The sequence below is a fragment of the Vidua chalybeata genome, chromosome 5, assembly GCF_026979565.1.
Source record: "Vidua chalybeata isolate OUT-0048 chromosome 5, bVidCha1 merged haplotype, whole genome shotgun sequence".
NCBI lineage: Eukaryota > Metazoa > Chordata > Aves > Passeriformes > Viduidae > Vidua > Vidua chalybeata.
Window position 1 is genome coordinate 38340447 of NC_071534.1, and position 72089 is coordinate 38412535.

Genomic DNA, 72089 nt, shown 5'->3' on the forward strand with positions numbered 1-72089 from the left:
AGAAGAGGTTGGAAATGAAGGGAAGAAAAATTCTGATTAGCTCACCAAAGAAGGTGGTACCTCATGAAAAACGAACTAGGGCATCTAGTGCTCCAGTCTCCTTTACTCTGGGGACCAAGCAGGATGGGGATTACCACATCTAAATATTTCTAATGATAAATGAAATGGAATTTCAGTCTTAAATCTGTCTCTGCACAGTAGAAGTATATTACCTACATTAAACAATGGTGATGACTGATGAAACTACCAGCAGGAAGGATCAGCTGGGCTTCTTAATTCACTTGGGCAACATAAACTATCTCAAAGCTTACCAGTATTAGCTAACCTAATCTGATTGAATTTGCAGGAATGAATTAGAACAAGCTCTCTGATAATTCTATGCCAGAGAAACAGGAGGTACCAAGGATTTGGGTATGACATCAATTTCCAGCAGCACAGCCAAGATTAGGAAATCATCTACAGTTCATGCATTCCACTTCTCAGTCCAACACAGGTATTTCAAATTGGCAAAATTCTACACTCCATACTGCAAGAATGCTCTTCTGCAGATTTCCTTAAAACCAAACAAATAAGGTTCAGTTCATGCAGGTATCATGCAGAAAAATCATTCTGTCTCCCAAGATAATTTTTTTTTTCTGGACTAAGTAAATTTTAACAATTAATTCTCCCTGGAAATAAGGAAAATAACAGGCAACATATTTTCAAGTTTCCAAAACAACCACTGATAGTGTAACCTTTGAAGACAGGCATTTTTCTATTAGATGTTTCCTTTTGTTAGAGTTTGGCATATTCCAAGTCCAGAAATAAATGGAATTTCATTCAGTCAGAAATTCATTCACACTAACACATGGGATATTATTAGAAAAAATATCTATGGCATGTATTTGTCAGAAAACAAAGACATAGGGGCTTCCTCTTCATCCTAAGATGTATGAGTCTGTACTGTGCAAGAGATTTAAAAATCAGTATTTTCTAGCACTACTAAAACACAAAACATTCAAGTAGTATAACTGTAATGCAAGCCCTTGCATGGCAATCCAAATTTATTGAACTACTGATGCTAAGTCATACAAAATTGCACCACTTTAATTAAGGCTTTTAGTTTACATTTGGCCACCTCAAAGCAGTTGTAACATTAGGTTGGTCAATTTAAATACTGTGGCTCCCTGTTGGATATACACACAATCTTTACACCCAAACGTTAATGCATACAAAGCAACAAGGCATTGTTAAATAAATCAGCAAAAGTTAATTACTGCAACTTAGGCCCTGTGACCAATTACACATGATTAAAATTACTTCCCACATTCACATCCACAGTACTCTTCCACCATTTAACATCTCAACCAAAACGTTACACATGTAAAACAATCACTAACAGGCAAAAGTACTAAACCTGTATATTTGGTATTGCAAATACACTTATGCATGAGCAAGCAAGGGAATTCACAGTGAGAATCTACAGCTGCAGAAGCCCAAAAATGATTTACAAAAAATTGTTAAATCATTAAAAAATTGTTTTAAAATATACACTTCTTGTTGTAGACCCCCACTGTACACACAACTATAAACATTGTTCCCTATGTAAACAAGGAAAAGGAAACATACAATAAAAGGTTGAAAAGTCTGGACATTTCCTTCCCAACAGATATTAAAGGCCATGTCTTTAGTCAGACGTTATACTGAAAGGACTCTTAAAGACTAGGTCACTGTCTCCACAGGTTTTTCCTAAAATTAAAAAACTATATAGCCGTTGTGTTAATCAAAGCGCTTTTGTACAATACGATGATGATGATGATCCTGTATTTCTTTAAAAAAGTTACAATAAGCTACAAATACCGATGAAGCAAAGTTATCTGGAGTAGTCTATATAGGAGCTCTTTGGACTTTCTTTTATTATGCTAAAATAGTGGTGCTTTTAGGATTTACATTATTGTACTCTCCAATAGAAAGTGGGGATTGTTGAAGTATACAGTACACAGTTTTCATACATGTACAACATTGGTGGATGAACAATGTCTCTTATCAGTAATACTGGATGTAGGCTCTGGTTTTACCAGTTGCATACACAGAATATTTAGAAGTAAAAATCTCTCATGACACTGGAAAGTGATAGAATGTGCAAACTGATGTAGCTTTCATCCATTTCTTAAAGGGTACCACCACAGGAAAGTCCATTTAAGATGTTGGTAGGTTTAATAAAGTTGGAATGCTGGCACTGTTGAATTGGGCAACAGTTCTTCAGACCTGTAACAACAAAACAAGGGATTAGCAATAGTAACAATTCTTTGTCCTTGTTCTTTACTTAAAACAGCTACAGCAGGAACTAGCAAAATTCTTGACAAACAGAAAATGACCTTAACACTTCTCTAATCATACACTTCCTACTGTACATATACAAATAATAAGACTATCTCAATTACTATCCTAACTGGATTAGGATGCATAGAGGAATCCAGGCTGCACTGTGGAAGTAATATTTGATTGATGGGACTAGTTTTGCTTACAGCATGACAGTTCCCATGGCTTTACAATCAAACACAATTGAAGGATCAAAGCTCTTGAATCAAAAGTCCCGTTAAGGAAATGGAGCAACCATTTCTGCCACCCTCAGCTAATGCTTTTGGAACCATCTTAGTTTTACTTTTAAGTGATCTAAGTTGTTCCAACTGAGGAGGTTTTAATATACCAAAAGAATTACATATGACACTACCTGGTTATTAATAAAAGCCTAGATTTCTGACAGTGAGATGTCCTACTAGGATCCTTCAGTACATCCAGTAGGTCTATTGGATGACAAAATAATGGATCACAGCACTGAAGTAACTGCACCACTGCATGTTCAGTAACACAGAAGGAAAGGGAGGCAACAGCCAACTTTGATTATGTCAGGTCAATCAAGACAGACCTCTGCTCATACTAAGGCTTGGAGATGGAAAGAGGAAAACAACCTGCCCAGAAACCCCCCCAAAAATTTGCAGAAAAAAAATCCATGCCTCCTGATTAACTTCTGGAAAGGCTTGCTTAAAGAGCAGGCTGGAGCTTGCTTTATCCTTCAGCACCATTCTTTGTGCACATATTAAGTCATGTAGGAATTTAGCCAACTGCAAACAAGTAAGAAATTGATCTAGTAACCAGCAGTTTCAGGTGAAATATTTGGAGTGTTACAATGATCACTTCACCTTTCTCATCCAAACATAATAATTATAGTTTGGCCTCCAAAATATCCACAGAGTCTCAAGAAAGGAAGCTAAATTCCTATAACATCACACAAGCATATGCAGGAGTTCAAAGCAGAAAGAGACACCGGCATGCAAACAATATTGTACTGTGTGCATTCCAGATAACTGAGCTCTTGCAGTGGATTTTAATCAGGCTTAAAAGAGAAAACTGTGTTTCCAACAGCTTTGAAGTATCAGAGGAAACACTGTTAATTTGAGCTCTAACAAAACCTTAAAGCTTGAGAAGAAGCCCCCCAGACTAGTGTGAACAGTGTATCTTGCACATATTTGCAGTTCTGACTTTGAAATGTTAAAAGAAAGACCATTAAACATTTCTGTGATAATGTAAATCAATAATTTTCAATGCTGTTCTGCATCAACAGCTACCAGAGCTGTTTAGGGTTTTGTAGTTGTTGTTTTGTTTGTTTTGAATAGCCATAAAGCACAGAAAAATTTAAAATGTTTACCTGGCTCAGAGCTACAGTACAGCTATGCATTAAAGTAGCTGACACGATGACTTTTTGCGTGCTTTTCCAGGCACCGGAGTTTTTCTGTTAATTTGTCGCACAAGGTCATAAAAGATCTGAAAAAACAGAAATCAGTTGATTATGGATATTAGGAGACTTCTCTTACAACCTTCAGCCTTGAATTTTCACACATAATGCACTCACATACTCAAGAATCCCTGAAGATACTTAGTTACCACAAAGCTATAAATGATATACTTAGTTAATAACTGGTTGGTTTTTGTTTTCTTGCTTAAGATAATGGTCTGCCAAGGGTTCTACAGTTTCAACGAAGCAAACTGGAAAGGCATCTATAACCCACAGCTATTTAATCTCTGGGTCAAACTTACCTGAACACACATGAAAAATGCCACAGTGATCAACTACTCTACAGTATTACTTTGCAGTTTAGCAGTAAGGTCAAGAAACAGGTCACAGCTTTCTTCTAACTCAAATCACTCTTAAGATATTCTTTTAAAGAAAATTCTATTAAGTTTTAACTACACATTTTTCACAGTAATGCACATACACTCCATATTCAGTAATAGTCTCTTGTATTTGAATGAGATCATGCTTTTCCAGATACTTAAAAAATACTGAAGTCTAAAGAACTAATTCCACCTCTCTAGACCTACAGCATGACAGAAGCATAAAATTTCTCGAAAAGTAACTTATTTATGGGACTCTCACATAAACTGAGTCTCCTAGAATTCTAACTACAACTACAACTGTGATTTTTTTGAAAGGCTAATTTAAAACAAATCAACATACAATGTTTCAACAGCATCTGTTTCATTCATAATTGACATTGCCCCAATTACTTCTGCATCTCATAAACTAAGGAAGCCCTCTTGCTAAAGCCATCCTGGTACCTTCCTAAGCACTGGCTGCAAAGCAGCAAATATTCCAACACAGGCTTATAGTATTTGCTGGAAGTTCTAGCTTATTGAAAGTACGACTTTTATACAGTTACAGTGATTAATTTGAATTTTTAAAAACACCAGTGGCTTCCAGAAATTCCCATCTAATGAAACACACATTACTTATTTTAAAAATCAGCTGTATTAAAACCACTATACTGTTTTGATTACTTGCAAGTCTAGCACAGAGGCCCTTTCAACTTGACTGATGCTGCCAATGTTTTCCAGATGACCTAATGAACTGCAGGATTCATCATAAAATTCAAGCTATTCCAGAAATGTAAATACTAACACAGCTTCTTTTTCTAATTTTTTTGTATCCCTTTCCGTATGCTGGCACCCCTCACTGGATAAAAAGGCATGCATTATGGCAAATCCCCAAAATACATGCATTTGATTAATTGTCTAGCTCCTGTTAAATAAACAAGTAGATATATAGTAAAGAGGCTTTTGCATCCCCTTTACTTTACAGAGCAGCTAATTTTAACAAAATATTTAATAGTTTTTGTACTTACCATCTCAAATAGTGTTAACACCAAGTAACTTAAATCAAGTAGTTTTAGTGACTTAACTCTCTTAAAGGTCTTTAAAAAACAAAGTCTAGCAGTACAATCTCAACTGATAGAAATTGTAGCAACTAAGGAATGGAATAAGAGAGAAATATTTATCCTAAATTATTACAAAGATAATTTGAAAATTACACTAGTTACACTAAAATCAATATAATTTGAAAAAATCCCATGTCAAAGCCAAATATATCCCTTAACATAAAGGTCTCACAACAGCAGGGTACAGTTTTGTCCATTGTAGTGAATATTATTCATGATTTTGTTAGTTTTTCCTTGACAAACAGTAAACAATTATCAGGACAGTGTCCCGACACCTCTCCCCACCACAGGTAAAATGCCTTACCTCATTAACATTTATCTTTGATTTTGCAGAAGACTCTAAGAATGCACAGTTATTCCATTGCCTTGCTAGGTTCTGACCTTGTTCCTTTCCCACAACTCTTTCATCTTCCAAGTCACACTTATTGCCAACCAGAATCATAGGCACCTAAAATACAATTCAATGCCAGCAAAGAAACAATTAAAATTTGCACAGTATAAATGCACACCTAAAAGCCATCTGATTCCTTAGAGGATCTTGATTTTCAGAATAATCAAGCTCTGGTATAACTGAAGCTTAAGTTTAACAGCTGTGTGATATTTCAGTCTTCAAATGAATGTGACTGCATTTTGGGAGGGCAGTAGTGGGGGTAGTTTGAGGATTCAGTACACTGCCAATTGAGCAAATTTCATGTTTTTTTAGAGAACTTAATGAGATTTCATTTTTAGATGTTTGAGGCATCAAGAACTCTACTGAAGAATTTACTAAATGATTCTTACAAATTCCAAAATCCTGGAAACAGTGTCCTGTCCTGGGTAGCATGATGAAGCATGCTAAAGCTCCTTTCACCATTCCTCTACTCTCAGCATATCACACTGTTCTTATTAGCAAGCTACAGTACACAGAGAACAGGAACATGCTACATTACCAGCATTCCCAACTATAAAAAATGCTGAATTGACATTTGTAGCAAGAAAACGTCATCATCTATTTTTTCCCCGTCTTCCTTTCTTTTACTAATTTAAGGACATAGCTAAGTCCTCACAGATTCAAGTGTTGAAAAAAGCTTTACAATATTTTGACCATTTAATTTCCCGCCACTAAGAAAGCAAGTCATGCCTAAGCTTTGGCATAAGGGCAACTTTTTCTGTGAATTCTGATGGAAACTGAAGTTGCAACTTGAAGCTTACTATCTTTTTCCTGATACTATGGAATGCCTTTCAGGACTGAGGGGTGCCTTCTAAAAAAATACAATTCTGAGGAAATACCTCCAAAATGATACTAGTAAGCATAAATATAACACACAAACTAAGATTTTAAATATCATCACGTTTATCTTGATTTTACTGTACAGAACTAATTTCATGCTAAACAAGGCTATAACTTGGTAGGTTGTGGATGGGAAAGGTCCACACAACTTAAATATTAACCTTCTGAGATACATTTGTGGTAATGGGTAATAAATTGCTTCAAGAAGAAATCTGCTGAACATAGGCAAGACCTGCAAGCGCTTATGGTCAAGGAAGTGCGAAGTGGTTTGTATTAAAAAAGTCTTAATGCACTTCCCTTAAACTGAAATGGTTAATATATTCTGTGTCTGCTGACAGCAGAAGCATATGCAGATACATGCAGTAAGGAATGCATCAAAGTTATCAAATTTTGCATAAACACAGATTAAATGATATGATCATCCTTAAAAACTGTTCATTGCTTATTTTTTTCTTCAGGAAGGTAGTTTTTCTGCCTGAAGGCTACAAGCTACAAGGTGTTTCTGTTAAAAACACACTTACTGCTGTTTTCATATTTGAAATATTTATTTGCTTTTATTAGGGGACAAAGCATTCACTTCCTCCAACTGCTGTAAGGTTCTTTTCGTAATTGAAAAAATATAATGTTTTAGCCTCACTTTATAGCTTTAATAATGCTAAGAGATGCATAATAGAAAATTGTGTGGAAATAGGATGACTGAACTTAATTGCAAGCAGACAGACAAAATATAAAAGCCACATAACATGCAAGTACAACTTAAAGTTTTATGCTTTTAAAATACCATAAGCAGTAGGGATATTGAGCAGAAAACTTCACTCATAGTAATTAAGGCAACAATATTTGCTTTAGAATTGCTTGCTGCAATCTAATAAATAAAGTTATAACCAGTTTCAATTAAGGTGTTTTAAAGAAAGATTAAACAATTCTCCATATAACATATAAGTTACATTTCTCCAGTTTACATGAAGAGTTGCATTTCTGTACTATGCATTTGCTGGTTCATACATCTTAATTTAAAACTTGGAGACCACCTGACCACAGTACACTGCAACATGCTAATGAAAACTTTAAGTATTAAAAGCTTTTAGATATCTTACGTCATCAGTGTCTTTGACTCGAAGAATCTGTTCTCTTAGATCCTGTAAATCATTAAATGTGGACTGAGCTGTGATAGAATATACTAATGCAAAACCTTGTCCATTTTTCATGTATAGATCTCTCATTGCTGTAAACTGTTCCTGTAATTACAAAAAAGATACAGATGTTGCATTCAATATGCATTTTACTTGCACAAACTGCTATAAACTTTAGGTCTAGTTTAAAGGAACTAGAGTAATTTCACTGGAGAGAAGTACAGTAGAAAGTACACTGTAATCTGTAGATTACAGAAGCTAAATTGCTCCTGAATCTCTCCTAACACACCAAAATTTTCTCCATATCCTGATAGTTCCTTAAAATGGATCATAAAGTGAATGCATCCCTTTTCACACCCAATGTTGTAGTTTAGGAAATTTCCTAATGTTAAATTCTACATTAATTTTCAAGGAGATGGACTAGAGGATGGAGACACTCACTAGACTTGTCACATTTCCATGACCTCAGTGCCAACTATGATATTGCATACAAAGACTCGCTGGTGCACTCTTACCAGGACAATTGTAGAATGGCACATGCCTCTTTCGCATTGGTGATTTGGCTACCTCGTGCCTGAGCAATCACTCCCTGTCCCTTGCTGTATGTCAGATGGAAAGTGCAATTTATTGCTACAAAACAGCCACTCCATCTTACTGTATATTAACAGGGTATTAATCTAATAGGGAATTTAAGTAAGTTATTATTGTACCAGATTACTGCCACACTTCAGAGAACACATGTTAAACTCCAAGAATCTTGAGCTTAAACTCACTGGAATCAATAAAGGAAATTACTGGTTCCAGTAATTTTGGAACTAGTCAGAGAAAAACCTGACCAGTATGCAAAGGGTCAGCATAACCCTTGTGCTTTGAGCTCCTATAAGCTGACGGAAGCAATACTATTTTTATCCCAATGTCACAGTACATCTCACACACAAAAGAAAAAGGACATCAGAAGAAAGCATGTAGTCTCTACAGCAACAGAAATCAAATCTCAGTGGCCAGTGGGTCCTAATTTTTTTCTGGGCAACAAACTTAGAACAAGAGCACAATTTCTTTTTAAATGCTCTATTTCTTTCCCCTGTTATAGAATAAGAGCTCATGGGAAGCTTGCAATTAATTTTCTGCTGCAATAGTCAAGGTTTTTTTTAAACACACTGTAAATCAGAATTAGGCAAAGTTGGTTTTTACGTACCGTTCCTGCAGTATCTAAGATTTCAAGCATACACTGTTGTGCATCTACTTCAACTTGCTGCCAAGAGAGAAAGATATGGTTATAATTCTTCCCCTTGCAACTCTCCCCTCCAAAGACATCAGAAATTATGTGATTTTTATAAGTAAATTCATAATGCATAAAGCAACATAATGGCTTTAAGAAGATTGTATGGATAAACACTTTGAAAACAGCAGGAAGAAGCATTTCAAAGAGCCCCAGTGACATTTTCAAATGCAGTGTCAGCAGCCAACTACCACTTTGCAAAGTGATTAGGGATTTTTGATTATTTAAAAGGAGGCTGCTAAATTTGTAATGATGGTTATCAGCAACTAGCACAACTAATTTCCACTTGTTTCAGGGATCATCACAGAATGAAAGAAAAGTACAAGTGAAAGCCAGAAAACTGGACTGGCATACTAAGGCTCATTTAATAGTAATTTACATCTACAAGAGATTAAGTTGTACACAGCAAACAATTAAACAGCCACCACTAAAAGTGGTGTCCCCAAAACAAGCCTTTAGAACCCTAATTAGAAAACTGACCCAGCTTAGAAAAGTTTGCAAAGAATGGAAGGTTTAAGAAGACAGAACAATTTCTGTATTCATTCCAGAGTTCCTCTATCTACTGGACATACCTCAAAGAAATGGCCCTGAGGGCAGCAAAAGACATGGCAGTGCCCTCAACCTGTTTCAAGCAGACTACCCACATTTTAATTTTTTTTTTCTTTCAAGCTATTGGTAAACTTCCCTTGTGTCCATTTGCATGTAAAATTCCTAGTTAACAGATTACCTCTTCTCCATTTATGCACTGTCACTAGTTTAATTTGCAGCTGTTCTTCTGTAACTAGATTTGAGCTGGGGACAGGGAAGAGGAATATTTCCCCTCCTCTCACACCTCCCCCCTGTCTTCTATGGATTGTGATTCCTTAAAAATAATCACTATTTTAACAGATATTGTTGCTGAAGTTATTCAGCTAATTAGGCAGCATTTATTCTCTTTATGAAGAAATACTTGGGGAGTAAACCAAGGCATAAAGTTTCAAGACTTCAAGCTCAATTATTAAGATGAACAAGTCCCATCCTCTCAACTTTAAATATTACAAAATTACGTTTAACGTAAATAGCATAGAATTTCAACTGCCAAACCAATACATTTTGAAGGCAAGAAGCAAGTTAGAATTGTAATTAACAGTGAGAAGTTGAAAATGACTACATAAAGTGTTGTCCAGCCTTCAGCAAGACTTCAACAATCTGGCTAATTTGAAAAGAAGGATACCCAGAGTTATTACTAGTTATTTCAGGAACAAACCTGAAAGGAGTATTATAAATCTTTATTAGCAGCAACAACAAAAAAATGTAGTTAGCAAATGGCAAAATTTCTTAAGACAGCATTACTTTTTTAGGCTCCATGGAAACAGTCATTGGAAAAATTCACCCAGCAAACATCATGATTCTGCTATGACCTAAAGAATGTAAATATATAATAAAGGAAACACTTTACTTTAGAGCAGCCTGTGAATGTTTTTTGGAGTCATTTACTGGGCCTGATCCAGCAATGTCCTGCATCAAACACTGAGATATGGTCAAAAATTCCTGCTTCTCTAATACAGAAAAAGTGTCAACATAGAATTTGGTTCTGCTATTGTGTCTTTAATAAGAGTTCTAGCTTTGGCTGGAAGGCCCCATACTTAAGACAGACTTGGGTTTTTCCAACATACAGTTTATATACAGTCAAATTTAAAAAGGATTAAATTGTTATTTTGTTCTAACTAATTCCTCTTCTGTTCAGAAAAATATTCTGGTAACTGTAGGCTGCAACAGTTCTTAATGCACCACCTTTGTTCCAATACAAATGTAGCTCAGTGCTAAAGAGGAGGTCTTGCAGTTTGCCCATTCTCAGCTAGGATTTGTGCATCTTGCCTGCCTTGTATAGACACCATTATTTTTGTGGCCAAACGATGAACAACATCAGAGTATTAATGCATATGAAAAGTAATTCAGCTAAGAAAGACAGGTAGATTAAGAAACTGATACAGCCAAAAACTTATCTCTTGCACCAAACGGCTAATGGTAGCAGTTTGGATATAAATTATCTTAGTCTGGAACCTTAATTGTGGTCTCAGGTGAAACTGAAGAGTAAGCAATATGGAGATGCAAGATGATGCAAGCAGAATCAGACCTTTCAGCCTGTCATGCTGAAGACAGGAAGAGAGAAACTAACAGGCCACTTGCTGTAAATGCTTGTTCATTTCTGACAGGTTTGTGTTAACTCATTAATAAAACAACAACCAAAATAATGGAAGCATATCTAGCTATCATTTAAATTGTTATGAGCACAATACGATAGATGCCTCCAGTGCTTTAAGGATGTGAAGTTGTTTTTAGCTACTTTTCTAGTAGCAAAGCAGCATAGTACCTCCAAGTCCACATCTACCTGCAAATACTAACACACAAACTAATAATAAATATAAAATTGAAAAGTGGCAATTAAAAAAATTTTTCTTTTGCAATCCATGTTTTCAACTCTGACAATGAAATAACCATTTATTACTGACTAGCCAGCAAGATATCATGCTTAAATGTTAAAAAGTTAAGTCTTGAATTATTTCTTTTAAGCAAACTTTAGGAGAACATTTATATTTCAAACTTGTTATCTGGTTTAATATGGCATTATGAGGCATACCCATTTTCAAGCAGTGACTCAAATATTTGACAATATGTATTACAGGTTTAAGTGCCTAACACTAGACACATCTTTTGTATATACCTTTCTGTAGGAGTCCTCTATCGTAGGATCGTATTTTTCAACAAATATTCCTTGAACAAACTGTACAGTCTGCAACACAAAAGTTCTTGTAAGATTCTCTTGCATAGCGACATTTTGTAAACATTGTACACAAATCACTGTTCTAGGTATATACTCTGTTATCCATAACATTTTTAACATTTTTATAACAAACAGTTGTCATAACTATCATTTTAAGAAACAACGGAAAGTTAGTATGCCTACTTAACTGTTAGATGAAGCAATGCTACACTTTCCTTTCTTTATCCACTGGCACATGGAGGGCAAGAATTAAAGCACGCATCGATTTAAGGTATGCCTAACTCTTAGAATCAGTATTAGTTTCTAGTTGATCAGGATACAATACAGCTGCACAGCTTTTACATTTGTATTTAGAACTACTTCATCTTCTGCTGCTTATCTGCCAGCACAGGAATTAGTCAAAAGACAACTGCCAGCTTTTACTAGTCTTAACTACACTCAATAGGCTGTTCCTGTATACATAGCATGAAGGACATTTTTAGCACAAGTCAAATGGAACTTAAGACTCAATGGCCAAGTCAGAGCAGGCACATTCAAATCCAGAAATGCTGCAGTGAAATAAAGAATTCGGAGGTGAATGAAAACATTATTTCACAATCTAACATAATTTGTCATTAAGTTTTTCTTTATGAACTGCTGTGTAAGAGAATGATTCTGACTCAAGGGAGTAGGTAAGCTCTGGAGCTTACTTTATGGTAAGGTGCACAATTAAACAGAAAGATGCAAAGTTCTTAGGTGGGTTGAGAACATCATATTTTACGAACTTTTAAAATTCTAGTCTAGATCAGACTAAAACATTCTGTAATTGTTTAACTGTAAATAAAAGAGCTCATGCATTTTAATCATCTACCTGCCACAGCTATATACCCACTCTTACAGAAAGGATGCAGAAAACACATTAAGTTTCCCACCAACATTCAAATCTATATTTCTATCTGCATAAAAATATTAGTGCTAAAGACACTACTATCAAACACTAAGCAAACAGCACCCTGAAGACCTTTCCAGGGACAGGACTTAGTGGGGCAAGCTAGTTGATATCCTTTGAGAGATTCACAAAGGAGCTTGATTTCCCATAGACTGATAGCTGGTTTATCTGTCGAAGCCAGATACCCCATAATGCTGTAACTCTGCACCTCACTTCACGAGACTGATCAAGCACCATCAACCAAACCTGTACAAAACCAGCAGCATTTGAGAATGCACCAATGAATGCAGATGTAGCCAGTAAAGGATCTACCTACTAGCCATGATGCCTCACTGGGCATTACTAACACTTATAGTTATTTGTGCACACTTACATAAAGAAATATACTTCAGCAGAGAGTGTATTAGAGAAAAAAATACAGTAAGCCTAAAAAAAAATACTTGAACTGCCTCATACTTACCAGAGCAGACTTTCCAACACCTCCAGAACCAAGAACCACTAGCTTGTATTCACGCATGATGCAAGAGGTAAATCACCCTCAATACCTAAAACACATAAAACACCAGTCTGATTAAAATTTGACCTATATGCAGGAAGTACAATAATGACACCACAATCTAGTTAACTAAGCATGGTTTGATAAAAATTCCTTAGTCAACTTCTTTAATACAGCAGATATTTTCTAACTATCAACTCTTAATGCAGCTACAATAAAATGCTGCAAATCATCAGATAGAGTATTTGCTCTACCTCATTACTGGTTCTCCCACAAATATCAAATAAACCCTACAATACTAAAGTTAACAGTTACTATTCATGAGAAATAATTATTGAAGAGGAGATAGCATGAATTTTATCATTCTGAAACACTTAAGCACTAAACAAAGAAGCACAGAGCCTTTTACAAGAAAATTAAACAACAAACAAACACTTCTTAAAAAGAACAGCAGGATCTCAGAAATAATTTTCCAAAAAAAATCCCTTCCCTGGTCTGAAAAGTGCTTAATGTTCCACTAGATCTATTATGACTTACTTAATAAGTAAGTGGAAGCAACTAAAATAGTATTTTGAGACTATAACTCTTCTACAAGCTAGATTTGCTTCACTAGCTGATGTGGCTACCAACAGCGAACTATAGGATCTGCTTGTTCATCTTTGTTGGAAACTGACCCATCAAACCAAAACAAGGCCACAGATTTTGGGACATGTCTTTGGGTCATACCGCTCAAAAACCCACACCACCTCTTGCAGTCCGGCTGACAACTGAGCTAGCAGGACTGTTACTGCTTTCCCAAGGAAGGTCTCAGTTCCTTTCCTGCAGGACTCTAGCATTTATGAGATTGAGTTACCCATTTTCTCCCCTCTCCACCCCCAAAGAAAGATGAAACCCTCCCCAACTAATGAATAATCTACAGGCCAGGGAAAAGGGAAAGTGCAAGGATCCAACTCAGGTGCCTGTAAAAGGTAAGCAAGGAGGAAAGTAAGGTAAGAAACACCCTTCTCATCAGCAGTAATTTGACAGCATCTCTGAAATACCATCAACCAGGTGTTGAGCACAAAATTCTAAGATGATTTATACAGAAATTAAGCCACCATGGTAGAGTCCTGCCTTTACCATCACTGATTAATTCTACCGATTGTCAGAAGACAGAGAAATCAAGAGACCGGGTCCTATATCTTCTTGCAAATGCATAATTTTTCAATTGTCTAAACTGTCTCTCACAAAAGGAACACAAGAAGAGAGCCTTAAGGAAATAATTGACCTGTCCAGCAAAAGAGATGGTTCCTCAGGCTTCCATTACCAATACATTTTGAGACTCTTCAGTGATTTTCACACCTAATAGGACATCCTTTCACTCCTGATTTAAGCTCTTTCTCTTCCTAAAGAATTTTTTGCAAACACACACCATGAGAACCATTCACACCACAAGTTTCATCTATTTTGCACCACTGTAAATGCTGTTAGATCCACAAATCTGTAAATTGTCCAGTCTTTCCATAAACAGGGTTGTTTCCAACTGTCCTTAAAAGCACCTCTCAAACTCATGACAAGTTAAGCCTATAACTACATTATTGTCATTTATTTAAAATAAACATTCAGTTATCCTTTTATTTTTATAAGGGTATCACTAGAATGATGAAAACATAGTGGGTCTAGTGGGAATCCCAGTACAGTAATCTGGGTGAACTGCAGCAATTTTATTGTCTTTAAAAGAAAAGTTTAAGCTGAATTTTTCAGTCCTCAGACTGAAGTTAGCAACTAAATATGAAGATATCAATAATGAAGGCTGACAGTAGTTTAAAAGTAACAGAACTTCAGCAGCAGGTACCACATATCTGTTTTAGAGTCATTTCTGAATTTTCTTACTCAATGATCTACAAGTCCAAATCCTAAAGTAAACTAACTTGGTTTTAGTGAGAGACTGCCAATTTCACTTCTGGCTCTGAAACAGCAATTCAGGAATTTAATGCAAGCTGAAGCATCTTTCAGCATCCAGATTTGAAAGTTCAACCCTAAATATCCAATCACCATAACATTCCGGAGCTGATTTTTCTACTTTAAGTGGTGGCACACAAAGCATTCATATTACATATGTGTATATACATATACATATAATACATATGTATTACAGCTTGGTTAGGCAATCTTCTTAATGAACACCTAAGTAAAAAGGTTTTAAGATCTTTGAGGACAAAGCCATACTGCAGTAGAGGTTAAACATTTCTCTGACCTTCCCTCCAAACTCGGGCAATGGAGAATACAAGTACTAACTTCTTTCACCATGACAATTTTTTGTCATTTGTATAGTTACTCTTAAACTCACCAAGAGCACACAGTAATGTTTAATATATGCACACACCCATATAGCATAGAGGTAGCCTGGCATCCCTGTACTGATGTTATCATCTGGCCATTACACCTTGGAACGGAACGCACACTAATGTATCCTCTAAAACAGTTTAAGAAAGCTAACCTGGACATCCCTAACACGGCAGGCAGCAGAAGCACCTGCTTCCTGTTTATAGTCTGCTGCCACTTACACCTAGCACTCCACTGCCTTTGAGCAACAGTACTGATGTCACTTCACCTTTCTCTTACTGTTCTCTAACAGAAAAGAAAACCTCAAATCCTAGTTAAAAGAGCTTTCTTAAGAAAATTTTCCTGCTTGCAGGTCTTTGCCTCCTCTTTCAAGAAACCACTGGATCATGTAGAACACTGCAGTCTGCCACCCTATTTGACATTGTTAAAGCCTAGCACACACTTTTTCATTGACCAGTATGCCTGAAGACTGCAAGCGTGCCCCATACTCAGCTTCGGTTCTGATCCTTCCTGAACTTGACTTTCCAGCGATTTCCAGCTAATCTGATCTGGCTCTGCTCTTGATCAAACCTATCTTTCCAAATCAGATCTTGTAAAAACTGCTGGCATCCTAAATCTCAATCATGCACATACTTTATTTTTCAGCTGATACAATGCTTGACTCTGGAAAGAATAATGTATCCAGATTCATCTAGTGCCAACAGGATTTCCTTTTGACTCATTAATGACAATTGAGTGAGGGAAAAAGCAGAAGACAAAGTCTAAAAGAAGAGGTTTAAGCCATAAAACACCGTGTCTGGCTGGCATTTGTAGAATAAGTTAGGGTCAAGTTCAACAACAGTATCTATCTGTAGTCCTCAGATCACTTTGGGGGTACAAAATGAGTATACTTGAACAGGCACAACAGAAATAAGATACTAAGATATGGGAGCAACAGATAAGCAAGACGTCCCCAGACTTATTGGATGCTTGAGACATATCTACCTAACCACCCAACAATTAGGTATAATTAAGTTTCAACTTATTCCTAGCAAATATAACAAGTAACTTGTTTGAATCACCCTCTTCATTTAATGGAGTTATTTTAAGGGAGAAATTTTGCTTTAAAGGCTGTCTACCTACAAGGTGATTAATCTGCAAGAAAGGAGAGCAATGCCAACTTTCTTGTGCTTTTTCATTTTTCCATTCCCCTATCTTTAGACAGGAAAATACTGTCAACTATAGCCTCTGTGCAGACGCTAAAGTGCAAGAAGATAGGAAGCTTGTAAAAAAAAAAAAACCTCTTTCATTTAGTTGGAGCAGGAACTGCCTTTTAACAGCTGAGTTGAATATTTATATGCAGAGATATATCTGACATAACTGAACTGTGGAGATACCTAATGTAAGATTTAGCTAGAAAAAATGAGGGAAGCTACTCTTTAAAAAACAGCACTATCACAAACTTGATTCTAATGCTGTCTTAAGTATACAATCTCTCAAACATACAGAGCTCAATTCTAGACTGCCTCCATTAACTGCCAGTGACGCCCCAGGAACTGCCTTCCATACTTCCCGAGATGCAACTGTCCATAAAATTACTGCATCTGTGCTTCTATCACTAGTCTGTTCATATTACCTTTTGTACTTAGTGCATTATTGCAGTGTATTAAGCTAACTGCTTCATTCTACTTCTTCATAGCATACTTAAAATTAAAGCACTTGGTAAACTAGAAGAGCACATGCACACACTTGATATGCACATGGACACTTTTCCCAATAAAGATTCTCTCTGAAGGATGAGCAGAACATCTTTGAATTAGCCTATTAGAACAGAAGAAAGAAAGATTAACCAGGACAAGTCACTGAAAATGCAGCATTTCAAGTTTTACATCTGACAAGGACTGTGAACACAGAACTTGCTTTCTGCTTCTGTCCTTCTCAGGTAAACCATGAAAAGTGCCTCCTGGACATTTTCGTCAATAGTTTCTTGAAGCATGTCTCCATGCAAAGCAAAATGCAAAGATGATGCTAAGAAAGTTGAGGAATAAATAACCTTACTATAGAGGTGAATGGAAAAAACCTGCACACTTACTGCTTGTAAAGCTTTTTAGTAAAGCAACCATGCAATGAAGAATTCAAGGAAATTCATATACCATTGATAATTGGGCTTCATGTCATAACTGTGAAAGCGAGGTAGGTGTTTTTTTTATTTAGCTTTCTTTAAATTCCTTCAGTTTCAAATTTTGGGTTCTGATTGAACTTTGTTATCTAGCTAATAATCCTATTCTTTCAAGTGATATTAAGCCATATGAAGCTGTAAGTGGAGCTCAGCCCCAGGCTGAAGACATGAACTAAGTACAGCCACTTACTTGAAGATATCCCTGAGACTTGCTTATAAGAACTAGTTGTTCAGGTGTGGAATTAAATAAACTGGCCCTCCCAAAAGCCTTATAATTTTCAGAAGGAATCATGATTATTTAGCACTTCATAGACACCACGATTCTTGTTCACACCCTGACATTTTGGTTGCACTGTATTCACTAAAATTTTCCTAATACTTTTTCCTCAGAGCATTTAGCTCTGTGGAAAAGAGACTTCGTTAGAACCACCTTGAGAACAGCTCTCCTAAATCAATCCCAAATATTTGCATGAGAAAAAAAAGAGTCAAACACTGGATTGACAGATGAAACAAATTAATTGATTGGTTTACCTGCTTACAATTAGAAGTGGTGGGGAAAAAAGCCAAGGGAAAAAAACCCAATCTTTTTCTCAGAAAGGGGATACCAGCCCTGTGACGAAACAAGATAACAATGGTCAGACATTTGGAAAAATAGCACTAGTCACGGGACCAGCCAAGCTCAGAGGATTATGTCTTTTCAGAGATGTTTCCCATTTCTGATACTGGAGTAGTCTCAGATGGCCAAACCATCCCAGATTCCACTGTTTTTACTGTCCTGGTTTAGAACCTTCTCTTCAGGTAAACAGCTAATTAAGACATGATGTGTGCTGTTCTTAGTATTCCCCAAACACTGACATGTGAGATGTCCTAAATTCTTATCTTTCAACTCTGAGGAGGGTTCCCCCCTCTGGAATAATTTCAGTGCATATACACAACTTTGACAATATAGCCCAAAGTGGAAGCCTGTTCATTTTCACCAACTTTTAGAGGCTTTAGAAATTCAAGCAATTCAGGTAAACCTTACTCAAGGGTAAGTATACCACTTATAAAAGAGATATTAAAAAACTCCATAGCTGACTTTGACACATTTATAAAAAATCATAAAAAACATTATTCAGAAATCAATTCTGAAAAGCTGATCAGGGTCTAATAAACACTTTCATATTCAAGATTCCTGTAAGTACAGCTATCAACTGTTCAGTAAACAAAGCTAGAGGCAATTTTTATTTCTAGTTTTTACCTGCTTTTGATAGTTTCTGGTCTTGACAATGTATTTCGTCAGTTGAACAGCTAGTTCTTCTGGGCACTAATACTGTAATTTTTCTTGGACAAAAATAGCTCTTCAATTATGTTCAAATATTTTAACTGATGTCATACAATCTTCAGAGGATTTTCAAAAAGCTGTCTGGGTGGTTAAGCTTATTCAGTGATAGGAAATCATACTGAACACCTGAGGAACAGCTAGAGACCTGCGAACAAGCTACTGCAGCACAAACATGACACCAAGGTTTAACATGCTCCTTGAACAGCCCACAGGGACACTTACACAGAGAAAGCTTAACCACGTTTTCCTCCTTCCACTGAAGGGAGCTACCTTGATTAATACTGCACACAGGGACCATTTCTGCAAAAGCAGCTAGCAGCATTTGACCTTGTGAGACTAGTTCCACTGTCTAGAATTAGTATAGCTGAATAAAATTCAATTTTTTTTTTCTTAAGTCAAAGTTAACTCCCAGCTAGATCTTAAATTTGAACATAAATATAACGGATGTTATAAGGGTAAAAACTACCTGCTTAAAGTCACTGATATCTCAAGATGAAAGCTTCCTGATGTGAGAGACTAGCAATCATGTGCAACTTGCAGTAGATTCACACAAAATACAAAAAGCATTTTCAAAGCAAGTGATGTAATGAACATTCTTATGATACTAAGAATATGCTATGCTTCAACACTTACTGAGTTAAAGTTTCAACTTAGTGCAAAAATTCTGATATGACAATTCAAATGTGGAATACTTTGTAAAGCCTATGCTGTATAATCTATTTAAGTTTCAAATGCAATTTGTAATGTTTATCATGTATATTCTTATTTTTTGTGGCTGTTCACCACGATCTTGCAGTTTCTCCCTATTCCTGTCAAATAGTCACCATCCTCCAGGAAAGCTCTTTGTGAAAGTCCTACCAGTCAGACTTATAGTTCAAATTATAACCTCGGAATTCCTGAAGAAACTGAATTGCACGTAATTTTTACGCTTGCAAAGAAAATCCAGGCAGGCAATAAACAGAAAAAACACACAGATTTTTAAAAATACTATAAGTGTACTAAATTCAGAGAATGCTTAATTACTATGTTACAATATCTTGCTATGTATAAGCTAAGTATTCAACCATAAAGCAAGTTCTGAGAACTGAGCCAGCAATTTGATACTGTGAATTTGGCCCTACTGTCATTACAGAGAAGGATCAGTACTTAGCTCTACAATTTTTCCAAGTTAATGGATTGCCACATTATAGTATATACACCATACTTTACCTGATATGCATGCTTCTGATTAAAAGCAGATGTAAGTATTTGTTTGTCCCCATAATTGTTACACTAAATTTTAACTTTCAAGCTTCAATACAAGGTAAAACTCAGCAGGACTATAAGTAAGGCACTGAAGTTTTCCAAGTTAAGATATTTCCTTTCTAAGTGAAGTTTGAAAGTTACTTTAAGCTTGCCAGCTGGCTTAAGATACTCTTCTTTGGAAAAAGGCATCTTAATTTCTCTTTCAGAAGCAAGACCTAGTCTCAAATTCCATCTGGTATCTGCTTAATATCTGGCAATCCTAGCTCTACTTTGATTGTGACACTGGCTGCTGAACTAGTAAAGCCTGGTATCGGGTTTCCTTGTACAGATGTAAACCAATGCTGGGCTTAACTGCAATTCCAGGATCACCTTCTGTTTCTCCTCTTTATTTTTCTCCATAACATACACATCATATACACCCCTGGCAACACCAGAGCTTGCATGCCAATGTATCATTACTTGTACTATCTTCACTGTAAGAAGTTTGGGTTTTATTCAGGTTTGTTTAGATTACTAACACATCATCAAGGCACAGATATAAAGATTTCCTTCATCATTGTATGATGTTTTGTTACTGGCCATTTAAATCCAGTTAGTGTAGGCCCGTTATGTACAAAGTATCCTTCTGCAGTACAATTTACAGTAATTCTATTACTAATCAGATTGGTAGCCAGAGAGAAGTCTTACAAATTCCCATATGTAATTTTAATTAATATTAGAAGTTTTATCTGTTGAAAAGACACTGATTCTATGCAAATTGAGACTACTCACTAGTAGCATTCATTAACAGGAATAAAATTATCTTTTTCATGATAACTGAACCATACCAGCAAATCCCAAGTAATTGTAACTCATGTCTGTTTTGACTCTTAGTACTTCCTAATACTTCCCTAATAGAAACATGGTATTCGAACGTGAACAACAAACCTCACTGAAAGTCAACTAAACTACACTTAATTTCACCAACGGTTCTTTTGTTACCACTTCAGACATCTTCCCGAGGGTAACCTGAAAAAGGCATACACTGACATCCAGCAACAACCACTGTTTTCTGCCACATGGTTTTGCTACTTGTGCAATGACAGGTGCACAATTTCAGGTGCAACCTTAACTGCTTCTTTTCACAATTAACTTCATTAGCTGAATCCATTGATGAACATGAGTTTCTAAAAAGTCTGACATGCTTAACTGAGGAAGGTGAACTTGGGCAAAAAAAAAAAAAATCCTGTTCTCTTTCTGGCAGCAAGGCAGTACCACTTTGAACCTAGGGATGGTTGCTCTGCAGATAATGTCCAACCCACAAGCAAACCTTAACTAAAAGATGACAACTGCAGACAGTGACCTTCACACCTCTGCCCATACAGAGATGCACAGACAACTTGGTTGTTCCTTAGGCTGCTGTTAAGTTGCTACAAGCTTCAGAAGAGGGTATTTAAGAAAAACCCCAAACACAAAAAAATGCTCAACCAATTAAAACTAAACCCCACAGAAAAAATCCCACTCACTAAAACAATTCCCCATCTCCATGTCCCCCCACCAAAAAAAACCCCAACACAACAAACTCAACACAAAAAACAAGCCAACAGTCCACATAAAAACAAGTTCTAGCTAGTATTTGCGTGCAAAGCTGTGAACTGCCATAGCTCTACACCTGCTCTGTGAGTGGCTGATGCACCTTAGCCCCCCCCTGAACTCTCATTTAATGGGTCACAAATTTTCAAGAGGTGAAAGATCTGTGAGTTAGAAGCATAACCCCACAGGTAAGCAAATCACACTTGCAAGCCTGAGCTCACGTCCTCTCCCATGAGGACACCTACACAAAAAACTGGATAATTTTAACCAAATGAATTTGAATCACACTCATCCCCACACCACTTTCAATTACATGGACTAGATATTTAGTACAGGGTTACCAAATTAATGAGGATTAAACTTGTTTAATCAAGTCTCCACAAGATTCTATTTGAATCTTAAGATCACTCTAGTTCATGTTTAGACCGTAATTTTTGGTTCCTCTGCATCTTCAAAGCTTGCTATTTTCTAGAGAAACCTGTCATACCTCAAGACTCACTTTGCCAGAAGTCAAATTTTATTTGGTTTTTTTTTTTTTTTTTTGCATGGTAATGTTTTGTTAGCCAGGTGGCTTCTGTGAGAAGCTGCCAGAAGCTTCCCCCTTGTCCAGTGCCAGATGGGCTTCAGGAAAGACCCACTGCAGGTCAAAGCTGAGTCCATTAGCAACAGTAGCACCTCTGGAACAACATATTTAAGGAGGAGGTTGGAGGGGTCAACTGCTGGGGGAACAACAGCAGCAGAGAAAGGAGTGAGAATATGCAAGAGCAACAACTCTGCAGATGGCAAAGTGAAGAAGGAGGGGGAGGAGATACTGCAGGTGCCCATGCAGAGATTCCCCTGCAACCCATGGTGAGATAGGTTGTCCCATTGCAGCCCATGGAAGTGCACAGTGGAGCAGAGATCCACTGGCAGCCCATGGAGGACCCCAGGCCAGAGTAGATAAATGCGTGAAGGAGATTGTAACACTATGGGAATGACATGCTGGAGCAGTTTGTTCTGAAGAACTGCATGCCCAGAAGGGACTGTCACTGGTGAAGTTTGTGAAGGATTATCTCCCATGGGAGAGACCCCACACTGGAGCAGGGGAAGAGTGTGTAGAGTCCTGCTGAGGAAGGAGCAGCAGAGACAACGTGTACATGCTACTGTCCCCATTCCCTACCCCACTGTGCCTCTAAGGAAGAGGTGGTAGAAAATTTAGGAACTAAGTTCAGCCTGGGAAGAAGGTGTTATTAAGATTTGGGTTTCTCATTATCCTACTCTGATATGATTTGCAATAAATTAAACTGCTTTCCCCAAGCTGAGTCTATTTTATCCCCATGACAACTGGCAAGATGTCTTCCCTGTCCTTATCTTGACCCACAAGCCTAGTGCTGTATTTTTTCTATCAGTAGTGAGTTGACCCTGGCTGGATGCCAGGCACCCACCAAAGATTCTTTATCACTACCCTCTGCCCTGGACATGGGAGAGAAAAGATAATGAAAGGTCCATGAGCTGAGGTAAGGACCAGAAGAGATCACTCACCAAATCAAATCAGAGGCAAAAAAAAAAGCTGGAATTAAAGATAACTGAATTTATTACTAACAAAATCAGAGCAGGATAATGAGAAGTAAAGTAAGACCTTAAAACACCTTCCCCTCACCCCTCCCTCTTTCCTAAGCTCCACCTCCTTCCCCAGCAGCACAGGGAGAAAGGAATGGGGGTTATGGTGAGTCCATCACAGGTTCTTTCTCCCTGTGCTCAGAGAGAGAAGTCCTTCCCCAGCTCCAACATGGGGTCCCTCCCACAGGAGATAGTTTACCATGAATTTTTCCAATGTGAGTCCATCTCTCAAACAACAGTTCTCCATGAATGGCTGCAATATGAGTCCATTCCATGGGCAACAGAACCCCCCAAACTGCTGCAGCATGGATCACTCTTCCATGGGGTGTAGTCCTTCAAGGACAGGCTGCTCCAGCATTGGTCCCCCACAGGATCACAAGTTCTACCAGGGCACTTCTCCAGTGTGGGACTCTTCTCTCCATCAGTTTGCAAGTCCCTGCCAGGAGCCTGCTCCAGCACAGGCCTCCCATGGGTTCAGTCTCCTCTCAGGAATCCACCTGCTGTGGTGTGGGTGTCCTCCACAGGCTGCAGGTGGAGGTCCTCATCCTGCATCCTCATGGTCCTTCATGGGCTGCAGGGGCACAGCTGCAACCTCATGGGCTGCACCACAGGCTACAGAGAAATCCCAGCTTTGGTGTCTGGAGCACCTCCTGCCCTTCTCTCTCTACTGACCTTGATGTTTCCAGAGTTGTTCCTCTCGCATGTTCTTACCCTGCTCTTCTCTAGCTGCAATTACAAATGTGCAATAACTTTTTTCTTTCTTCTTCCTAAATCTGTTATCACAGAGACATTACCACCATTTCTAATTGGTCAAGCCTTGACTAGTGGCACGTTCATCTTTGGAGCTACCAGGGACTGGTTCTGCCAGGCACAGAAGAAGCTTCTAACAGCTTCTTACAGAAGATAAGACCTACATGCTACCAAACCTTGGCCATGCAAACCCAATACACTACCCCATATAGTTGAGGAGGGGAGTGATAGAGCAGCTTTGGTGGGCACCTGATGTCCACCCAAGGTCAACCCACAACAAATCAAACACTTCAATAAGGTAACAGAAGATGTCCAAAGGTTACTGAAACATAAAATTTACTCTGGGGTTTTAGCTGGGCAGACCTTTCTAAACAAAATCTGCATGTCTATCTTCTAAGAGTCATCTATTATTTAGGCTATGACAATCACAATCACCACAGCACTTGAATGAGCATCACCAGTACGTCCTTAATCTTTCACTGAGGAGTTTTACTTTCAGCAAAGTACAAGCTGAAAAACAGCACCTCAAAACTGTATTTTGGGCAAAGCCCAAGCAGATGAATGACTTTTCAGTCTGCCTTGATTGTCCCAGCAAAGCAAGTTTATCCTTCAGGAAACCAGTCTTTCATTCCCATGTTGCTTAAGGTGCCTGCAGTTTACCAAATGCTTACTCTGTTTAGGTTCTTGTGATCTATGACTTCAACCTTCTGTAGGCAAGCTTGTGAATGATTCCTTATTTTCACTTCTACCACAGCAGATTCAGCATTCAGCTCAGAAAAGAGGCCTCAGGTTTCCTCTGTGAAACTTGTAGCTTATTTAAAAAGTAGTCTCACAATGAGATTAAGTAACAAAATAATTGCGTTACCTGTAAATACAAATATTTTCAAATCGACATATTTGTCTTTGATAAATGTTTTTGCAAACTGGATCTTAAGATCTTGCCTCTGGCTAGAAGCAGAACTAGTTAGCAAGACTACACATGGTTTCAAAATATTGGTTACTGCAGTTTAATTACGTTCAAACTAGCATGCACTTAATGGTGCTTCTTCACCCGTTTCCTGACTAACCAGGGCCCAGATTTCTAGCAGAAAAGGAGGACTTCAGGACTTTTCTGTTCTTCAAGCATAAAACCGAACAACCTACTAGATCTTTCTGTACCAGGCTCCACATGAAATCTTCTTACTCTAACTCTAATTTGTACTTACATTGATATAGCACTCTTCTTCTGAGATTACTCTTAAGAGTTTGATGAAAAGCAACACACAGATCAAAAGGACGCCAAACACAAGCATACACAGCAGCCTAAAGCACTTAATTGTAAAACCCCATTTTCAACTCCTTGGTCTTAGCAGAATTTCAGCTACTACATTTAAGTTTTCTCTGCAAGATCTCTGGCTGAGCCTCAATTTAGCTTTGGGCAATTCCTGAAATAAAAGGTTTTGGGAGATCAGGACAAAAACCAGAGGATCATTAAAAATATAAGCAAATATAAAAATTTAAGCTCAAATATAAAGAAAGGTGAAAAGGTAACAATAAAATAAGGATACATACAGTAAGTACAGGTATACATAGCTATAATTCAGAAATGCTTGCTTCCCTCTCTAGTATTCTGATTTAAAAGCAAGTAGAAAATTGTACACCAAAAGAAAGAACATTTGAAGACCAAGCATCCAGATAAAAAACTAGTTACAAGTGCTTGCTTATTATAGTATTACAGCTTCTCTCTATTAGTCTCCAAATCTACTCAAGACCCACAGAGAATAAGTGCCAGGGTGTCTCTTCTTTGGTGAAATCCCATCTAATCTGCTATTAAGTCAAAAAAGATGTATCGGGAAAATTGAAGAGTGATATTCTCCAGCATGACAGTCAGCTATTCTTGCCTCTTCTTACTCCTCGATGCCACAGGACTACTACAGTCTCTTTGATTCCACCAAGTGACAATTTGATGACAATTTGGCATCAGTTCCTAGAAGCATGGCACATTCTGAAATAACTTATCTTCGTAGAGGGTTAGATTTTTTAACATAACAGCTCATAAAAAGCACAAGTCCAAGGCATCTCGAACTGTATACTTGTTGATATAAAGCTGCCTTGGAAATTCCTCTATGGATTGGTATTATATTTTTAAGAATTCTGAAGGGGAGTTCACATTTGCCACAAACTCATTTTTGACGCTCTTCATCATAAAAACAACATTGCATATTCTGTATGCTTCTACCAATATAAACAACAGACAGTAAATAACAAAAGGACCATTCCCTGAATGGGGACAAAATCACCAGACTCACAGAATGTCTACTGCCCATCAAATCTCCATTTTAAACAAGTCAGAAGAGTCACAAAAAGACAGTATGAGATCTCCTTATTCATACTAACTATATAAATATAACTCCAGAAGTGCAAGAGTCAAGATTTTGCAAGTTGTATTAATTGATACACTCTCCCAACCAAAAGAAAATCCTTCAGCAATATTTTATGCAAAATGCAACCATATGAAGTCAAGTAGGCTATGTTTATGGGTCAACTCGTACATCAAGCTTTCAGAATGTTACCTTGTAGGTAGCTTCACAGTGAAAGATCACAGGAGGGTTACTGCCTGCATCTTACAAACTCTAACAATCCCCCATAACTGCTTCACGTGTACAAGATTAATAAAAGAGGTTCCTGTATGTTGTTGAGCTGCCCCCACACACACCTGGACACAGCCACGCACACAGAATGGCTTGAGTAGAACAGGACCTAAAAGATGATGTAGTTCTGCCAGCCACAGACAGGGATACCACCCCCTAGATAAGGTAGCTCAGGGCCCCATCCAGCCTGGCCTTGAACATTTCCACAACTCAGTATCAACAGTAAATGTCACCTGATAAAGAAATCAATCTAGTCCTAAACACTGTATTGCAGAGAGTAACATTTTTAGGTAACTTCCACTTCAATGGAGATTAATTCCACTCCATGTTCCAGTTTACCCTTCTGAAACAGCTTGCAACTTTCCACTAGTCTTCTAACAAACCACTTCTAGAGGAGGTATTACACCAGATGTTATAGAAATTTGATTAACTGCAAACAAGGATTGTAGAGTTTCACAACTTAACTATCACTGTAATCTGAGTTCTGGTACAGTTTAACTACTGTTCAGTACACTAGCTTCATCTCAAATAAAAAATACCGACCATGCATGAAACCTCTAAAAAAAAAAAAAAAAATCGAAGTAGCTGGTCTGACTTTGCAATTACCAAAAACACTTTCACTTCTGTAGTGCTGAAGTGCCACTCCTAGTAACAGGTTCTCCTTCTATCTCCTGTACCTCCCCTCTGGAACTCCACATAGATAACTCACAAGTGTCTGCAGCTCATCCTTGACAGAGACGTGGTGGTACTGATTTTTTTGCATCCTCCTGATATACGAAGCATGCTTTTAAGAAACTTTTCTTCACTGCAGACATAAAAAAAAAGTGAAGGCACAATTGGTTAGCTTTCAGAAACAGAGACTGTGAGTGGGAAAAATAGGACAAGACTTCAAAAGCTAAGACAACTAATGCAGAAAAACAAAAAGAAAGTTGCAGGGACTATCTGTGTTGACAAATTATTTCAGATTAACTGAAGACAATGTCACAAAAAGTTATAGAGTAAGACATACTAATGGAAATGCTAAAGTACATATTTTCTTTTAATCCAGATTACCTACTGAAATTAGGTAATAACATTATCATTAAAGCTAGTAAGATTCAACGTCGACAAATTTTGATGCAAAGAACACATTCCCCTGAGTTTCTATGATAAAAAAAATTAATGACAGAGCCTTGCTTTGTCTTCAGTTATGATAACAAACTGTTCTCCTGTTCCAGGTCTTCAATACTGCCCAAAAATTTAATGATGTAAGGTTTCTCACAACTCTACAAATAGGGATACATTGGAAATTATTTCATGAATGAATAACAGTGGCACACAATATCCTTTTTGCAGAAGACCTGGTCAAGTCATTCAGTTTTAGGCCAGCTTCCTGTGTTGCAACAGCTGCAGGAATGACATCAAGTGATCTAAGAAAGTACAGATTTCCTGAAAAGAATTTCAAGCTGGGGAGAAACATGAGATGTTGCTTGTCTGCCACAGGATGCAAACACCAATCCACTGGAAGGGCTAGGCTGTCCTACTCCTGCCCTATGGTCTAGCCTTCCTCCCTTGGCCAGGAATGAACTAACCATGTGGACTTACTCGGCTGTCTCTTTTCATAGCTGCATAGCCGGGATTTACATCAAGTCCTCAGATTAATAACTACAGAGTGTTGTGCTTCCTCTTCTTCCTGGTTCACCTCTAAAAAGAATCTGTAATTCTGTAACATACATTTCTCTAGCGTCTTATAGCGACTTTCACTCTACTACTTCAGTAGTAAAAATCACTATTAAAACACCATTCTTGAAAAAGAAGCATCGTGAATAGCTAGAGGGCCCCCAAATAATTAATTTTATATTTCAAAAATTGCCTAATAGGCAGATTTCCAACTTGGTGTTTTTTACAGCCTTCCTCCCTTTTCCTTGCTGCTAGAAGAGAGAGGAACATGCAGTATGTCAGGAGCTCACAACAGCATGCATGAGCAGGCACACATAAAAACAAAAAACTTTCACTTTTAGTTGTCCAGTGTTTCTTTACACATTCTAAAGCTTGAGAAATGAGAGTATCCAGTAGCCATAACCTACTGCTGCTTTTGAAGGTAGCCTCATTCAACTGCTTCATGAACAAACAGTGTGTACCAGCAGACAAGGTCTTTGACTTTTTCAAAATAGCATTTGTCTACTACAAGCAAACTGGCATAACTTCATTAAAATATTACTTCTACTATGCCTGTCTCACCCAGTTGCCTCATGGATGACAGGCCTTAAGGAAAAAGGCATACATTAGATGCTCTAAGGTATTAAAGATCTACTACACTCAACTGTTAAACAACTATGAAAACTCAGCTTGAAAACAGGTCTATTAATCACATTCAAGTACAAAAGCACTTCTTTTTTTCCCCTGCTTTATGCAAGAAAAATAGAAACAGACCATCTTAACCACATCTGAGCAGGAAAACAAAGTTTGCCTTGAAATATGAAGGTGTAGATACTCCTTTCATCTCTCTGAACAAACAGGCTGTCTAAAATATCCCTCTACCTGACCTAGATGGAACAGTACACAGCAGAAGCCTGCCCCAACTCAGCAGGGATTCAGCACACTGACACCACACAGTGCACTTCACTCTGCTTTTGGATTAGTTCTGAGGTGAAGGAGTGGCAGCATCCACAACCACAACTTCTAAACACGGACTTCTGTCGTACCACTCGTGCTGAGTGATCTGTTTTACTAAGGGAGCAATTTTGATTAAAACTCCCAACTGGAGCCTAACCTGACAAACACTCTCAAATGTCAGCTAGGTATCTGAAAGTCATCTTAAGCATTACTTAGAAAGGCCAATTCATAAAGGATCCGCCTACCCTCTCAGCAAACATCCAAGGACAAGGGTGCCTGTTTTTATCGGTAAGATATTCTTATCCTTAAGAGCACCTCTCTGTACCTAACCCTGAACAGCTAGCAGAGCTCTTGTGGATGACAGGATTGGCACGGTAGCAGTAAGCATCAAGTACTCAAGTACTTCTGTGACTCTTGCACTTCCCACATCCCAGATGATAGGTGGACAACTGTTTATTTTAGTTCCTTGTCACATTTACTAACTGTGAGATCACAAGCTACAGTGTAGCCTTCAGCACACTTCCTTCCTCAGCTATAGAAGCAATTTCTTTCTCCTTTTGTAGGCCCTCACCTAGATTCCCATCTGTTTGCCTCTGCTCCAGAAAGGCTCTCAATTAAAAAGACAGTCAGTTTTACTCTGCAAAAACTGGCACAGCACAAAAAGAACTGCCATGGCTCACTTCAGATTTATTTTTGATGAACTGTCCTACAGGAGAGCTTTGGAACAAAATAGCACGATTTTAATTGCACTCAGAAAACTTATCTGGTGCACATATATAGGAATAGAAGCACAGGTACAGACAGCAAAAAGTCTATTGAGTTTTGCCCCCACATATAAAAGTTCTGGTTTTACTTTTTTTTTTGGTCTTTCAACTCTGTTTTGCAGATTATTTCACCCCTAGGCAGACAGGTGCTCCAGGTATGATCATCTTTGCTGCAGGAAAGATACATGGCACTTATATTGCACAGTGTAATTCCAAACTCAGTTACTTGGGTACAGATAATATGGTTTTACACTACAGCTCTAAGTTAAACCTGAAGTAGCTCATAACACTACAAAAAGCATCCCTGAAACATACAGGTACCAAAGGGATAAAATATCACATCTAATTAGTTAGTTTATTTTTGCAAAGCCTTTAATGGGAATAGTATAAGTATCCCCCATTATTCACAAAGTCTACAGGATAGACTGTGAGCAAGAGTAAAAAAAGATGCAATGAATAATAGAAACGAAAATACTGAACTCTACCAAGTTTGGTTGGGTTTTTTCCCCTCCCAAAAGCTTGGGATTTTAATATAGAGGCAAGTCATCCAAAAAGTAGTAACTTAAATAATGTTCCAAGTTTTTCACAGAGATAAGAGACTCTTTCCAAAGGAAATACACTTGTTTTTGAATGGTTATTCTTAAAGGCAATGTGATTGCTTCACTGCCTTTTAATTGTAATTCATGGAAAGGAATCCCTTTCTTATAAGAGTAATTTCAACATATACTTCATTGTGAAAAAGTACTGAAAAGTCCTTGACATACACTGTCTACACATCTCATCCCGGGTTAAGATGTAGCTGTTATATGCAGAAAATTGTAATTACACTAATCAAAACATCTAAATGCAAGAACACATACACAACCTGTATGATTTTCAACTTGGGTATCTCTGACATACCCTCTCTCTTTGAACTGTACTTCCTTATTATCGTATCCCAAAGCAGTACAGAGAAAGACTTTCCTTTTTTTGTTTCATTTACCCTGAGCAGCATAATCCATGCCTTCAAGATGGAAAGAGGAGTAAAAGCATGGTATTCTTTTTTGCAAAAACCTTGGTTTCTCATTCTCTTTTGTAATCTAGGGCCAATGCTAGAACAGTCAGATTTGGTTTTATTCTCTCCTCTGCAAACTTTGTTTTCCTTCCACCACCTCTTCACCAATGCACGCAGAAGGGTACGAGGACCTCAGGCTCATGAGACGGGTTTGGCGCAGGAAGTGTCAGTCAAATTCTTCCATTTGCTTTGACACGGGTGATGGTGGGGTGTTTAGACGAGGCGAACGTCCCTGTCATTTCCTTTTCATTTTGTGATAAGCAGGAAGGGAACTTGCAGGCCCCCGCGCTGTCTGCTTGTCCCACTCCGTGGCCACCCCAGGCACAAGCCCCGGCGGGCTGTCCCGGACGGCCGCGCCCGGCCTGACCCCCCCGCCTCGCCCCCACACACCGGCCGGAAAGAGCGAGCGGCTTCTCTCCCGCGGCCGGACTAGGTGGGGCTCGGCTCGGACTTCCCGCTGACAACGCCGGCGGCCGCCGGGCACCGTCCCCTTCCCCGCCCGCGGCGGGGCCGAGCCGGGCGTCACCCGCCCCTCCCCGCGGCCGTCCGGGCCCCACGTCGCGGCCCCGACCCGCGGGGTTACAACTTTCCGCTTCCGCTCCAACTTCTGCTCCGGGGACCGGCAGGCGGGGGGATGCGGCGAACGGCAGGGCCGGGCCCTGGGCCCCGCCGCGACGGCTGCCCCTCAGCGCCCCGCTCCCCCCACCCCCTCGGGGTCCCACCACGCCTGAGGCCGGACGAGGCGGCGGCTCCCGGTTCCACTTCCGCCATGTTCCAGGCTGGTGCCCCTTCCCTCAGAGCGCGCCGCTCCCCGCCGTCGCCGCCGCCCCCCCCCCCTCCGCCGCCCCCACCCCACCCCGCCCCGCCACCTGTACCAGAGACGCCGCGCCGCTCCCCGCCACAGCGGCGCGGCCCGGCCCCCCCTACCCGCCGCAACCCACCGGACAGCGCCTCCGCTCCCCGCCGACCGCGCGCCGCCGCCTCGCCGGCCGATCCCGCTGCGCTGCGCCCGCTGCGCTCCGCTCGGCTCCGCTCCGCTCGCCGCCTGTGCCGGGGCGCGGCTCGGGGCCGTCGCCGTGACGCCGCACGCCCAGCCTCGCTCTGGCGCGGCGGGGGCGGAGGGAGGGGCGGGCGCGGGGAGGGCTGACCCCGCGCACCGCCCCCTGCGCACGCGCGCGGCCGCCCCGCCCCGCCTCACCCCGGGCCGGCGGCGGCCGGAGGGGGGCCGGGGTCGCCTTGGGGAGCGCCGCACCTCTCCCGAGTTCTGGTGCGCTCCAGCTGGGAGCCTGAGCTTGGTCACAGCTCAAAGGTGCGCAGAAAGCACATCAGGGTTGCTTAAAGTTAATTATGAACGTAAAGAGCTGGAAAAGTAAATGCCACCGCATTATTTCCTGCATTTCTAAAAAGGTGTTGAGATCCACTGGTGAAGGGTGTTTCAGAGATGCCGCATACTGCTGGTTTTATGTGGACCAGTACGCCTCTGGATGTGAAGAGTCTGTCATTAGTTTTGCCGATACCAAGCAGGACTCACAGTGCTGCAAATAATCACGGTATTAGCTTTTCTGCTATTTTAGTCCTAAAATATATAAATCACATTTCCCACCCCACGCCCCCGATGTCACCCATATTTTCCAGTTACAAAGGATTTAGCTGATAAAAAAATTAATGAGCATTTATGTTTCTAGGAAACACTTAGTAAGCAAAGAGTTAACGTGGTGCTTTCAGACATAACTTGTGCTCTGAGGAAGTCCACGGCACTTCCACACTTACACAAGAGTGTATAAAACTGACAGGAAGTTGCAGTGAGGCTTCTGGCAAGGAGAGTGGGTGTGGAGGAAGCAGTGGCTTTCTGTCTGTGGGACAGAGATAGAAAAGGGAGAGCGTATGAGTTCAAGTGAATCTGGGGGAGATGCTAAAGCTCAGAGCAGGGTCAAAGGATGACCAGGGAAATGAACTGCCCTTGGTAGAGAAGACTTCATCGAGATACAGGGCATCCAGAAAGCAAAACACTTTAAAAAATATTTTTCTTTTACAGTGTTACTCCCAAATCCTGAATGTCATAAAATCTCTTCCAAAGTCCAGACAAATCTCTTGGTGTTTTACAGCTTAAAACCGTGTGCAGTCCTTTGATAATGAATCCCTGCAAATGATGGATAATGCAAGAGAGCTCTGGTTGTGAGAAATCAAGTCCATAGAAACCAGTCCTTTCTTGGCAAGGCATCCTATGCAGGACAAAAATAATTAATGAGATGAATAGGTGAAATACAGCCTTTCAAGTGAAAATCAGAAGAGCATTTCATGCAATTATTAGCTGTGTCGCATATTAGCTCACCAGACAGAAAAATACTTGTGTTCTTACTTTCTTCTTTCACTAGATACTGTTATCAGCACCCAGAAATATTTAGAGGAAAAGAACAAAGATAAATATCCTCAGCCCTCACAACTTTCTTCAGTGAACTAGGTTAATCACAAATAACTTGCAGTGTTCCAGGAACAAATACATGTCATTAATGTAATAGTATTTTACAGTGTGCCTTTAATAGTTCTGTGTTTTATAGGCTCTGGGGCAAAAACTCCTCTTTGCTATACAATGAGAAAAGAGGAAGGTGGCCTTTGGGAGTCTTGAATAAACCTCTGTGAGCAGATCCTGGTGTTCTGAGTTTCATATAGGGGTATCTGGAACCTAGTATTTTACAATAAGTGTATATATACATATATAAACATATGGTTTGCTTAATTTAGACATGTTTGGAGATTGATCACTGTAACCAGAAGAAATAGGCAATTAGGATTCATTCTAAGCAAGAGACCAAGTGTTCCCTCTCCCCATCTCTCTCAGCCACATAGTTTGAATGTGAATTGGGCCCTTAATTTTGGATTTTCCTATGAATCATCTAGCTAATCCTCAGCTCGTTTCTTAAACCAACTTTACTCATATCAGTGTGACTGGCAAATAGCAATTGGTGTGCTAACAAGGCATACTCACCCAGTACTTCACAGGGCTTGTTCTGATCAGCTTGCTCAGAGTTTCTACCTGCCTAATCACTGACGGTCACTCAGACAGCTGAACAAGTGCTGAGGTTTCCCTATGATAGAGCAACACCCCAGAGAGCTAGGAGTATGGGCAAAATGAGGTGGATATGGCCACAGCGCTGTTGTGTTGAATAGGAACAGCACAGATATATCAGCTTGCTTTAGTGGGCCTGCCAGTGCCCAGCACTGATCTGGAATTTTTAAAAGAAGAAGGTCAAATACTCAGCTGCCTGTTTACTGAATAAAAAACAGTAGAGACCTGCTTATGCACATGAATCTTAATGTCAAATATACCTTCCTAAAGCACTATAACACTTGTCCTTTGTGCTGTAACATCTGTCTCCCAATTTTTCAGTTGCCTGCATGTACTTCAAAACCCTTTTATTTCAATGACCAGTGCTTAGCTGGAGGTAGTTCAGTCTGCTCATCACTAACACAGTGAGCTACCTGATAATGTCATGGCTCTTGTGGCGAACAAGAGAACATAGAAGATCCTCTCATGAAGATGATCTTCCTCATGGAAGATGAGGAGGAAAATACTTACAAATCTTGTCAAAAAGTTCAGTGGAATTAGTGGGCGAGTAAGATGGGGGTCGATAGATTATTTGGGGAAAACAAAGTAATGTTTTTTAAATGATTATTTAATAAAAGCTTGGCAGGACAGCCTTTGGTCACCTCCGTGTAATTTTCCTAACTTTGCCTGCACTGTTTTCACTGGGACTGCATGGGTGTTGGAGTGAAGAATGTGGCACTATGTGTATTGCAGTTTCATCACTGCTGAAACACAGCCATCTCTGGGACAGAATGCAGAGCTGGCTTGTGCCAGTAAACTCTGAAGTTAAAAGGGTATATAGTGCCAGGGAATACAGTGCTGGCTGCATGCCAACTAGCTGTGAGCTTTTCTAGAAATTTGTCATGAAGGAAAAAGAAATGCCGTTTGGCAAATCCTAATAGGATGCTTTGCTTTCAGAGGGGAAGCAAATTTCTCATCTTTTAAGGGGAATGGACTGAAAGGGATCAATTTCTTAGCTCTACGACTCGGCTGTTCCAGCAAAGAATGGTTACTAGATTAGAATGTGCTTTGGATCATGAGAGCAATAAAGAGAAAACTTCTTCAACACTAAAGAAAAATAACATATTCTTGTGACATAGATAAGTGAGATGTTTTTTTCATTCTGTATCCTTCAAAATTATTTTCATTTGTTATTTCTCCATACTCAGAAAATTTAGTCACACAGAGTGGGAATACCTGTCTGTCTGGCTAGAACCTTGACATGTTTCAGGGATGTGTCTTCCCCTCCAGACTCAATGCAATTTCTCCCTCTCTTCGTATCTGTTGATACAAAGCTTCAGCCTGAGGTTTTTCACCTGATAATTATCAGTTCTAGTTGTTCATCATCTTCCCTTCAGACATAACATCTATTATGCAGTTCTGCTTCTTAATGTCTCTTCATTGCAGCTTCTTGATGTATTGCCGTTTGCTAATCAAAGGTGTTTAAACATTGGTTTAATCACAAGATTGACTGAAACTTAATATGAAGACTTTTTTCTCAACTTTTTTTCACTTTCCATGCATTTACCTCATTGTTGAGGAAAATTCTGTCACTTCGCTCCTCTTTCTCCTCCAAACTATCTTCAGTTAATGCTTTTTCTTATCTCTAAGTGATGCTCCATGACTCTTCAATTTATCTGCCAAAATCTCTTACTGAACTAGCCCTTTTCCTTATCCTTGGCCAAAATCCTATTATTTGTTCATACAGTATAGTCCTCCCTTTATCTTATGATTTGTCTCTTTCCCTACCCTCAAAGTGATAACTGCTTTGAGGTGCAAAATTTGCCATTGTTTTTTTAAGCTGGGGAAGAACAGGCAATAGACACTACTGCAATTTAAACTGTAAATGTCAGCATTTATTTACAGGGATCTAATTTTTTAATCTACTTTCTTCTGTCTTTGGGAGACTACTTTTATATCACTGCAGTTACTTCAGATAAAGCAAGGAATAGCTGTTTCACAACATAGCTGTTGTGAAAGCACAGTACTCTGAATTGCAGAAGAATTCAAGAAAATGTCCCGAGCTCTGGAATTTAAACTCTTAAAAATTAGGATTCATTTGGTAAAAGGAAAAGCCTACTTTATTTTATCCTCTGTGGAAAATCCTTTTTCAAACTGCTTTGGACAACCAGCTCATCAGATAAGGAACAAGACTGTCACAGCAACATAAGTGCTTTAAAAGTGTAAATTAAGAATAATATATGCACTTGAAACTAGAGAATGAAGGTAATTACCTGGAGGAAAATCTGTCTCGGATATGGGTCAGTATTTCTCTCAAAAAAAGCTGAAAGTCACACACAAATTTTCACAGTTTCAAAGCTTCAGAAGTTTCACTTCCCTGCTTTTCCAGGAGAACATTTCTAGCAGTGCATGATGCAGAAAGGAGGTTACTACTTTCTGAATCCCCAGCTGCTGTGATACCTAGATAGTTCTTCAAAGTCTTCCATAAAAGGGCTGGATGCAATGGCATTGTGATGACTGATCACAATGTGTCAGTATAAAGCTATAAACCAACAGTTTCCTCATTTGTAATTCCACACTGTTCCCGAGAATGTCCTTCTCCACCCCATTACCAGATATTTCAGAATAATGCATTGAGCAAAATAGAACAGCCTAATAAAAGATAGCACTGGGTCCATAGTGGTACTGCTATCAAGTACAGGGAAAGTGGCTACCTTTCTTTCTGCTTTATGAGAACATGGAAGTACAGAATTTTTACTTGGTAAAAATGTGTTTATAATTATAAGTGAATGTTAGTAACAACATTTTAACTATTGTACCCTTCTTTTGTTCTTTGATTTTTTTTCCTTTTTCATTGCTACTCGTTTCTAGCATACTCATTTATATCCAGATTCTGACTGCCAGAGACAGAAGAAAGGTTCCTGTTGATTTTAATGAGCTTTATATCAGGACCTAAATTCAGCCCTTGGTGGATGTGCAACATTTAGTAATACTTGCATTTAAAATATATATTCACTTCTGGTTCATGTCAATATTAAGACAGGAACAAATACATTTAACAATGACAGGCCTAAAAATACTGTGTTTTTGTCCTGCTTTCCCTAGCAGCCAAATTATATCCCAATTAATACTGCCCTTTACACTGACATAGATGTGGAAATGACTTTTCATTGCTTCCTTTTTTGTTTCTATCCACTTCAGAATCAAGCCTTAATTAACGCAATGGGCCAAAAGCATTCATGGGAAAATAATTATTTACATTAGTAGTTTATTAGTTTCGGTAACTCAAAGTTTGGTTAGAAAAACAAAATGTACAGTACAGAAAGGAGAATTTATTTCATAACTTTGCTAGAACATTATCTTCTTAGCTTTCTCTGTACATGTGGCCTTGTTCTTCCATATCTTTCCTCTGGCCATGGAAACTGTTACTGAAACTACAATCATGAGAAAGGTTTTAATTAGTATAGTTAAAGTCTACACCAAGGAATAAACATATTCCTTGCCTTTTAAAGCTAGCCAAAAACCAGGTTATTTTTTTCCTGTTATTGTTTTTTGGTTTTTCCAAAATGAATGTGTTGCAGGGTTTTTAGATGATAAAAATTTCTGGTTTACTTCTTTCTTAAAAAGTCCATAAAAGTGCAAACCTCTGAAATAGTAATTTCATTAAAGTGTTTACCAGTAATCCAATGGTATATGTTATAGTTAGACGAAAATATTTTAGTGAAATTTTGTATCCTCTAAATAACCAGTGTAAAACCAGGAAAATGTTGATTTTGAATCAATGTATATATTCAGACCATCTGCAGATAAGACGTTACATCTGGCACGGGCTGTTATATCTGTTCACAGTCTGATCTGGAAAAATTCAGCTGTTTTTTCAGGTCGTATGAATGCAGGGATAATCAATGGCATCAGACCTGTGCAGGGACATGGTGATACCCCACTCTGCCTCCTCTCGCTCACTCCCTCTCATCACACTCTGCAGCTTGTTTTCTTCACTTTAGCCTGACTTTCAGGGTGGTTTATCAGCTAGTAGGCCTATAACCTATTTGCCCCTTTCTGTTCTCACCTTTAGAAGGACTCAGGGGTCAAATCCCTTCTTGTTCCTTAACCGTCCTGAAAGTCTGAATAGCAGATTTGTGCTATAGATTTCTTTTATGAATACTTTCATTTTACTTCTGCTGTACTATGCAGTTCTGTTGAACTTCAAATTGAAGATTTCATAATATCCTATTCACATGAGATATCTTTGTTGTTATATTCACTTTTTATCAATAAAAACATGCATTTGAAATTAAAATGCTGCCCTCTCCCTTTCTTAGAAATTCAGAAGTCCCTAGACTTTTAATTGCCTCTGCACTACACAGAATCTTCTGTTTCAACCTCAAGCAGCATAAAATTTGAACTCCAGACAGGATTTTAGCATTCAGAGAAGGTTGGTGAAGAGGAGGCCTGTGAATCACTACCAAAGATAGGGACAGAATGGAAGCTGTTGCCCTGGTGTTGCATTTCCTCCCTTGAAAATGATACTCCTGTTGCCCTGCTGCTGTGTTTCACATGCTAAGGTGATACGCCATGGGCTATGCTAGTTGTGCAGCCTGTTTGTGTGCCCTGTGTGGCATTTCCAAATTCAATTCAAATTAAAGAAGACTCAGGGGCATGATTTTAATGATGTGACATAAAATAAAAATCCTAATTTGTTTTAACAGTGTTGACACCTGAATTGTTAGTTTTCCTCCCTGCTTTTTCTAATTTTCATTGTTTTCTACATTTTTCCTTTTCCGTTCTTACTTTAAAAAAATCGTCAAATTATATGAGTTTCAGGCCCCAGTGAGGCCACAATGAATTCAAGTAATGGGTTTCATGCTGTCTTCCTCTAATTCCTATAATTGTGTCTATCCTTTATTCTACATAATCCCATTATTTTGTAAAATAGCAAATTTCCTTCCCCCCTTCTTCTCTTTATCTTTTATCTTGACTCCCTTTTTGCTTTAAGATGGTATTTTAAAGACTTCAAGTTAGTTCTAGGGTGGAGTTGTGTGATATAATCAACTTCAAAATTATATTTAAATTTCCTTTCATCTACTACAATACAGAAATTTATGCTCAGAGATCAGTATTTACTCTTACTGTATTTTTAATGCTCCTTCAGTGTTATAAAGAGAGGACTGTAGCTTTTTTTGCCTGAAATGACTCTTAGATTAGTACCTTGTTATTTAACAATTCTGGTACATAACAGTAGATCCAGAGAAAGAGCAGTGCCTTGTAGATAACCAATTCTTGCGAATAGCTTTTTATCAATTAAGTTACTTTTTTTTCTGTATCTGGCAGTTCAGTAATGGAGGAAAAGTCCTCAGGGGGTAATCCTTCCTTTTAAAGAAGAAATTCTGAGGTGCTTCAGGCACCAAGTTAGCCCATTTCATACTCTCCCTGTATCTGCCCTGTTCTAGGCATAACATAGTATTTTAGTTCCCAGAAACATTCTGTGCATGGCTTAGGCTGTTCATGAAGGCACACGGACCCCAGAAAGTGTACACAACTGCCCACAGTATTTAATGTACAGAGAACACAGAGTGTCAACAACTCACAGGGCAGTAATTCTCAGAATTTTGCATGCACAGGATTTTTGCTCATCTAGCCCAAGTGTGATTAGATGGGTTTCTCAGATGGCAATGTAGGGAGGGCAGTCAGTCATGATTCCTTGCCACATACATGATAACCGTGATGAAAAGCTGAGCATGTCCAAGTTACGCTCTGGAGACATATTTTTTAATGCTCTATAATAAGCTACCTGTGCACAATGGAGTCATGAACCATTCTGTCATATAGACTCCTGTCAGCTTGTTACAGCTTGTTCCAGATTTGCTAGTATATGTCCAAGGCAGCTTGGTCCATAATTAGGAATCCTAAACACGACTAATACACCTCAACCCCATTTTCTTTCAGAGTGTATCAGTGGCAAAAATCTTGCCAGCTGAACCTATATAGAAACTACAATTTCCCTAAAAGACAGTTAAAAACAAATATACTTGGTGTTCTGTGGTTTGGTACCAGTATCACATAAAACATGGAATTTGCAAGATGGACAGATGAGCCTGAGTTCTGCCCTCCCATATAAGCAATGGTATAATATGTAAGCGAATTACAAAATTAGTGAAAGAATATTTTTAAATACCTTTCCAAAGTAAAATTGATTTGGTTATTTGCTTACCCATACACTTCATAAACATACACATGCAGGCAAAAAAAACAAATGCACAGTTTTGATACATCAGTTTCCTAATGATTTGTCTGCGGTCTGATGGGTTTTCAGTGACAACATAATAATATTTGGGATAATGCACTGTACCTATATACATGTAAACATTTAGTTAGAATTGCTCTGGGAATCCTGTTTTTGAATTTCCACTCTTCTTTGCAAAGCAATGTTTGACCTTCATGATGTATTAACATAGAGGGTTTTTTTAAATTTAATATACCGATGAAATTGGGGCAGAGAACACAGATGACTGCCTCTGAGCCCTCAGGCTCCTGATTATCTCAGGATAACTGTGCCTTCCTGCAGTTGCTCAACTGCTGCATTAGCAGTCTTTACTGTGAAGAAAGCAGTGTTAGATAAACATCATTCACAAGGGTATCTCTAATTGTTTGAGCCTATGGAAATAATGTGCCCCAAGCATCAGCAGTAGATAGGTGTGGTTTTCAGATCATCAAGAAATATCTTTGGCTAGTATCAGCTCAGTACTGTGTCATCCCCTTGTTTTAATTGACACTGAGTGTATCACTTGCTGATTCTAAGGTATTTACAAATCTTGATTAAGTCACAATAGTTAAATGTCAATATATCCACAGCAGCTTTATTGGCTAGGGAGTTACCTCCCCTTTTTTGTGTTTGAATACCTCATGCTGAGACAGTAAAAGACATTTATTTATCCCTGAGTATTGGCTAGTGCCAACATCTGCCAGCAGCTGAGGGTGGCACTAGGAAGTTGCAACACTCAGCAGAGGCATCCCGGTAGGTATCAGCACTCCCCAGTTGAGCAGCTTTTCAAAGCCACCATCCCTGTGCTTGCAGTCATTACAGTGAACAAATCCAGGGACTGAGGAACTTCTAAGCCATTCAGAGCCACCACATGGATTCAAAACTGGTCGATAACTCTACTGGAGCTGGGGACCTTGTGGTTGCCCTCTCTGTGTGTTGTTGACAAGGAGTGTTTTGAAGATGACCTTCTTTGCCTCTCCTATCTTCAGTGTGTTTGCTCCTTTTTACACATCCACCATCTTGTCCTCCTGCATATATCACCCCAATCGTCTCATAAATGTCCTGCAATTCTGCTTGCTCAAGTGCAGAGCTGTGAGTCACTGCACCTGCAGCTCACAGCTCATGTAACTCCAGCACAGAAAATAGATATATATACCCTATAGGAAGCTTGGTGAAATGAAAGTGTTGGGGTGCATGGAAATTCCAACTGGAAGGTCTGTCCCACATAAATGAGGCCACTATTCCAGTAAATTGCATCTATTTCTGCTGTGTAAAACTAGGGAAATTTGGTTTCTTGGGACCTTGCTGTCCTTCCAGATTAATTGCATCCAAATTAAATAGAAGGTGCCAATATTATACTGGCAATATCAGATGGTCCTGTTTCATTTGCTGGTATATAAGTTCTGTTATATTTCCCCATGAATGACAAGTGGTCTGGTGACAGTTCCTGAATATGTTGGAATCTATCTGAATACAGTAAAAATCAAGTCATTCTAAGGGGAAAGAAAAAGAAAATATAGCTTGATTATTGATTACTATTTTCTTTTTTGGGTGGTTTTATCCTAACTTGTCCTCAAAAATACTTTATAATTAACAATTTGGATATTGATAGAATATCTTTACCACAGCTCCTTTTTCTTATACTCTGTGTCAAAGTACCCATCACTGCCTTGTGTATATCAAATAATATATATCCACTAATATTTACTATTTATTTATACAACTCTTTATATACATTAGTACATTGTTAAACAATACATTATTGTAAGAACATCATACATATACTAACATACCTACACCATATGCAATTATTATACAGGACTATGTAATAATAATAATTACAATTGTGTATAAATTGTATGTGATGAGAAAGATCATAAAAGGATTGTATCAACATCCTAGCTATTGCTAGTGGTACTTATTTACAAGGAGAAAATAAACTAAAATAACTGAAGTGGATTATGTGTGCCCGAAAAAAGTAGTTGTCCTGGAATTGGCATACTTTATTTTAATCTAGAGAAATGCAATGAGGTACAGAAACATCCTTATTATTACTAATAGCTTCCCCACAAGCTGTGAGGTGGATGTAGTGAACATTTATCTGCAGACAGAAGTTAATGTACTTTTTACAAAGACAACACAGAACCACAGAAAGGCATTAGCACTTCAGCTCTAACACTGTGGTTTGTGAACACTGATGGCTTCTGAAGCCTCTCCTCTTTCCAGGGCAAACACTCACAAATTTGCTGTAAGAAGAGATAAATACTAGACTTCAATCCTAGCCTGCTTCCACTCCTCCGAATGGCTCATTCAGTAGCACTCGGCTTTACAGACATTTTATCCTGAGGCTTTTATCGCTGAAAGGAAGTGAGGACTTGATTTCCCTGTTCCCACTGCCAGCTCCCTGGTTGCACACAGATCTGCTGAGTAGGCTATAGTCATGTTTCAGCAGCAAACATGAAACAGGCCATAGCTACAACAAACAGAGAAAGAGGAATAATAATAATAATAATAATAATAATAATAACCTCATCTGTTCTCAAGCTGACATACATCCATGAAGTGCTGCTGATATTTTGGTTGCAAGATGATGATACATGAACTTGTTAAATTGATACAAAATAATCCCATATATTTGTACTGATTAAAATGGAAAGGATACAGACCACACACTCTTGCATTATAAAGTGAAGTTTTAAGGTTTGAAAATAATTTGTTCTGTCTTTAAAAAAAAAATTTCTACCAGGGCAAAGTTTAGCAGTTTAATGATACCTTCATTCTATGCAACACATAGTCCTCTATTTAAACAAGTCAAGGGTCTGATCACATATTTACAACCAAGCTATAACTTCCAGTGCTCAGAGTGCACAAGGAATGTATAATCACATTTTGGGAGACTCAGTTCTACAGCTTACAGCTGCCTTGAGTATCCCTTAACAACATATATTCCTAAGGCTTCCTCCCAGCTCAGATGGAGAGGAAAAGATATTAATTAAGGGTGCTATGCCAGTTCATACCAGACTGAGATCCAACCTAATAGTTATAGTCCACAATATAAACAAGAGTGTTGATGGAGCTCTCCAAGATACAGATGCTAATTACCCTGAACATAATTACTGGGTGCAATGGTAGAAGATGGTGAGTACTCTTTACTCACAGGAACCTGTGGGCCAAGTGTGAAATGGTGCTGGCTGCATGCTACTGGCTGGTAAAGTATAAGAATCACAGATACTCAGCAACGCTAAAGAAAAAGCCTATATGAAAACTGCATATACATTAACCAGCAAGTATTTGGAGCACAGCGGGAATGTTCATATTTATGTTATAGTCAAAATGGGTGCAAGAAACTGGCTGATGGATTTTAAGTACTGAAAACTTTATCCCTCTCTCCTGCCATGTTACAGTAATCTAATAGTTTTTCTGTGTTTCTTCAGTCCATGTGTTCCATATCGTGCTCACAAGGTTTTCTCTTGCAATCAGAGATGTCGATCTGCTGAGAAGATTCCTCTGGACCAGAAGATAACTTGGCACTATGGCCCATCATGGTCATCTTGACAATCATTTGCCTAAGTGTGACAGAAGCTTTCCTGAATGCCCTCAGTACATTTATAGCATTAGTGCCATATGTTCATCCCTCATTTGTACAAAAGTTATGCTCACTGTGAGATCAGGCTGTTGGGAGCCTTGCACCTGCTGTCCTGATAGAGATCAGACCAGGAGCTCTCCAGGGAGGGTCAGGGAAATGTGTGAGGTGTGTGTCCAGAGGCATTGCTGTGCCATCCATCTCACTGCCTTCCTCTGTGCCCACGGAAGTGAAAAGCACAGCAGAGTTTCCCAGGGTGGGACCCCAAAGCCAGGCACAAGGGTGTGAGCCAGCTCAGCCAGATCAGATCTAACAGCTGCAGTGTCTGTGCAACAGCAGTCCCTTCTGCCTCACCTTGTGGTTGTGCTGCTTTGCAGCTGGGGTAGAGTCAGTAGTTTAAAAACTGCTTTAAAGCTGGCTGTTAGTGATCAGGAGGAGTGGAGCCATGGAGTTCTGACTTCAGTCTCTGTTGGGTTTGCCACTAAGTAGAGTCTGGCCATATCTACAGGTTGACAGTCCTCCATAATGAATGTTCATGTAAATTGGAACCTTAATTTATTAACTGAGCTGCTGAAAACTTACCTCCTTCTCTACCATGCACATTTAAAGAGTTTTGTCAACAAATAAAAAATCATGTCCAAAATACTTTCCATTCCCCAGGGATTATACAGCACCTCCAAAGTCTGTTTTATTGTCATTCTCCCAATCAGTTTTGCACTTCTGTTTAACAGAGTTCATACCTAGGAACAGTTCTTCCAGAAAGCAACATGACATCTATAGGTTCTCCTGTTGTTTTGTTTGTCTTGAACTTAGTGCTCCAGGGACATAAACAGATTTGGCATAAAGAGTAAATGCAGTAGAAGGTGATACCTATACAACTGCAGGAAAAATTAAAAATAAATATGCATTGTAAGATAAATGAAGCTGTTAATTATTTATGTTAATTCATCACCTGCGTGGGACAATAGAGCTTTGTGAGTTATTAAAAGGTTAATTTTATTTTGAATTCTGTTTCCAACTTAAACAATTATATAAACCACCCCTATAGGCCCTTCAGCCCCATACTCTGCATGCAGCTCTGCCTTGCAGGCACAGCTTCGGGGAAAGCCACAATCCTTTTATAAGCTATATATTATTGAAAGATAAGCCTATACTTTGAGCAGTGTTCTTCCTAGTCTTGCTGTGTGTGGGAAAATGTCAGTGATCTCAACTTTTCAGTATCTCCTTCATTGCAGAGGGAAGTTAGACCTGAGTCCTTGTTTCCTCCCCAGTGAGGGAGCATACCTGCTGCTTCATGCAGTAAAGAGAAACACGCCCTGTGCAAGACCTTCCTTTAATTTTTTACTAGGGTATCACGGGAAGGTCAGATGAAATCTGGCTGTACAGCATTTAATCTGACTCATTTTTTTTGTACAGCTTCTTTCATGTAAACAGTACAGTAAAACACTTTGCAGAACAAAGGAGTATTTGAGAGGCCTGCTAAAGATGTTGGGTTCATTAGATTCACATAAGGCCAAATTCTGTTCTTTAGGACACACCTTTCATTAGGAGTTAGATCATGCATCTGGGGAATGGAAATTATCTTTTAATGCAGTCGTATCAAAAAGATTCCATTTGACAGTTTTCTCATTTCTTTCCACAATTAGAAATGCTAGCAAAAGCCCTAGAACCACTTAGTTTTTCTTTTGATTTATTCCATGTCTCAAGCTTGTTGCTTAATTTTTAAATAATTCTGTATGACTGTAGGACAGCCCCATTTCTGTTGGCAACTTGCAACTGGCTAATTTTCCTCTCCTGCCTTTACTCTTCCACAGAAACCAGTTCTTCAGTTTCAAACTATTTCTTGGAAGAAGAAATGTTGCAGAACAAGAAGGAAGACATTGTTCTGGGAAGGGACCCACATGCTGTCTTTCATGGCCCAAGGTCAATCTCTGAGTCAGCTGAGCCTTCCTTGCAAAGATGATGGAGAGTGGGAAGGCTTTGTTGTGTTACACAAGGGATATGAGAGGTTGGGAAGGTGGAATATATCAGCAGGACAAAAAGAAATGAGGCAGATTTGTAGATAAAATGTCAGTAAACATGCTAACAGCACCAGGCAATGCACCATCAGACGTGCTACAACAGCAATTCTCTTGTTGGGAGATGTAAAAGAATGGAATGCAGAAAGTGTCTAGACTCATATGCTCACCATGAGCAACATCTTCCACTGAAGACATCTTCCATTGGAGACAAAATACAGAGTAGGATGCATCATTAGTTTGACTTGGTGGACATTTTTGGTGCTTTTAATTAGGAGCAGATATTTGAAATGACTATTGTTTTTCAGTGAAATTTTCCTAGCACTTAGATTGTAATAACCATCAGGAATCAAATCAAATAACCAGAAGTCATGTTTGTCCTAGTTTTTATTGCCACAGGATGTGTTACTGTCTTGTAGGTGTTTTTTAACTCTTCATTTACAGCATGTCACATAACAGCTATAGAAGCCTCAGTCTGTATTTCGAGCGAGGGAGCGGTGCATGTAAAAGCCATGAAGGGAGAAGAAGGGAGAGTGAGAGAGCAGGAGGCAGATAATATACCACATGTGGGCTCTTTCTTATTAAATCCAAAATTTCTATTCCAATTTAAAAAAAAATCTATGTTTTATTCCAGGTAGAGGGTGATCTAATCTGACACACTGAGTTTTTTCCGGCTCATATTATGTTATCAATTTGATTTACCTCACTTAATCCCTTTGGAAACACTATCTGACCTAATTTTTTCTGCAGTGACTCTTACGGCAAGAACAAGTAATAGGGGTGACCCTATGCATTACTGCCATATCTCTTTCACCGTAATGTGAATCTCTCTAGTTTCAATTCACATTTGTCTATGAAGAGACAAAGTCAAAGATCAGTTCAAAGCAGCTGATACATTCTTGCAAATTCACATTTGGCAGCACTCTAAGTGGGTAAATATTGCCAACATGTATTGATTGCTTTTCCTGCCTCAGCCAACAGACCTGAAGTTATCTGCCAAATATATTTCTTTTTTTGTAAATGACACCTCATATTGCCTGATGTTGCATGAGCTATATCAATTTACTGTGAACCTCACCTGCTCTGAGAGTATTGAGATACAGAATCCTCTGTAGGGGATTCTTCTTTCTTGACAACAGATTTTGTGATTTCCTCTTTAATACAAATTTAGCAGAGAAACAGTGCTGGTAAAGAGAGTTCCAATTATGGCCATTTGCCATTTGCCACATTTTAGGAAGCTGTCTGTCCTTGAATTTGCTGTGACACTGCAAGGTGGAAGCATTATAAATTACTTTTGTCTCTGTTGGGCCACTGTTACTTTTCCTGTGTGCACTTGTGTGTGAGTGTCTGTGTGTGTACTTGTGTGTGTGTGTAAGTGATAAGGCGCCTCAAAGTCTTCTGTTAATAGGCTTTCTGTGTTGCTCCTGCTGCAGCCAGCAGCCAAGCTGCTCTCACTGCTTGTGGTGGGTGATGGAGAATGCTCAGAATGCAACAAGTGTCTGCTGGCTCAGCTGCCTTTTTATCCATGGCAAAAGCAGGCTGGCAGTGTGGAGGAAAGTGTGCTGTGCTCCAAGGAGGAATAGGCTAGGCTGCTGGTGGTGTTGAGGGAGAGGTTCTCTTAGATTCAATGACAGATAAAAAACCCAAGTGTTCTCCAGACAAGTTCCTTCTCTTTGCCAGAAACAGATCTGGTTAATGAAAGAACTGTGGAGCTGGATGCTGTTGCACCACCAGATACGGAAGCTGAGATAAGAAAATAATTTTTATACAGTTATATTATACTTATAAGGATTATAAAATAGTTATGCCTTCTACTATGATGAGGTCTAATAGGTCCAATATCAATGTCCTAGGTATTACAGAAACATGGCAGAGACATACCCTATTTTAAGAAAGACACAGGTGGTTTCAAGAAGATATGGAAATCCATTATTGCTGCTTTTGACATGACATTAGTGGTTATTGTGAAGACTTGTATGAATAAACAGTCAATAATGCAATGTGAATGCCTCCCTTTAACAGCAACCACTGCAATGAAGATTATTTTAGAATCCTTTGCTGGACTGGAAGGTATACAGTGACTTGTAAATGCTTTCACTGCTGGTTCTTTTTCTGCCATGATCATTAATCAACTCAAAGTCTCATTTAGCTTACTGTTACGAGGAGAATTATGCCTCTTGTATTACAATAGCTGCAGCTTGATGGGGAACTTCAGACTCTTCCTCCTCTCAGAAAACTCTTCCTCAGTGCCTCTGTGCAGTGCCTTAATAGCTCCTGGCCCAGAGAGTATTACCTCCATTAGTTGGTGGTACTGAGAATTGCCCATCTGGAAAAGGCTTGAACAACACTCCTTCACCTCACTTCACACTTTTTCTGTTCCCCGTTCCCAAAATATGGGCCTGAACTAGGAGCAGTTTAATTCTATAATGAGATTGCTATTGATTGGATGAGTCTCTCAAATAGAAGAAATATCATCTTCAAATTTTAAATATTTGTGGTGCTAAATTCCTGGGTTTCATTTTTATTTTATTTCTAAATGAAGGAAAACTGAGGAAGAAAGGAAGAGTAGCATGAAGTTCAAGGCTTCTGTAGAGCGGTCTTCCCTTCATTTTTATGCAGTGGGATATGGAGGTCCTCATGTGGAGTCCTTGTGATAGGATGGATGGTGCAAACTCCTGATTGACTGTTTTGAGCAGGCTTACATGTCTGCAGTTGGAGAGCTAATGGTAAGGAATTATTACCTGCTCTTAGATCTCAATTATGAAATATTTTTCTCTGGTCTTCTGTGAAACAAGAAAATTGAAACAGAAATGAAATTTATTAGCAGCTTTGTGAAAGTGGTAAATGTTGATGTCTTATTGCAAATGAGGCATTTGCTAAATAGAAATGCTTTTAAAAGATTATAATCCTTCACTGTCCCTCCAGGACAAACAACTGGAGAGCAGTGATTGAAGAAATCATTTAAGTCATGCAAATCAAACTCCAGCAGCAGTGTTTCATGCAGTGAGAAGGGAAAGCTAGACCATCTTATTAAGAATACTTAATAATAAACATTATTAAAATGGGAGAAAATACCAAGTGAGGGTCGAGAAGGGCTAAAAAGGGCAAGCTGATCATGGCAATATGTTTTTAAGCAGACTAATTCCAAAGAAGTATGTTTATCATAGTCACACATAAATGGCTGAATAATAATCACACCAAAAATATGCAAAAATCATAGCCCTTCCAAGGTCTGAGGGTAGTTTAGAAGCTTTTTATAGACGGAGCTGATTTACATTAGGTGACATAGGGGCCTAAAATTGTCATGTAATGTTTTCACAAAAGATGACAATCAAAGCTTTCTTCTGGGCTTAAATTTAAATGTCACTTGGAGGAATATCAAGTTACCCAATATTGTATGGTATAAGCAGAATGCAATGAAAGGTACTGCAGGTAATGCTGCTGTAGTAAGCTGTATTGTACAGGGGCCAGCTCTGTCATTTAGACATCCCGGAGATGAATTTTCTTTACAGTGGTGCTGGCCTGCCAGTGCTGCTGAATGAAGACAGCAATTGCTTTCTTTAATGGGGCTAAATAATCTGGGATATTTTTTATGTGTGGTAGTATCTGGAGGAAACATATCATCAACCAAACACACTGTTTGGTCACAACGGGCTGTGCATAGACCCTTTGCAACTTGGAGAGTACTGCACAGCAGAGCTGGGAAGTACCTCTTTGTAGGCTAATGGTTACAAACCAGATTGAACAGCAAGCTGTCTCTTGGCAAACACTGAGAAGCATGTCTGTTTCTCCTCCTGCCTCCTTTCCAGCCACCCCTTATTTCACTTCTCAGAATTATTTCTATTTCCATCTTTCAGAGGTTTTGGTCCTGTGGGCCCGAGGGTGGTTCTGGTGTATTCAGCTCCCTGAAGTCAGCGGCACCAGCCTGAAATCACACGCACACAACTGCTGAAGTTCGGCTTCAGACTTGCCAGCTCCAAATTAGGTTTTGAAGAATGCAAATTTTTGACCAGTTACCAAAGCAGGAAGCTGGCTGGCTCTGAGGCTACATCAGCTGCCTTCCAGCCTTCCTCACTGAAGACACGTGGATGTAAGGGAAAAGAAAGGGGGACAATGTTTAGGAGGACAAAGGTAACTGCTAGCACAAAGGGGAAGGGACAGCCAAGGTGTTGTCTTTGGTCTGGCCATGGAGCTGTAGCAGGTAAATTGAGAGGCCAATTAGATCTCTACCCCACAGGATGATGAGGAGTACACAAGCTAATTGAGAGGTGTTACTGTGACAACCCACGAGGCAGCAGCAGGCTGAAAACAAAGTACGGAAATGTAAAGCTGAAACCAGGGGAGGGAAAACAGAGAAGACAAAAAACATGAAAGAAAGGAGAAAACAAGTACAATAGAAGCAAGAGCAAATAAAAAGGTCAAAATGCATTTTGAAAGGATAGGGGGAAAAAAAAGTAGGTAGTGAGGGGGCACCAAGAGAGATGCATGATCAGAAATAAAGTGTCTGGTATAACCTGGTTAGCAAACAAGATGTCAGGATGTGGTATCTTCACAGCAAAGTCTCAGAGATGTTTTGGATTGGGTATTTTAATCTGACTTTAACCATCTCAAAATTTAGATGTTCAGCCTGAGGAGGTTTCCTAGGCTCTGTCAAATAGTTTGCAGAGAGAAACAAGTACCAGGGGAGGTTCAGTCGTTCTGCAGTCAGTGAGGACATGGTGGCTCCACAGATGTTTTCTTTGCTGTCAGCTATGGCTTTAATTAAATTGCAGCTCCTTTGTCTTCCTGCCTTCTCCCTCCTCTGCACTGCTGTATATGACTGGTGCTGGTGAAGCTGTTGTTGAGGAACACAGTTGGGAAATCAAGGAGAACTCCTATTGGTCCTTGTTGGTTATTCAATCTGGTGGTCACACAGAATGTCACTGAACTACTGGGAGAGTCTTGTGGAGCCACAAATGAGTGCCTAAAAGAAATGGTGAAACCTGGTTAAGGTGTCATTGCCAGTGGAAAATCTGGCTGCTTGCTGGCAATTGTGACTTGTCCACTAGAGGTGTGTCAATAGGGAGAGTTCTTGTGGCTTGTCTGGCCTGGCAGCCTCACTTCTCTGTGGCCTTACTCTGCAACTGGCACTTTAGGTCAATTACTCATTGCAAGAATCGTATATCTGAACTGCTATGTGTATGGCAGCAAAGTTTGCCTTGTGACAGAGGGGGCCAGGAGAGAGTGAGGGAGCTGCTCCCAACGAGTGTTGGTTGGTTGCGGTGAACTACAGCATAACTCACCTGGGACGTGTTGCACACCACGTGATTGCTGCGTGGCTCTGATCAAAATCATCACATGGTGTTTCATATTGCAGGAGTTCACTCCTGTGAGTCTCCCATATTTCTCCCTGCTCATTTTCCTACTGAGATAATCACTTTGGCAGCACTAGCACAAAGACCACCAGTGTCAGCTACCTTTCGTATTTAAACACTGGTCATATATACAAATTTGCAGTTACTAATTACAGAAAGGAAACTCTGATGCAGCAGCTGTCAGAGGGCAGTGAGAATTAATGGAAACTAGTTCAGTAAAACAGCCTTCATTTGAAACAGCCAAAATGCCCGGTTGATTTAAGTACCTGGCCATGCTGGAGTAAGTAATCTACGCTAGGCACAGACCTTCAGAAGTCACTGGACCGCTAATGAGAAACAATTCTCTTGTTATAAAATCATTATCAGTCAATAAAATGAGCTCAAACCACAAAATAGGAGCAAAGTTCAGGGATCTAAGAATTCATAGTTTAGCCCCATCAGTGAAAATGTCAGGAAATTAAAAGAAGCTCTATGTAAGTAGCCACACAGTGGAACCCAATGCACAGAAACAATCCCTGAGTGCCATGGCAACTCTTATGGGCTTTTCTGAATCAAACTGCAGTTTCCGAGGTGAAAGAATGAGGCCTTAATCTTTGCTCCCAGTTCTCCGTGTCCACCTTCATCCCATCAGTATGGTTCATGCAGCTGCTAATTATCTAGAAAAATGTAGGCAGGGAAGACAGAGGTCAATGCTTGGCTTGAGGAAAAAAACAGAAGAGCAATATGGTATCTAAATTATGGTTTAAAGACATACAATAAGAGAAAACTGAGCTAGCATTAAGCCTCCAGGTGGTCACAGTTCCCTCTGAAGGGTGCACACTGCCTCTAGACCTGACCTGGACTTGTGCAGAGCTGTCTCAGGAATTATCAAGAGCAGGATGAATAATGATAATTAGTGATGGCCAATTCCTGAGTCTTGCTGAAGTTTACAGTGGAACTAACTGGTGATTTTTCTCAACAAAGGTTATATTTATTACATTACACCTCTCATTTGGTTAGGATCTACTCCTCAGGACATGGCTTGGTTTATTCAGCACTTTCTTTCCCTTCAATTTTTCCCTTCAATTTTTTCAAAGGAAAGAGATCACATTTAGGCAGCTTCAACAGCTGCATGCTGGGACTGATGTGGTCCCAGCTTCCCAGAAGGAAGCCCTTGGTCTGCGTGGTTCTGCCTCATGTCCTCATGTCCTGCACATGTGGCTTTCTGGTCACATGGAGTACAATCAGACAGGCCATTGTGCTAAACAGACTGTTTGCAGCCACAGAAGGCATTACTGGCCCTGTTGATAATGCTGTCAGTGTCAAGGTTACCTTTGTGACCTTCAGGAGAGGAACAGGTATCAGGGCAATTCAGGGTCTAAACCAGAGTCCCAAAAAGGGAATCCTTGCAAATTCTGGAGCATGTCAGCAGAAAATATTGACAATGTTTTCAAAAAGTACAAACTCATGTAAAGTACCAGTAAAAAGAGAGGAAATCGATGAATCATAGAAGATAGATAGATAGATAGATAGATAGATAGATAGATAGATAGATAGATTTGAGATACAGCAATTGAGTTACTTAGGATAATAGTACTTAACTCTACCGTACAACTCTTTTATTTGTGGATTCTAAAATTCTTTATAGAAATGAGGGAAATATACTTTTGTTTTGCATATTAGGGGGATTGAATCACAAAAAAGCCTAATGACTAACTCATGGGGAAACACTGTGTCTTTGTCTGTCTGGGCCTAGACTGGACGTTTTTGTATGCCAAAAATTATCTTAATCTGTAGGCTTTTTGGAACCTGATGCATATCAGAGACTACTGTAAGAAACCTTTGGTTCTCTGTGACATTGCCATGGCTATAGTTTCAGATGTAACATATTTAGGATGCCTCACAAATGGGCTAACCTTGTAATAGATACTTACAAACTCTGTAACTAGGCAACTAAAAAAGAAAAAAACCTCTCAGGTGTTTATCAAATTTGTCTTAGGAAACCCTTGTCCTGCTGTGCAACTTAAACCAAGAGATGGTCTTGCAACATAATTACATTTTATCTTAAATTAAATTGTCTCATAATTCATGAAGCTGTATTGTCCAAGTTTTATTCAGAACCATCAATCTGCATCACAGAGGCAAAATGCTAATTTTTATAGGATTTTACCTCCTGTTATTAAATAACTGTTATCTAAATAGTAAAGCAATCTGGTGTAAGTACACACATTTTATTTCATTGTGTCTGATGTCTCTATTGTTAATGAATGAAAACTAAAGGAGGAAGCATAGCTCTGGGCTTTTTCTGTTCCTCTTTATGTATTCCAGTTTGTAGATCCCAAGAGTAATTTGGATTTACTGTTTTGAATATCCATGGTAATACACAGATCACTTGTAATGACTGTAGTCCTTGTCAGAAAGTTTCTGAGGTTCAGAAAGGTTCAGAGGAACCTTCGCTTGCTTTCACCAGCCAAGCTAACCCTTAGTTACTACTTGCTATGCTGAGTCCTGGTGACCTTCAAGAAGTTTACATGAAGCAGATGTTGTGATGTAATACAGTGGATGAGCTCTCACAAAAAACTCAAGAAATCCAAAGCTAAATTTCTTACAGATCTTTATAAACAAGCCACAACAAGACACAAAAAGTTGGAAGGTATCCTAATTAAACCTACGTATCCCAATATTAAGAAATAATAACTATTTGGCTGTTGGAATGATGACTTTGAAGATTGTACAGAAAAGTAATATTCAAAATATAATTAAATGCTCTGAACTGAGCTGAAGGTGATAAAGGCCATAAATAACATAATTATCTGATGTAGTAGATTATCAATTTTGATGATACATAGATAGCTTTAAAAAAGAAAAAAGAGCACAATATAGTGTAAGAAACCCCTTCAAGAATATTGTAGAGAAATGCAGCAGTGTTTAGATAGACTCATCTGTTCTGCAGAGGGTTGAAATACCTCCTCAGGGAACAGCAATTCCTAGGCAGAAGTGCCAGTGTGAAATGCTCAGAGCGACTGGAGCCAGGAAAAATCAGGCCTTTCTTTCTGGATATATCTGTAGTAATGTGTGAAGAGTTCAGGAATCTATAAGTCTTTCCAGAAAGAGACTAATGATTGCCTGTTTTCCAATCGTTTGTAACAGCCAGGCTGTGTGGAACAACTGTTATGTGTTACATCCTGAAAGGTTTGCTATTTGCAAAACATTTTACCATTTTCCACTTCAGAAGCATCTAAATTTAGTAATGGTGCATAGCTCTGTGTCCCCAGGGGCCTGCAGTTCAAAAGTCCATCTCTGTTTTGAATATAAGTTTAGAGCAAACAGCACAGCATCATGTAGTGGCTGAAGAACAACCTGTGTCTGTTCCTCAGTGCAAAATCTTTAACCACTCAACCTGAGGGTGCAGGAATCCATGTGGGATATTTGGGGGTATGACAATTGAAGGCATTTTCTCTTCTTCACAGTCACATGGTATATTCTGGTTCTTTCTCTGGATAGCTGTGGCTCGATGCCTGCTTCCAGCTCCTACCTCTCTTGCTGAGAAGCAGTCAGCCTTCGAAACAACAGCCCTATGGTCTTGTCGCCCACTCTTCCCCTGCAAAATCCTGCTTGCTGGGCTAGTACTGTATGGAGCCATTCTGTCCCCTCTCCTGCTTACACCCATGCTGTTCACCATCCCACTGCTTCCGAAGCCTTCATGTCCTTGGAAGGAAACAGAAAGCCGATCTCGCCCTCCTTGAACTGCAAAAGCAGAATCTATTAACCACAGCAGCAAACAGCAGTACAGTGGAGCAATGGACTTTTGTAAAGGAGAAGATACTTGTACGTATTAGTGCAAAGTCAAAAGTATGAGTCTTTGACTCTTTCATTTATTATTATGTTTCTTGACCCAGATCTTCAGAGAAACCATTTTGGAATTTATAAAGGATTTTGGATTGCTTCCAGCCACTTTCTGTTCCTAGTTAGTCCCATGCTGGGTCATATAATATTGGATGTCTGCCATCTTTACTAACTTCTCTTTCTGCTCCTTACTGCTTCTTTTCCTCTTCCAGGTTACTGTGCAGATTCCATGGTAAAATTCTCCCTGGTCTTCCCTTCTTCCTGTCTACCTTTGACCCAACATAATCCCATCTACCTACACAAAATCAGGTGACATCCCTGTGGATATCTTGGAATCCCATCTCTTTGCCAGAGCTTTCTGTCCAAATCTCAGCACCTCATTCTGTAGCAATTCCCAGACGAGGTCAGTTAAAACTGGGTATGCCAGCAGAGTGCGGCGGCTATTGCCAGCTAGGCTGTACAAAGCCAGCTCAGTGCTTTAGTGTTTCCCCGGGTTCAGTCTGTAATAATATACTACAGAATCCTAAATGCAATAGAAAACTTTTTTTTCTTTTGGTCTTCTCAGCAGCATTAGTAACACCAATAGAACTATTTCCCTAGGAAAAATTTTAAAGATATGAACTCTGGATTTAAACAGGGAGCATTTATATTAAGTAGGAAAGAGAAGGCCTTTGTTTGAACACAACAATCAGGCCTAAAGAAAATACAGAAGTATGCTTGGCCAAAATTTTCAGCATCATTTTCTGTCAGTAAGCTAGTGGTAAAAGAAATTTTATTGCTGAGCTTTAAGCTTGTGCTGTATTAATTTAGGTATGCTCCATTATCTAATGACACAAAGGATTTGTTTTTCTCAGTATACAATAGAATTCACACTTCTGTTGTGAATTCCTTTGAGCATTATGAGGAATGGCACAGGGAAGTCTGTCCTCTGGAAAGAAGGAATGGTGGAAAACAGAAAATGCTGATTATGAAAATCCATGGGAGTCTGTCTAGCCATACTGCAGCATAAATTCAGTTCAATACTTATGAAAAAGCAATATATCTGCACAGTCCCACTATAGAGCCAAGTTTAGATTACTTCTTGATAACTTTTCTAATGGATTCAACTGTGCATGATGAAAAGCTTGCACCTGAAACCAGATTCTAGTACTTTCACTGTTAAAACACATGCTACTGTTGGGTTTAGTTATGGTGGTTTTATTTTGTTTCTCTAAAGGCAGAGGTACATTTGTCTGTTCTTCTGAAGGGGAATCATATCTGTCTCCACCTCAAGGTCAAAGATTCATTTGTCAATTATTGAAATATTTCCTGAAATATCTTCTTCATATATTAAAGCCAAGAACCTTAAGTAAAAACATGGAGGAAAGAATGTTGATGTGACGTCCCTCACCACAAAATGCTGTAGATGAGTAAAATTAACGTGGGTTCCAGAGTGACTAGACAACTTAATGAAAGATTAATCCATTGGAGGTTATTAAATGCAAAATCACCATATCTGGCTCAGGAGTTCTCTGAACCACAAATTGCTGTGTGCTTGGTAGATATTCTGGGAACAACATGATGCACTTGCTCTGTTCCGAATTCTTTTCTAGGCATTTACTGCTGCCCACTGCTAGAGCCTGAGCTGTGCTGATGTTGCTTGAATTGGTGTCCCTGTTTCTATGTTTTGAAATATTTCTGTGAATTATTTCACATTTTTTTACAGGAAAGGTGGGAAGAAGAGAGGAATCAAATGATAACTCAGAAAGGAAGGTGAATGGAGGTCACAAAATTTTAAGAGAAGAAAGTTGTAAATATTGTCATACTTTTCCACTCTCCTTCTATAACATAGTAATGATGTGGGGAGAGGCTATAAACCACTTTTGGATACATTGTGTGTAACCTGATGAATCTTAAAAAAGTGAAGAGCTTGTTGCAAGTTCTGATCCTCTTCCAGTCCAAACAGTTTGCCTTAGAGGCAAAAGAAAACAATGCGGTCAATCTCTCTTGCTCTCTTCACATTCCCTAATGCTGCTAAATGGGTAATTTGAAAAGGCACACGTTATTCTAGGCAGACATGCTTTAGTTAATCCATTTAGGAATAGAGTACCTGTCCCCTGCCTTCCAGCTTTCAAATAACTCTATTTTCTTCATAATTTTTGTGGTATCCCTGTGTGGTCATGAAAGCTGAATATTTCAGTCCCTGTTAACTCAGACCTGTTGTTTCCACCCTTTGCTAAACCATCATTTTTTCAGTTCTCTTTCATGAGTTATGAGTTCCTCACCCTTTTGTTCCCTCAACTGGTGAAAGCAAGGACAGAAACTCTTGCCTTGTTTTCACAGAGTAGCATGGACTAAGTCCTAAAGTTTGGGAAACAGTTGAGTTAATTGGCAGCTATTGACTGCTTACTGACATGCAGGATAAATCATATTATGATTACAGAGGCAGTTTGAATCTGACCAGGCTTAGTAGCTTGTTTAGTGTTAGTAGTAGTTTGGTCAGTTAAACAGCTAAAAGTTTGCCACTGAAGAAGCTCATACAATTTTGTACCTTCTGTACACTGAAATACTTAATCCAATCAGAATGAAGTTTGCTCTGAACAGAGGCAATGTGGGTGTCCAAGCACCCCACGGCCCAGTGTGGCTTTGCACAAAGCCAGCTTCAGTTTAGCAAGTCTGGCACTAAGTTTGAGGTACTAAGTCCAGCTGGAGCTGAGCTACCTCCTGCAGAGCCCTGACTACAACTGCACCGTGCTTCTCAGCCAGCTCTCAGCATCCCTGCAATGTGGAACATGGACAAAAGACACCAACTGTGTGGTCCTGAAGAAATCAACATGCTCCAGAAGGGCATATTAGCACTAATGTGGCACCAGCCATCCTGGCTGACTTCACAGCAAACCATTCAAATGCCTTGGCACCAAGTTGCTCTGTACCATATTGCCTGCAATTTTCATTAGCTAGGTTATTTCAGGCCTTTATTCCTGTTCTTCTCTCCACAGCTCTGGATACTGGCGAGTTGGCCACAGCATGAAAGCAATTATTTTGCCATAACTGTATGTATTATCAGACCCTGTAACTTTTATGGCTATTTAATTCAGTCTTCCAATTTGTGTCCACCCTTTTTGGCTAGGCAGACTGCATTTCAGGATCCTAGCCATGGAGCACAATGAAATTACTGGTTAACTCATCCCTGTAATAAGCTGTACTTACAAGTCCTGTCTGTGGAATATGCGGAAGGGATGGGCTAGAGAGCTGGAAATAGGACTTCACTGCATACAGAGAATCACAACATGAGCACAATGTTGCTGTTTAGACAGTTAAACTCTGTAGCATGCACACAAAATGAAAAACAGAAGTCACCATTTTTGATAAAGTTGATTCCCACCAAAACATGCAGTGAATTATCTGTGGGGATTTTTTCAAAAAAGGAGTATTAAGGCTAAACATGTGTTTTTTGAGATGAAAGATGTAATTGTAAAGCATTGCATTAAAAATAAAATCAGTGAGATGAGTAAAGAGGCCTTTAAAAATTTGTCTTCCTTTATCTACCCTCAATCAGATTTGAAAAGTTTCCAGTGCTGTGTTCTTCCTTTTAGATGGTACAGTACCTTGGCAGCACTTCCTGAAGGCTTTTCATGACCTCCTACCATAATTGCTTTGAAACCTACAGCAATCTCTGTAGAGTCTTCTTAAAAGAATATTACAAAAGTTAGTAATGCAACTATTTTTATAGATTTAAAGATGGAAGGATCACATTTTCTGATGTTTATGAGAATCAGGTATCTGCTTTTTAGATCTATCATAATTTTCCTCTTTTGTATTTTTTAAAAAATTTCTTTCTTAAAAACATATTAGGCACACCAAATTGCACAACCATATCAATATTTCAAAAGCTACCAAATCCTGCACATGCAAAAAAGGAAGCTTAACAATCTTTGCTAATCTCTAATGCAGATGCATCCATTATTTATGAAGGCAGCAGACAAAGGGGAACTGCTCTTGAATGGAATCCTAAATGCTACACAAGAGAAGCCCACAGCACACAATTCCCTGTTATAAAGCTACTGACCAGTCTCTCTGGAGATTAACTCTGAAAGTTAGTCCCCAGAAAATTTTATACTAATTGTGTGTGAACTGGATTGATATTTGTAAACGATGCAAAGAATGAAGGTGGAATCCTGCTATCCAAGCGTCATTTTGTACCAACACCAACTGAGTTACAGCAGATCAGCACTTTCTCCCTCTCATCTCAGATTTTCTGCAGTGCAAATGACCCTTAGTGGTGGGACACTATGGTGGAGCCCCTTACATGGCAGTTAGGGGAGCACGTCTGCATCCAACAGCATCTATAACTTTTCTTCCCTCTGGGTGGGTATTCACTTATACTAGTGTATCTGGTACTAGCCTTAATGCCTATTAATACTTGCAAATGGCACAATGAAGCCAGGTTGCAATTTCCTGAAAGCTGAGCTTAATAGATCTTTAAATACCATTTGTTTCTGCTGTGGCCGATGAAGATTTTCCATTTTGATATTCCATATTCAGTTGGAGAGGAAGCGTTTGACAAGGATGGGATCTTTTTCTCATCCATACAGAATCCATTTTGGGGTATCCCACTTCAGAAAAGGCAGAATTAATGGCAGATTTTCATGAGATGAGCAACAAGAATGATCAATGCTCAAGAAATAATGAGGGCACAGACTCTGAGGAAAGGCAGGTTATTTTCTGTGGAGAAATGAAGAGGGAGGAGTGACCTGATGCCAGCCTTCAAATGTGTTTTTTTTCAGACACATTGAGGCCTGCCAGGGACAGGACAGGAAATTGTCTGACCTCTGTGTACATGTTGGATAAGACCAGAAAAAATGTGCTAAGGGGGATAATGCACATGCATTGCACAGTTTGGACAATAGTGAAGGTTTTTAATGGTGAGGATAATGAAGTATTGGAGTGTATGTCCTAGGAAGCAGATCTCTAAGAGGAAGCTGGAGAAGCATCTGTGGGAAGTGGCATAGGTATGGTCTATCCTGCTGTAGCTAACAGGATGGATTAGAGGACCTCCCAAGCTCCCTTCCTGCCTGCTATTTGTGAGTCCATTGCTATATATAAACATTTCCAGGATATTTCAGATGGAAGCATATTAAAAAAAAATCTGGGACATAACTGAAACTACTCTTCTTAGCTCTTTTTTGTGCTGAATTTTCTTCCATAATCCACACAACAAGTACAGAACACCTACAAAGCCCTGGAACACCTGAATGGGGGCCCAGTGAGAGGACAGCAAGAAGTACGATGCCACATCACTGAAAATAGTGGGAAACCTTTCAAAACATTTTGAGAGGAGACTGGTGTGAGCCAACTCAAGAGGTCAGTTATGGATCTGAATTAGCTCTTAGTTTCCTTCTTGCTGTATTACATTCAGTAAAAATAAGAAAAAATAAGAAAATACCAGGAAGAAAAGCACAAATGTAATAGAAAATGCTTTCATCTCCCTAAGGTTTTGAAATGTTCAAACTTTTTAAGAACTGGGGAATAGTTCTCCTCAGGGAAACTGTTTTCACCATTTCCCCCTTGTCTCATTTACTAAAAAAACTCAGTGCTTTGAACTTAAAAGGAATCACATAGAAATGATGGGTTTATGAACATAACAAGAAGAATGGTGTCCGACATGTTTTTTCCCTTAGAAGTATGTTCCGGTTTTTCTTTGTGAATTTAGACTTGCTAAATTCTCCATTCTTTGTTTTAACCACATACAAAAAACACTGCCTTTATAGTTTACATCAACATTAAGGATAAGCCTGATCCTTGTGCTTCGAGCAGAACAATTCTGTATGTCAGAGCCTTACAAGGAGTTTAAGTTCAGGGGAACAAGCTCTTAAAGGAAAACTACAAAGCACAGAGTGCTTTTGTTCCATGTAGTGAGCTAAAGGGGAAAGGTGGGATGTACACTGTATTCTGGGGGCACTTAAGAAGCCATGGGATAATTCTGTAAGTAATTTTTCCTCCCTTCCTCATGTTCTGCTCTTTTCTTCTCCTTCCCCACTATGCTTTCTCCCCATTTTGTGATCTCCCACATTTGCCCTGTGCAAGTGCTGTATTGTTGGACTGAGATTCACATTCAAACAATTCTTGAAAGTGAGTTAGTGAGTTTCAAATGGCCTTGAGCATTTTGGCTTGAAATTTAAAATCTATTTTGAAAAATATGAGCATATTAGCTTTACTGCTAAACCAACTAATGTTTTCAAATACACTGGACTTTCCTCCAGTGTTGTTGTTTCTAATTTGCATATCTTTGTCATTACCTTTAGATTAGAAGACCAAAAATGGCACAAAGACTTAGAATCATAAAACAACTGAAGATGTTGGTTTGTATCCTCCCTTTCCCACCCCCTGCCTTTTTTTTTTTCACCTTAGGTCGATAGCAATACATCGACTTAGTGTCTTACTTATTATTGCGTGAAAAATTCAAATTAAGGAAATCAGACAGTTGTAAATTGCTGGCATATGCAGTAGTAAATTAAAGAGCAGTCATCAACAGAAATAAAAGCCTGAAATGAATTGGAGTTCTGAGGATGCACTGAGAAACTGAAGAAAGACATCAAAGCCAGCAGGAAAAAAAAATTAACAACTTAGCAAGGAAAACTGGCTTTTAAGAAAAGACATTGGATTCAGCAAAGTGGTGTACAGCCCAGAGAGGATAAAAATAATGAAGAAGAACAGCAGGGACTGCAATAAAAATGGTTGGAAATGAATACACCCTGGAAAGTAGTGTGTACAGTCTTTGCCAATAAAACTCATAGCAATGAAGCAATTATAAATGCTCAGGAATTGTATGAAGATGAGATGATTTGCTATTCAATACTGTTATAATGTTGCTTACATGTCAGGAAACAACTGGCCTTTTAAGCCAGTCAGATCACAAGATTCATGAACCAGCTTCAGAGAGAAATCACAAGGAATCCCCCAGTAGTTTTTAACAGTTGTATGACAGACTAGAGGGTCAGAATAAAAAGAGTGTAAGCCATTAGTAAAATTACGTCAGGGATTATCTTGTAACCCTTTCTTGAGCTTTTAGCCTCATTGCCATTATGGGTTGCACATATCACTTGTCTGTTTGAGAGATTCTTATACATCCTATATTAAAGCAAAACCCTTTTCCCAGGCCATAGACCATTTTGTTGTACACTCTTCCATGTGGATTTGGGCTCCTCTTCAATTCTGAGAACCGTTATTGTCACTCTGATGGTGAAGAATTAGATGGGGATTAACTCCAAAATACACGGATCACCAGCAGCACCTATAACACCCTTGTACAAGTTTGTGAGCCTAATTCTGATCCCACTTAACCTAGTTTTATGCCAGGGAACTTAAACAGAGTGACTCCTATTTTGCTGCCATATAAGGGAGATCGGACCCAATATGACTCAGCCTATCACTTGCCAGTCTATTCTAAGCAAGACTATAATAAGAATTTCCACAAAGGATGCTTAGTTTGCTAATATGCAAAAGCAAAAAAAGAGTAGCAAAAGAGTGCCTTTATAGACATTTGTTCCACATTTTTTTTTTTGCTTTTGAACTGGATATGTCTACACAGACTATAAATATTTGCTCAAGGCAGATATGGCATACTTATGAGCTACCTGTGTTAATTTTAATATACTTCATGCAGTGGTAAAGGTATGACAGCACAGGCTGGCACCTGGAGTACAAGTATCCTGGGCACACATAGTAGTCTCTTGTCCATGCCATCACTTTTTGCTTCACTTGCTAACTACGTTAACACTAGTCTGGATGCTGTAAAATCACTTTGCTTGAAGAGGAACGGGGCACATAGAAACTGTCTTGAAGATGACATTTTGGTAGGAGGGGTACGATTGTCTCATTCTCAGAGTCACTGAAATCCAGTTGTTTCCTAATGGACCCCTAAGCAGGACAAAGAATGAGTTTATGCTTGAGGAAAGCACTCCTGGTGCACAGCTAACCTCACATTATGCCTCTGAGAAACATTATTTTCTTACCTCATATTTTTTAGCAAAGGCAAAAGTGTTTGTAGTATCTTATTAATGGAAAAGCTTATTAACTCAGTTGGAAAGACATGTTATAAACCAATTTCCATGCTGTCTCCAACTATGAGGCTATACCCAGCAAATGCCTTAGGCATGCAGCTTTACCCACATGGGGCTGGTTTGCTCAGGTGGCTGTTGATATTGCATGTGTTCCACAGCAGTAGCCCTGTCACCTCTACAAGGTCATGCTATTTGCCTTGAATGCTGCTTTTAACACAAAACCACTTTGAATGTTAGAGGATGCTCAGCTACTCACATAAGAGGTCATTCTGAAAGCAGTATGTTATCCTGTAGAATATAAATCAAGTTATATGCATGTATATTTTGCTCATCTGAGAAGATTATTGCAGCTATTGCCTTAAGGTGTCACTAAGGTCACTGTTCCCTTTGCTCAAATTCCTTGTTGAAATGTACATCTTTTAGAAGGCCAGTCAGAAGCCAGACTATGCATGATAGGCAAGTAAAAGAGATTTGGAGAATGAGTGGAGGACCAGCAGTAAATAAATAATAAGTTTATACTTCTCTTTCTCTATTGCTTCCCCTTTCTGAGCTGCTGGACTATGAGTAAAACACTGGCTTTGGTGAATAAAGAATTTTAAAAATTAAAATATATAGGCAGTTTTTACTGGATCTTTTTGATCAGCCATACGAAAAATGGCAAATGCACCATGACAATTTGTAAAAACTGAGAGAAGAACAGAATGCACTTCTAGCCTCAGGCTTCCTATCTGAGCCATGGGTCAGAAAAAGGGTAGTTTTATAGTGTTGCCTTTAGAGGCCTTATTTTGTCTGTGCTTCTGTGGCTTTTTAATGTGCTTTGTGGACAAGCAAAAAATTTCAGAGTTATTTCTGTCTCATTGAGAATTTGCAGTGTCTGCTCTGTTTTTTGTTTAAGTTCTTCTTTTGGGCCTCTAACCATAGCATCCCAGAGTCAGATTCCTGGGATGAAGGTGTAAAAGTTTGCAATTTCTCCTTCAGAATTTTAAGGTTTGTTCCTAGGAAAAAATGTAGGAGTGAGAGTTTTCCCCATCTCCCTACACTCAGTGCTATAGGATCCTCTGTGTGTGCTGGTAGGTAGGTACTCCTCAGAGCAGCACTGGCAAAAACCGTGCTCCTGTTGTTGTGATGCCTCCTCCAAGGGATGTGATGGATGGGAGGATGTATAGAAAGCTACTAAAGTGTGAGGAATTTGTGGGGAAGCAGTAACTCTAGAGGCTGGCAGTGAGTCTTTACTTGAAGTCACCTCCCCAGGCTGATGGTGAAGCTCTTGGTGACCTTGAATGTGATATATGGCATGATTAGCCAAGTTCATTGTTTACCATGTGTAGAAAGGGGTAATTGATAGTTCACCAACAGATTTCCCTGGCTTCTGGCAGACCTTAGGGAAAAAGGGTATTTCTCTGGGTATTTCTGAGCTAAATAAAAATAGATTTTTGTCATATAACATCCTGGTATTTATATTTCAGGAGGCAGAACTTAATTTCTTAATTAACCGGAGTAAATAATTAAAATTGTCCCAAACACTTCAAGAGAAAAACCATTTTAAAATATCTTAGTGTATGGGAATACAATTACATTAAAAAAAAAAAAAAGCAGCTACTCATGCATTGCCATTTGTTGCTGTTGCTGCCTTGTCTCCCTTGTTAAGCGAAAGGAAAATTTTCCCTTCTATCTTGTTTTATGTTTATTACATCTTGTCACCTTGTGGCACATCCAGCTAGACTTGCTAGAATTGGATGTTGATATTAATAATTACTTGTCTGAACTAAATGAAAGTGCTAATTAAGTCAAGGCCCCTCTGGGAGTAAGGTCTGGGCTTCCATTGCTGTGAAGGTGTAGCTCGATTTTTATGAAGAAAGCTTACATTAACTCCCCCAAAATACCTCTCTCAAGTGATAATACACCATATAATCTCCCTTAGAAAATAGTAACAAGTGCTACAGAGCAACAAGAGATTTGTGAACATTGAGGAGGAGAAATAAATTTGCCGCGAACTACCCAAAGGCTATGGAGTTTAACTCAGCATGTGGCTGAACTGAAGGCAGCGCTATTTTAAATAATTGATAGTGTTGTAAATGTACATGATGTGGTACAGGGAGAGGTCAGTGCCTAACACGTAGTAAGCCCTTGCCCTGAAGGGTGCCTGATAGTGCAAGTGCCAGAGAGCCCTGGTACCTCATCAGAGGAAGGGGCACGGCCTTTGGATCCCAGATGTCTGAAGGAGCCTGGGGATGCCAATTCAGAGATGATGCCAGTAGCTAGAAACGAGCGAAGAGGACCAGCCAGCAGCTAGAAACAAGTGAGGGGTGCCAGCACAAAGTCAGATGCAGCTTGGAGGAGGCAGTCAGACAATTCAGAGCTGTGCCATTTTAAGCAGGCTGACTAAGGCACATTGGTGATTCAGCAGCAATGCTGGCATGCCAGCAGAGCTTCGGGAGCTTGTGTGAAACGAGATCAGATACTCTGAACCCAGGGTCTGGTGTGATCGGTGCAGAGGGAGAATCCTGCAGCTGAGACCTCCTCAGCTCAGACATAGGGTGGCTAGGCAGTGGGGTGGAGGGCTCTGAAGATGACACTAGTTATCTGAAGTATTTGGATGTAGTAAATATTATGCCAGAGGAGCAAGAAAATTTGTTGATTCTTACCACAATGCCCCTGGACGTGGTACGGTTTGACCTGTGTTACTTAGTCCAGAGTGAAACGGTGACAACCAGAAAGCTTTTATAAGATAATCTCAGCCTTTTGGAGCAGTGCAAATGTGCCCTCCCCAGATCTCTCTTCTGCTGTCTCTCACAGTGTGGGACACCTACTGACTGTATCAAAGCCTCAGGGGGCAGGGAGAGCGCTGCCAGTGAGACAGCTGGTTGCCATTACATTATTTTACTCCTTACCCTGGAACATGAAAATAATAATGAAATGAATGTTACTTGAAAGAGGGAGAAAACAGCAAGCAAACAAGATTTTTTTTTAGATCTGACAGGTTCAGCTCTAACACATTTGCATCTTAAACATCTGTCTATGTGTAAAGAATTTTCAAGCATTTGGATGCACAGAATCAAATCCACTTCAGTGCCATATGCAACAGCTGCTATAAGCATTTTCTGATACCAATAACTCATAGTAGTTAAGTAATTTGCCAATATTTTAAGAAGAGGTGTTTTTGATAAAAAACCCTTCTTTTCCCCATTTAGCAGAGATTTTTTGAGGACAGCTTTTAACACCAGTTTTTAAACAGAAGTCCCCATTGCTCTCCATAGAATCTCAGTTCTGAAGAGTGGTGTGGTACCACCATATGTCAGTTTCTCAAAAATGTTGTATTTAACCAAGCAACAAGAAGTCAATTTTGTGATACAGAACAAATGTAAAGACATATGGTGAGTAGACCTGCTGGGGGAATACCAAACTTTCTGATATATGGAACAAAAATGTCTCAGTATTTTTACTGTCTACTGCCTAGTCTGCTTCCAAGAGACCCTATAGAATCAAAAAGACATATGGGGCAGAATACATCCCACCCAGCTTGAGTCATCTACAATACAAAGATCTATGTCTGAACTAGACACCTTAGGCTATCTGTCATATCAGCAGATAGACAGGCACTTTAACAGGGCTTGATGTATCTCTGTTTTAGATGTCTGGGTTGGGATAAAATTACAAATTTTTTTTAAGAAGAAAATTTTTTAGAATTTTTTTCTTCTCCCATTGGGATTGGCTGTGCAGAAATCTTAGGTCACTAATTAAGGTGAAAACATTCTCAAAGCAGACATGAGTGTTCAGAAGAATCCTACTTATGCATGAGATTTTTGGATTAGAGGATGCTAAAAATGTCCAGAAGTCCAGATGCATGGTATGATTTCCACAGGATTTGGAAGATTTATTCTTGTGGGAAAAAACATGCCCTGATCATTGAAAATATTTTCTGAAAATTTTGATTGAAATATTTTATTAACTTTTTGCTTTATCTTATTTTTTTCTCTTTTAAAAATACCCCAACAACCAAGAAATAGGTGAAGTCGATGCAGCTTTAGTGTTTGGTAGAATTTGGTGCTCTGATGGAATATAGGCCCCTATGTGTTTCTCTAACACTGTACTTTTCACTGTTTCAGAAACATTCATATTACTTCTTGAACTTTGCAAGATATCCTAATGACAAGATGAAATATATGTAGTATGAGCTGACTTTGGGAAAACTTGGAAAATGTATTTGCAGAGAATGTCTTTGCTACTATAACATTTTATGACATAAACTCAGTTGCTAGATTGGAAACCCTCTTTATTCTGTTAAAATAGCATAACAATTTCATCTTTGAGCTTCATTCTTTGGAGCATTTCCAGACATGCACATTGTTTTGCTGCCGTTGTACTTCTTGTGATGGTGATGGAAATCTAGCATTCTTGGTGAAGAGGAATGAAGGACTCGTCTGGAGCCAAAAATAACCAATGAGGAAGCAAGGAGGAGGTTGATAATACCTTCCCCCTGCATGGAACTAGTACAGGCAGTAGTACTGTGGCTTAAGCTGATATCCTTTGCTTTCTAAAACTGCTTAACTCTACCAGCTCCCTCCAGCCTCTCTTCTTTAAGGCCCACCAACTTAGATGTTACTTTTTCCAAACAGTGAGGGAACATTAGGAACTCTGTGCCCCCCTCCCCATGAACAGTCATGTGTTCTGCATTTCTGAAATTATATTTCAGCAGATAAGGGAGGAAGAGGCCACAATATTGATTTGGAAAACTGCATTACATTAATGGCAGCTATTCTTGTTTTGGTTTAATTATAAAAGCAGTCATGAATACAGATCTGTTCTTGTATCTGTGGAAAAATGAAACTTCACTGAAAGCAAAATTAAAGCTCTGATTGCTTAGGCAGTCAATGGAATATCCATTTACAAATGCATTTCTTGTAGCAAGAGTAAGGAATTCTATAAATACATGAAACTACAAAATGTTACACTTTCAAATGGAGAATGTATCAACAAATATTAATAGCTCAGTACAAAAGTGTCAGGAAGGGAAAAGCATCTGCAGCTGGGAAAACAGAGGTGATGTGCGGAAGGCACAAAGGTAAGGCTGATACCTGCTAGACTTCTTTGCACAGGACTTTCCTGCTGCCTCAGCAGGATTTTGTCATGAATTCTGTGGTTGAGGAGCCTAGATTGTCTGTGTTCCCTGAACTGCACTTTCTTGTTAGTAACTTTATATAAATGGATTATGCACTTTGGTTTTCTGCCTTCATGGGATACCTGTGAGCATCGATAAACTCACAACATTGAGAGTGTCTGGTCTAATCATCTTACTTGGAATCAGAAGTGTGAAGACTGTGCTGTTCAAAATCAGTAGAACAGCCCATTTACAGTAACTTTAATATTCCCTTTTTAAATTCTAGGTGAAACATCAGAGTTTTGAAGTCAGAAAAACAACCCACAGTCTATCTACCCATTGCATATTGTACCATATAGACTAAACAAACATAAGGAAATGACAAAGCAGCAGCTTTTCAACACATGGGTAGAATGATTAGCTAGGAGGTTATTTTTAAATAGAAACCTCTTTTATCTGCCCCTAAAGTTCCCAGTTGTTTAGAGGAACATTTTCTCATGCTGGTGACTTTCTTCTGAAGCTGTCTGTGCACGCTTCTGGACCATCCATGCGACATTCAGAAATGTGTACTCCTGCCTAATTAAGTTGCCTGCTGACTGTTTCTGATACACATGATTCTTCAACATAGCAAATTCGGCAATAAAAATATAGCAAAGTAAGTAAAAATCACAGAATGAACTCTTAACCCCAAATATGAATCATTCAGATTTAATTGGGAAAAGAAGACATTTAATTTTTTCCCATAGGATCAACCACAAATAAAACACAAATGTAAATATTTGTTTGAAAAATGGTGCCTCTACTAGCAGCTAAGTCAAGGCCCTGCTAAATGCAGGGCAAATTTTGATTTTAGTTTGCAGCAAAATTACTGCTGAAGTCAGAAGGAATACTACAAGTGGTACAAAGGGCCTTTCACTCTATTAAACAAATGTTGTGTGTAAGGCTGCACCCCATTGGAGGGCATAAAAGAGAACTTTAAAAATAAGGGCTTCTATAAAAAATTCAGAAGATTATAATCTGTAAGAAAGGCCCAGATAGTCTCTGACAGCCTACTGGATAACACTTCTGGAAGTGAAATATGTTTTAGAAATGGAAGTAATGATGACTCTCTTCCGTCCTGCCAACAGAGGGACAGAGATGGTGAGAACACAACTGAAGGGACAATGCTTGAACAAGCTCTTAGAAGAGCCTAGCAAAAGATCTGATCTTTGACTCATAGGCAGCAGAATGGTGACTTGTTTGGTAAATCCCTAAGTATAAACATCTGTCTTTTAAAGATGTTTGGAAGAAAAGAAAGACCTAGGACCTTCTCCAAGGCTTCTTATCAAATCAGCAAAGACATCTTTGGGTAATGTCTCAGTTCAACAAGTCATAAGCAGAATCAATCAGATTATTACTTAATATTTCAGTGAATATATCCTCAGACCACATGAGCCAGTAATAATGCAATGCATGCTCAGAGCTCCTGTCATCCAGGTCTCAAAATTACATTCTTAGAAATGATATAAGCTTCATCAGCAGAGCACTATAATTTAAATGTGCATGTATGCTAAGAGAATTATACAATTAAACAGCCATTTAAAGACAGAACCAGGACATAGCCCAGCCCTCCTGACTCTCAGTCTCCTTTCAATACCATCTGGATAGTTTTCTTTATTCTTTGAAATAAATAATTCATCTGTTTGTCAGTATTGTATGGCAGTTGTTTTGAAAATTTGGGATAAAATACAGTGCTGAATCTCCAGGAAATATGATATAAATGCCATAAGCCTGGGGGCACTCACCTTTTTGCAAACCTTCAGTGGCATGTACTGGATTTTCAAAGGTACTGAAGCTTAAACACAACCGAGAGCCACGCTTGCTTTTCATCTCCCCACCAGAACCCTTCCTAGCATTCTTTTAGGACAGTATTGGCACAAGTGTCCAGGTTTTACTACTGTCTTCAGCAGTGCTTTACCCAAAGGAGTATTTGCTGCTGACAGTTCTGTGGATTTTTTTTATTTGAAGTGTTGTCAACACTTCATAAAGGGACTGAAATATGGTGAAGGATCTTGCCACCACCTACTTTTGACTCATGTGTTTTCTCCTCTTGCATATTTGTAGGTTATACATTAAAGTATAGTCAATAGGTCAAACCACCATGAAGTGACTAAGCCATTTTTAAATACTACCCTTTGAAATGTCTCCTGTAGTTGAAGCAATGTTAGTTAAATATCAGTACTTAGACACAGAATGATGAGAGTGGGCTTCCTTTTTGAGCCTTTGTATGTACACTTGCCAGAGAATTCATACAGCCCACTAATGGTGAACTAATGGGACAGAGCTTGTGGCAGCCAGCCTCCTGACCTACCAGACTGCCCTTGCCGCCTGATGGCTGTGTCACCACAATTATGGATCAGGAAATTTTTTAAAAAAGGAACTGTGGTACTTTGAAATCTACATAATATGATTTTTAGCAGAGGACAAACACATTGTTGATATTGGTGACATTACAAATTCTCACATTGCATGTGGTTGACCCAAATAGCGCAAATTCAGATTCTGACTGAAACATACTACACCGCATGTTTCTGGCCCATCACTACAGTTTACGATTGCTAAAAATATTCCTGCACTGCACAGATGGTAGAGATCATTTAGTCCAAAAGAGTCATGAAGAAACAAGTTTAAACGATGATATGGGATTATTTTTTTGCTTGTACGGTCCAATAGCCTTGTAAGGTGACTATAACAAAGAGAATTAAAAGAAAAAAAGTGCTGACAATCTTTGTGTGGATGGTAATGCTGTAGTCAGGACAGCTGTCAATTTTTTTTTGATCCATCTGTGCTTGAACTTTAAGAGAATATTTTCAGGACAGCATCCTGCCAACGCATCAGCCCTGCACAGCAGCTCCTCAGAGCAAACACAGACCTTTTTGGTGTCAGGAAGAAGATTATCTCTGTTTCTGCAAGAGGGTTGAAAACACGTACTGATTGTGGTGTCCCTAGTGTGGCACAGTAAGGTTGTCTCTTCCTTGCAACTCTAGTTCCCTCCTACTTGCACTTTCAATGATCTGGACTATGCTTTAACCTGGACATCTGGCAAACACATGGATAAGCAGACTAACAGGGTCAAATCTAGGCATCTATCTGGCCTGACTTCAGGGTTGTTTCTGGAGCTGGAAGAATGTGGAATAGTGATGACTCTGACACAAGTTTTCCCTTATAAAGGACAATAGAGATAATAATCAGAACAATTATGCAAAACTCACTAAAACTTTCAGGAATTTACAAGTAAGTACTGGTAAATATTCAAGTAGCAAATGGTAGGATTGCAAGAGCAAGTCCTTCTTTTTTAATCCAAACAAAGCAGAGAACAAACACCAAGGGACCGTGCAAAGGTGGTTACACTGATATAAAAGAAGTGCAGCTGAAGCAAGAAGTGGTTGTTGAATGTTAGAAAATCCAGTGTGGTAAGGAAGATCTGTGAAATTAAGTACCAACAAATAACAAAAGGATAAATGGGGGAATAAAATTCTCAAGTTGTAGCTAAATCTTTACAAACATCAGAGGGTACATCCAGTACCTTCTTATTGAATTGTAAGCAGAGAAAAAGCTGGTTTAGAAACATTGGAAGACACTGTGTTTATATTGCTTTTATGGAGTCCTCTTCCTCAGCAGTTATTTGTCCATCTGTTTCCATTTCAGTTTTACAGCTATTTTTGGCTCACAGCAGGTCAA

The 72089-nt window shown here is 39.1% G+C and overlaps 1 protein-coding gene across 4 annotated transcripts; it reads right to left on the reverse strand.

Annotated features, from left to right (window-relative positions):
- Nucleotides 1-1011: 1011 nt before the first annotated feature.
- On the reverse strand, nucleotides 1012-32205 carry RAP1B (RAP1B, member of RAS oncogene family). Of its 4 annotated transcripts, none has more exons than XM_053942631.1 (9): nucleotides 32083-32205; nucleotides 18140-18218; nucleotides 13090-13174; nucleotides 11642-11710; nucleotides 8854-8910; nucleotides 7623-7763; nucleotides 5560-5703; nucleotides 3689-3804; nucleotides 1012-2247 (listed from the first exon to the last, which is right to left on the reverse strand). In XM_053942631.1, the coding sequence occupies exons 3-8, from the start codon at nucleotides 13144-13146 to the stop codon at nucleotides 3718-3720; spliced, it is 555 nt and encodes a 184-aa protein (XP_053798606.1). In that variant the 5' UTR covers nucleotides 13147-13174; nucleotides 18140-18218; nucleotides 32083-32205; the 3' UTR covers nucleotides 1012-2247; nucleotides 3689-3717. The 4 variants fall into 4 exon arrangements, with proteins under 4 accessions (XP_053798606.1, XP_053798604.1, XP_053798603.1 ...); XM_053942629.1 differs by lacking the exon at nucleotides 18140-18218 and adding an exon at nucleotides 27438-27533 and having other exon boundaries at nucleotides 32083-32204; XM_053942628.1 differs by lacking the exon at nucleotides 18140-18218 and having other exon boundaries at nucleotides 32083-32204.
- Between the last annotated feature and the right edge of the window lie 39884 nt (nucleotides 32206-72089).

What these genes read in the sequence shown, in the direction of transcription:
- RAP1B (XM_053942631.1), bottom strand. Translation starts at nt 13,146, where the DNA reads ATGCGTGAATACAAGCTAGTGGTTCTTGGTTCTGGAGGTGTTGGAAAG. An exon ending in TAGAGGACTCCTACAGAAAG is followed by an intron (nt 8,911 to 11,641) that starts GTATATACAAAA and finishes CTCTCTTGGCAG; the next exon opens with CAAGTTGAAGTAGATGCACA. An exon ending in GAGTCAAAGACACTGATGAC is followed by an intron (nt 5,704 to 7,622) that starts GTAAGATATCTA and finishes ATTGTATTTTAG; the next exon opens with GTGCCTATGATTCTGGTTGG.